Consider the following 63905-nt stretch of genomic DNA (forward strand, 5'->3'; position numbering starts at 1 on the left):
CACGCGGAGGCGGCCTGGATTCGGCGCTGGGCATGGGCTCGTCTTGCGGCGGGGGAACCGTCGGCCTGCCTACTGGTCGCAGGGCGCCTTCGAGCGGCCGTCGCTCCTGGACCACCCTCCGGGGGAACGGCAACACTCGCTCCCCTGCCTCACGGTGGTGGATGGCATCCGCCAGCTCAATCACCTCCACGAGTTCCGCGGTGTTGGCCGGGTTTTTCATACCGACCGCCTGCCGGATGGAATGGGGAAGAGCACGGAGGAGGCGATCGACCACCACCCGTTCCGCTACCTGAGCCGCCGTGGGACTTCCTTCCATCAGCCAATGGTGAGCGATGCGTCTCAGTTCGGCGGCTTGGGCACGGACTGGCACACGGGGCTTGAATTCCCATTCATGAAACTGCTGGGCGGCACAGATGGATGAGAGACCCAACCTCGCCAGGATTTCACGCTTGACTTCGTCATAATCCTCAGCGATCGCACGGGGAAGTGAAAAATAAGCCCGCTGGGCTTCTCCAGTGAGTAGTGGTGCCAGGGGCGCAGCTAAGGGGGGGGAAGTTAGGACTATTCTAAGGGCCCACACACTTTTGGGGCCCCCTGAGATGATCTTGGATAGCTAGGTTGGTGTGGTAGAGGGCCCAACATCAAATTCTTTCATAGGGCCCAAAATTGCTAGCGGCGCCCCTGAGTGGTGCCAGCGCGCGTGCCCAATCGCCCTCTGGCCACTCCTCACTTTGCGCAGTCGTTTCGAAGACCTGCAGGAAAGCCTCCACGTCATCATCCGCCGTCATCTTCGTCAGCAGGCGGGTGGCTTGGGCACGCGGATCAGGTAGCGGAACACGCTGGGCGGCGGCAACACGGATGACGGTTAATTCTTCTTCCGTCCTCGGGGAGCGAGCGCGCCGCTTCCGGGTCCTGTCGTGCAGAAAAAAAAACAAACAGAGAAGATCAGGATTTTGGTGCGGTGAACTTGTCGGTGATTCCTCACGCTTCTGCCCGCATTCTCCACCAATGTCACGGGGTGAGGAATCACACGACAAGGCAGGCTGAGTGCAAAAGGCCCCGGAGGGTGGATTTTATTTACAGTGCACGTGAAAAGGTGAAAACAGTCAGTGAGCCGGTGCGTGATGGCTGGTGATCCTTGTGCTCGGTGGTGCTCAATCCTCGTGAAAGTGGGTGTCCAAACGTGCTCCAGTGAAGTGGGCTGTCGGTCACTCGCTGCTTTCTGGGGGAGAACAACAAAGAGAGGTTAGTCCAGCAGTGCATTCAGCTCGAGACCAGAGTCTGTCTGTCTGCTCATCCGTTGCTGCTTATAAGTCTCTGGGCTGATGAGGTGCAGCTGTGACCGATCAGCCCACGATGAGGGCGTGCAGGTGTGTTGTTGCCAGGGCGACGCTGATTCCTCTGGGTGGACTCGTCACAATATGCATTCCTTTGTTTGAATGTCTCCTCCTCTGCTGTATAACCACTCCCCCTAACATATAGATAAATTGCCTTATTTTGTACTGTTAAATCAGACTGTTTTTCGGGCGACCTGCAGCACAGAAAGTTCTCATTAAAAGAATTACTTCTGTTTGATCCCGACGTCTCCTGGTCTGTTCTTCAAAAAACAACTGAAGTTCACAACAACAGAATCAAGATAAACTTTTGAACTGGGTTATTTTTATAAATTAAGCTTTTTTTTTTCTTCTGGACTATATGTAAACATATTTTATGTAAAATATCTTATTCAGTACAGTGCTAAATAAAAAATAACATGCATTTTGTATGATCCCTCTTATTTTGTTAACATTATTCACATTTTGCAAGGTGTATGTAAACTTTTGAGCACAATTGTATACAGTCATGTGAAAAAGAAAGGACACCCTTTTGAATGAATGTGTTTTTTTGTTTTTTTTGCATCAGGACATCATAAAAAAATTATCTGGCCCTTGGCAGGTCTTAAAAGTAGGTAAATTCAACCATATATGAACAACAACACATGACATTACACAGTGCCATTACTTATTTAAGAAAAACTAGGCCAGAATGGGGATGGACGCCTCATTGTGGGGTCGGCATTCCCAAATTATATACAGTCAGGTCATGGATGAATGTTCTGAATCAATGACATTTTATAAAAATAACGGTTATTCAGTCTATCTCAGTGGTATTCTTGTGCTTCTATAGTTTAATGATTTAATTGTTCACTTCTAATCTTTTTACTTCACTTCTCTTAATGATACCTTCAAAATGGCGCCTCGGTGACGTCACACATAATAAGCATAAGTGACTGACAAAGACCGATATCCAAACAAGCAGTTTTTGGAGATTGATTAAATGCTTTCTTTATAATAAGGATGGCATTTTATAGGGGTCATATGATGCAATTTCTTGTTTTCCTTTCTCTTTAGTGTGTTATGTAGCTGTTTTTGCATGTATAAGATCTGCAGAGTTACAAAGCTCAAAGTCTCAAACCTAAATATATATTATTTGTAAAAGTTAAGGCTCAGCCACACCTTCCTAAAACACTTCGTTCAAACACTACGTCAGTATGTGGGGGCAGAGTTTCATAACACTGCCCAAATGTATACGCAAAGAAAGAAGGCGTAACTTTTATTCTCGCTGTAGTATAGAGACTGAAAACTAGTATAGACATAATCTGAAAACTTCTCGGTTACCTGAGAGAAGGGAACGAGTATTGCGTAAGTTAGCTAACGCTTATGGGAAAACTCCTTTTCTCAAGAATATGAAGCCAAAAATTATTCTTATAATTTGATATATGTAAAACGCAGTGCAGCTGAACAGCAGACCCAAGCAGAGCATACTAGCACGCTGATTGGCTGTGCTGCGGCAACTGCACGAACCTATGGCGAGGCGGCTGAAGCAAGTCAGCTCCCGCCAAAATGGGCGTGGCTTATGGTTATTAAAGCCCATGTTACACCATAGGATTCAGGTTAAATCGACTGAAGCAATCCCCTGATCTAAGCACAATAGCACGACGGGTTATGCAATACTCGTTCCCTTCTCTCAGGGAACCGAGGTTACGTTAGTAACTGAGAAGTTCCCTTTTGAGAGTACTCTCGTATTGCGGGAACCCAATTTAAAACGCTGTCCGTGCTTAAAAAAAACGTTGCCCCGTACTATGGCCTGGGGCGAGAGCCCGATGCCCATAGAAGAGTAAAAGTTATGAGACCCAAAATGAGGCCAATAAGTAGTGAGCCTCATATAAAGCCGCGTTTCCACCGCAGGAACTTTTCCCAGGAACTAGGAACTTTGGGGTGGTACTCGGTGTGTTTCGACCGCAGGAACCAGGGTCTAAATGAAGTTCCGGGTAAATATTTCCCCCTCCAAACGGCCCTGCTTGCGAGGTAGTACTTTTTCAAAGTTCAGGAACTTTCGGGGGTGGGACTGGGGCGCTGAACATGCTGAATGGTTGAGCTCACGCAGCATTTTATTTCAACCAGCATTTTTAAAAGTCTTGCGAGGTTCGTTCTGCATTCAGTAAATATCAGTTTTACTCTTTCTGTCCAATGGCGCGCGTTGTCTCAGCAACCGCACGGTCAATGTCCGTAATAGCTGATTATAACATACGTTGTCTTATTTTAAATCTAGCTTTCAGAATACGCTTTAGTATCAGTGCTCGTCTCTTTTCCGCCGTTTTGTACATATGTTTATGTTAAACATTGTTTATTATGGTATTTAAATAAACACCAGACTGGATAAATCGGGCCATATGCTATTGCAAATGCGTTATGCATTTGTTTATTTGGAAAGAACCATAGCTTGCAAAGCAGGAACCAAGTTATAGAATCTAATAAATGTGGACGGAGAGGCCCAGCCTGCCACCGCACAGATATTTTCAAGTGGTATCCCACTGGACCAAGTCCATGACGAGGCCATGCCTCTAGTGGAATGAGCTCTGATGCATAAGGGGCAGCAGAGACCCTTGACTCATAAGCCAGCGAGATAGCATCTACTATCCATCACGATAATCTCTGCTTCGTGATCGCATACCCTCTGGTGCTGCAGCCAAAGCATACAAAGAGCTTTTCCGACTGCCTAGATGCGACGGAACGGCCAAGATGAACTCTAAGAGCCATGACGGGACAGAGTAGATTCACGTCTCTTTCTTCCTCAGACGAGGGCAGAGCTGATAGCGAAATGACCTATGCTCTGAATGGAGTGTAGAGCACTTTGGGTACATAAACGTGTCTTGGTTTGAGGACGACTCTGGAGTCGTTAGGCCCAAACTCAAGGCAGGAAGCGCTCACCGAGAGCGCATGTAAATCACCAATTTGCTTGACTGAAGCTAGCGCCAGCAAGAGAGCAGTTTTCAGCGAAAGGTGCTTCAGGCTCACAGACTGAAGCGGCTCAAATGGGGAACCTTTCATGGCCTCCAGGACCGTGGAAAGGTCCCATATAGGAACCGATGGGGGTCGAGGTGGGTTCAGCCTCCTAGCTCCTCTGAGGAAGCGCATGATTAGGTTGCTTCTCCCCAGTGACTGTCCGGCCACGTGAGCGTGAAATGCTGCTATGCCCGCCACATATACTTTGAGTGTGGAAGGGGCGCGACCCGCATCCAAAAGCTCTTGAAGAAAAGAGAGCACTTCCATCACTCCACACGAGTGTGGGTCCAGATTCCGTGCTGCACACCAGCTTGAGAACACTGACCCCCATCGGTTCCTCTAGCTTCAGAAATATTATTCAGCACCCCTTCTGGGAGGTTCCTGGGTATCCGTTGATGGGCCACACATTAAGGGCCCATAAGTCAGGACGGGGATGCCAGATCGTCCCCTTCGCCTGCCTGAGGAAGTCTCTCCTCAAAGGAATGGGGCTGTTTCTAGCAGCTGAATCAGCTCGGAGAACCATAGTTGGTTCTTCCAGAGAGAAGCTATTAAAAGCACTGCACACTTGCTCTCCCTGATCCGTTTGATGACCTGAGGTAACATCGCGACCGGAGGGAATGCATACAGTGGGGCCAGGGCATCCCTGTCCATGGAGAAAAATGTTGGCCAATGAGCATTGTCTTCTGCGGTGAAGAGATCGACCTCTGCCTCGCCGAAGACGCTCCAAATAGCTGAACCGTTTGTGGGTGAAGAGACCAGTTCCCTGGGGCAATGTTGTCTCTGGATAGCATATCCGGACCCTGGTTCAGAATGCCTGGCACATGCGCTGCCCTTAGCGAGCGGCGGTTGTGCTGAGCCCATAAAAGGAGGCATTTGGCCATGGTGTGCAGGTTGCTTGACCTGAGTCCACCCTGGTGATTTATATAGGATACACTGACATGTTGTCCGTTCGGATCAGTACGTGGTGATCCTTTATGTATGGGAAGAAAGCTTTTAGCGACAGATCGACTGCTCTCATCTCTAGATAGTTTATGTGCAGCCGTTTCTCTGAGCTTGACCAAAGTCCGGAGACGGGCCTGCCCTCGTGCAGGGCACCCCAACCTAGGTTGGATGCATCTGTCGAGATCACTTTCCATTTCGAGACCGTGCCGATACTCACACCCGACTGGTACCAGTCGGCTGCTTTCGAAGGAGCCAGGGCTTTGATACAGCCGTGGTTCACTTCGATGCACAAGTGGCCTCACCGCCACACGCAAGGTTTTAACCAGCGCTGAAGGGGAGAGCATGTACAGTAGACCAAGTTTGAGTACTGCTGATGCTCAGGCCATGAGGCCTAACATCCTCTGAAAACGTTTGAGAGGAGTGTAAGTGCCAGCTTTGAACGACACCACTAGGTGCTGTACAGTGAGCGTGCGCTGTGACGTAAGCCGTGCTCTCATTCGCACCAAGTCTATGACTGTTCCCAGAAAATAAATATTCTGGCTGGGAGACAGCGCGCTCTTGGCAATGTTGATCCCGAGACCCAGACATTCTAGATGGCTGAGGAGCCAGGACCTGGGAGTTATCAACTGCGCCTCTGATTGGGCTATAATGAGCCAATCGTTGAGGTAATTCAGGACTTGCACTCCCCGTAGTCTTAGGGGGTCGAGGGCCTCATCCATGCACTTCGTAAATGTACGGGGTGCTAGAGATTAGACCGAATGGTGGACTGTATATTGACAAACCTTCCACTTCGAAGGTAAATCTCAAGAATGGCCTGTGGCGGGGTGCTATCTGAATGTGAAAGTAGCATCTTTCAGATCCACTGTGAAAAAACAGTCCCCTGGGCGAATTTGCGCAAGGATTTGTTTTGTTTTCAACGTTCTGAACGAGCGATTCATAAGCGCTTTGTTCAGATGTCTGAGATCTAGGATGGGTCTGAGACCGCCAACCTTCTTTGGAACGAGGAAGTAGCTCCTGTAAAAGCCTGACTCGTTTATTGCTAAAGGGACAGTTTCCACAGCCCCTTTTTCTAACAATTTCGACACTTCGGTGTGAAGCACGTGACTCACGTCGCTCCTCACCGATGACTCGACCACGGTGCGAAAGCGCGGTGGTCTGTGAGCAAACTGTAGGAGTAACCTCGTTTTATGATGTTCAACACCCATTCTGATATACCGGGGATGGTCTCCCAGGCCTCGGATCGCATAGTAAGGGGTTGAATTAAGTTTGGAGACGGGCTGCTTTGTAATCGGGACCCGGTCGCCCGGCTGGTTTGTGCTTGTGACACTGCGGGGACAGCGCTCATGTGTAGTGGTGTGCACTTTGTAGTGGGCGCGCGCTCTACATTCAGAATGCTCTCGGCACGAGCCGGAGAGCGAGTCAACGGGGTAATCTGTGTGATTTTGTGGCGCTGTGTGAACAGTGCTTAAGAGTAGGGGTGCATACTGTGAAGTGGGCACGCTGCCTACAGTCAGAACAGAGGAAAAACTATTTTGTGATTCATTAGGGTCGCCATTAAGACGGCGTTTATGTGCAGGCGTGCATGCTTTATAACAGTCTCGTTGACTGCAATGTTAACATCTCCAGCCGCCTGAATAGAGGGGACTGGGAGAAGTGTAAAGAGAGTGAAAATGGCGCATGGCTTGTGATGCCTTCTGTGCTTCGGTGAAGCACTCAGCGCTGTGTGAAGTGCTTATGTGCAGGGGTGCATACTGTATAGTGGGCACACTGCCTGCAGTCAGAACAGAGGAAAAACTCATTTTGTGATTTATCAGGGTCGCCATTAATACAGCGTTTGTGTGCAGGCTCGTTGGCTCCATGTCCAGCCACCTGAGGGGACTGGGAAAAGTGTAAAGAGAGTGAAAATGCCACATGACTTGTGACGATTTCCATCACGCCATTTTACAACGCCGCTAGGAGGGGATTAAATTTCAATTATTTAATTGAAAATTTTAACTGAATTTACAGTTTATTTTATTGTCCTTATAAAATGTTTAATTATAATGCATAGGTGTTAAAATGCACAGTTACTCAGTTCACAGGTGAATTCAAGAAAACTGCATGCCTCAACATAGCATGAGATATTTGAGATTTGAATTGAAAATATAATTTGAAATACGTTTTCTATAGGGAGCCTCAGTTCTCTTCAAATAACAGCTATCTATAGTCTGATTTTTATTTTATTTTTTTAATTTGAGTGGAAATCAAAGAAAAGGGATCTGTGATAGGCCTATTTTATTTTTAACTATATATGGCATTAGAGGAAAATCCTGCTGACTTCTCTTTCCTTATTCACGTGTATCTATTTTCATGAGTGTGTGTTCATTTCTCTGACAGCAATGTTTGGGATAAAACAGGGTTGTTGTGTTGAAAAGGAAGTGGCCGCCTGTGGTGGTGTGTATACTTGGCTCTGATAAGAGACTCGTTTGGCACCTCTCAGAACAACAGGAATAGACCAGTTACCCAAAACATCCCTCAGCTGATGGATGTCAGCAGAACTGAACCTCAACTCAACTCGAACCCAAACCCACAGAAATGCACACAACTACATGAAAACTGAGTGAAGCAGGTGATTGTGCTTAACCAACCTAGTACTGTAATTCTTTAAATTAGAAGAATTAATGTAACATTTAAAATGTAAATAGTGTAGAGTAAAATGTACACTACCGTTCAAAAGTTTTGGGTCAGTACGTTTTTTGTTTGTATTTTTAAGAAATACTTTTACAAGAATGCATTAAATTGATCAAGTGACAGTAAAGACACTGTTACAAAAAAAGTCTATTTCAAATAAATGCTGTTCTTTTGAACTTTCTATTCAAATTCTATTAAAAAACAACAACAACAACAACAATAATATTAAGCAGCACAACTTTTTTTGACATTGATAAGAAATGTTTCTTGAGCAGCAAATCAGCATATCAGAATGATTTCTGAAGGATCATGTGACACTGAAGACTGGAGTAATGATGCTGAAAATGCAGCTTTGCCATCACAGGAATAAATAAATAATAATAATAAAAAAAAGTATATTAAATTAGAAAGCATTTATTTTAAATTGTAATAATATTTTACAATATTACTGTTTTTACAGATTTTTGGATCAAATAAATGCAGCCTTTGTGATCATATGGGACAAACTATCGAATGGTATTGTATACAAAAAAAAAACAGCAATTTAATTACAATATAATTAATTTCCCAGTCAATGGGGCTTTATTTCTTATTTACCAGAAACAATATAACACATTTAATTCCTGTAAGTTTCCCAGTAGCTCAGATCTGAACAGTGGTTAGACATAAGAAATGAGATGAGCTGAGTCCTAAACATTAGTACAAAATCAGAGGGATTAACATTCACATTCTTTAAATGTCACAGACAACCATGTTTGCACTTCTCTTTACATAATCTGTAGCTGTTTATGCATTGTAGAACTGTACCTGGTGTTTGTTTGATACATCATGTACATGCATTTGTTCTGTGTGTGATTTAGTGATGAGCTAAATCAGTGTTCTGAACACAACCTGCACTAATAAAAATTTCAGCAAGTCCCCACTTTATGGCAATGAGTTTCCTGCCGCTCCTCTCAAATCATGTGGCTGTTCACACGACAGAGGTCCAGCTAGTCAGTACAGCAGTCCACTAACAGCCTGTCTTAAAGCGAGAGAGAATTACAGACTATTTCCCGTCCTTTGAAGTGTCCACTGACTTGTTCCGCTCCAGCTGTGTTCTGAAGGACAATTATTGTTGAGATTTTACTTTGCTGTCATGAACTCATCTTATCGTCCCTTTCGACCGGGTTCTCACCACATTCATCTAGTCTGAAACAACTGACTGAGTGAAAATTGAAAATTTATGCAATCTTTAATCTTTTCAACCTCTGCAATCTTTGCTTAATGTTATAATGATTTGATTATGTAATATTTGTTGTGATGCTGTGTATTTATCGTTTATTGTGTCATTTTCAATATCAGGATGCTATGCGTTGTAGTTATGCTGTATTTCATTAATTCATTTTACGGTTCAGTAAAACGCTTTGCATGGCTTGACAGTGGTCTGTTATTTGCATGTTTCTCATTCCGGCTCCTTCTACGGTGGGGCCGGGCACTGGCGACCCACGATGATACAGTCAGACCAAAGCGGATCAGAACCAGCCCCAGACAGGACATGTCTTTGGCCACTGCGATTTCAGAGAAGAGGGCATGATCTCGGGGCAGATTGATGGAGCTGTCGCTGGTCTCTAAGTCCCGGACAACAGCTAGAATCTCCTGACGGTCTGTCTGATGCACCATCCCACGGACATTCAACACAGCAGAGATATGTCTTCTCCTGTGAGAGGACAGAATGACGGTGAGAGGGCGTAATGGTTCATGTTTTGTGTTTTATAATCAGAAAAGCATACATCACTCTCCCCGCTTTTGCACAGAACAAGAAATACATTATTCATAGTTGAAAACAAACTATATGAACCTAGATAAAGAGTCAGTTAAATTATAGAGCTCACAAGATAAATAATAAAATAAATATATACTACAAGTAAAACAAAAATAAAGCAGCTACAAGTAAAATTGGGCATTACAACAACTAACTGTAATACTGTTATTTCTAACTAATGCAGTATTTATTCAGATTTTAATAAAATTTATTTTTTTAAGTCATTTTAGTTTGAGTTTTAGTCATTTTTTATGTGCTTTTGTCATTTTTATTTTGTTTATTTTTATTTCAGTTTTAGTATTTCAGTACTTTTGTAGTACTTTAGTAGAACAACCTTATTTCAGTTTGTTACTAAAAGCTACTAAAGTTTCAGTTTTTCATCTAATATTTATATATTTTTTTATTTATACATTAAAAAAAATATTGGCTGATAAATATGGAACCGATATGAATTTAAAAATGACCAGTTTGACTTGATCATGTTGTCTTGTCAGTAGTTTTCAACAAATTCACATTTTTTAAAGAATCATTCATACCAATCAGATTCCATTATTTAGAGAAAAAAAGAAACTTTACGATATACAACATACAAAGGTGTTAATATTACTAAAAAAAGGTAATTATTTCAGGGAAAAGTCATTTGAGCAATGAGGTCCAAATGTTTCTTTGTAATGATCCTACAGTGCTCATGGCTCAAAAAGCCAACTCAGAGTCAGCGCTCTATACTAAGATGGCATGTCCTGCTTATAGATGACAATGTGACAGTGTTATCTGTGACAAACTTTAACATAGACAGACAGTAAAAAAACAGGAAACTACACTAAGCGCACAAAGAGAAGTTAAGTAGCCTCCACTTTTTTGGCTTTTGATCTTTAGTTAGTGTGTGTGTGTATTTGATTGGAGTGTGGCACCAGTCAGTCTCCTGTGACCTGGCAGGAACAGGAAGTACTCCACAGCCACTTCCTGTCTGCTGAGGAGGGTCGTGCGTCAGCAAGTAGGAGCACTGCCAGCCAGTGACTGAGCACACACACACACACACACACATTTCTCTTTATCCAAACAAAAACATGACTAAAGTGGGGTCACATCTCACCCATTCCCCTGTTTACTGCCTGCTGTTCCCTCCCATCCACATAAAGGAAAGTTGGCACTGAGATGGAGCACCACGGTAACTATTTTCAGTCAGACATTCTTAGAATGACCTCAGGAAACAGCGAGGTGTTGTGAAAAATAGTTCTCAAGGAAATAAGAGGGGAACATGTCAGATTTTTCATGAATGAAAGCACTTTAAGACGACAGAGTTCAGGTTCTACCCTTCCGCAGGTCTAAAAGTGTTCATCAAAATTGTATTAATGCAACTGTAAACTGACAAAGTTACATATTAAAGTACAGAGTGCTAGTAAAAAATACTTTCCTTCCGGTTTTATGCTATATAAAATCTACATCCGGTTCTACATTCGGCTTCAGTTTTATAGCAGTTTTTAAACAACACTTTTTCCGGTCATCAAATTTCATTGGTCATGTAGCTTTCTAAAGGGTCATTCACACAGTACGCGTTTTTACTAGATAGATGTGTTTGACCATTGTGTTCGCACCTTTTGCAGCATCCTGTGCATGACAGTGTGCTATAAACACAGCGCTCAAATTAAAAGTAGTTCAACTTTTCAACAACGCATCTCTGTTCGTACATTGAATATCTTGCTGTGAGTGGATTTGACTGAAGCAAGGAGCGGGTTTATGAAAGTCTGTATTTTCTTTCACTCCACATTCATTTTGAGTGGATTTATGTCCATAGTGAGGACATGGAAAACCCGGACTGGAGTTGAAGGTGTTTGGAAGGTGAGAATGTTAGAACCCAACCATACACTTGCAAATTCTTGGTATCCCTGCCGTTTCTTAACGGGCCTCTGAATATGGTTTTGATGCTCTTGCCCTGGCGATCTTACCGTATATCTGGAAATTCCTTCACCAGAAGCCCAACTTCCATCTGAATAGAGGGAGTGTCCTCCAATGCTATGATGTCAGCCAGGTGAACAATCACACTGTCCAACCAGGAGGAAGTTGACTCCTGAGAAAAAAAGAAAGAGTGAAGACATCATTTTCATTAACTAATTTTGGTGTTGGCATTTTTGCTGTAAGGGCTTGCCACAAATCACAAATTATTTTATTCTATTCACAGCCATTGTTTTATGCTTAATGTTTATATACCTAACAGTACTCTAATGTTGGGATGAAACTTAATAGAAATTACATATTTTCCACTTAACAATTTACACAATATTTTAATTTTTTACACTATAAATGTGTCGTCTTTATACATTATATTTTGAGAAGAAGGTCCTTTGCATCATATTTGGGGGTCAGAGTGAAAACTTGTAATTTAAGATAATGTAAGGCATAATATGAAAGCTAGTGGCTCTGACCAGATCTTTAAAAAGAGCCTTCAGCTGTTTGGCCTCATCCTGCAGACGGAAAGCCACTCTCTTCCTCATTTTGAGTGACGTACAGATGACCCGGCCCCTCATGATGGCACGAACATATTCAACCTGAACCCGCCTGTGCACCTCATTCACCAATGCCTGTCAGCCAATCAGATAATCAATCAATCAATCAATCAACTGACCAACCAACCACTGAGTCTGTGAGCATGCGTGTGTGCTGGCATGCATGTACGTCATACCTGATATGGTGGGCAGTCCATTCTGCGGAACTTTTTAAAGTGCTGTTTGATGGTCATCTCAATGCTCTCATAGGCCTCACTATTATCCAGCCACTTCCTCTTCACCAGCTTATCGAAGAATGGCTGGAATCATGCCAGAAAATCATCAATGAATGGATTGGGAAACATTTCTAGGACAGATGTGAACCTGTGCATTTATCTCACCCTGATGTGTTCAAACAGTATGTCTGAAAGAACTCGCACTGACTGGTTAACAATTCGCTCCAGAGAGGATTGAGCTCGCTGGGAGAACTCCTCACTGCCAAGGGTGTCGCACAGATGACAGCGCTCCACAAAATTCCTACACAGTTCAACACAGGATTTACATCCTTCACAGTTAAGTCATCTTATTTTTTTATTTCTGCTATTTCATTACATTATTCTTTCTATAGTATTTGTATTCATTGATATCTTTCACAAAAGAGTTTTTTTATGTGCATTTGGTTTACTGATCATTTGAGTTATGACTGTCCTGACTATCAATAGAATCATGTTCTATCATTTTATTTTATATTTGTTACACACATTATTAAAAAATAACTATATAGCATTATTTTTAAACGAACACTGAATATTGAAGATGCCAGATGTTTTACCTGTTTTTTTAATTATGAATTGCATTATGTTTTACAGTTGAAGGAAATGTCCTGACAGCCAATTACCAGTACCTTTTCTGTTTTTCAATGGATTTTTTTCTTACAGTGTATTTTTGGTTTATTCTAGCAAGATACCTGAATTTTTCTGAAGAACCTCCATTTTTCTAAATATAAAATGTAGAAAATGTACAATTCTAAAGTCAAAATTTTTCCTTATAGTCCTCAAAAAACAACAACACACACAAACTCCAGGGTGGGAGAGGTTGGAATAAATATATATGGTGAATAAGATGAAAAACCTGAATGGTGGAACACAGTTGACAAGAGAGATGGTCCTGGACACATAACCATCCCCACGATCCCCAAACTCTGACTGCGTGTCATGGAACATCTCAACCTTTCTCTGGAAACTAAATACCACACAGACACAAAAACACACACAAATTTCTATTATTTTAGATTTCCCCTTTAAAACAAAAATGAAAAGGACACTTATAGAATATAATCAAGAATCTTAAAGGGTTAGTTCACCCAAAAAAATGTAATTCTGTCATCATTTACTCACCCTCATGTTCTTCCAAAACCGCAAGACTTTCGTTCATCTTGGGAACACAAATCAAAATATTTCTGTCCCTCCTTTGACAACCCACACAACTACCACTTTTATGCTTCAAAAAGTTCATAAAGAAATCGTAAAACTAATCCATTTGAATTGAACAGTTTAGTCCAAATTTTCTGAAGAAACATGATCGCTTTATATGATGAGTGAGGTTCATTCAGATTTAATTTAGGCTTCTATTCACATATAAACATTCATCAACACACACATCAGTTGTGGTAAACGGAAGCTTAAGCATGTTCGCTTGACATGCAAGAACCAGTGAGGTTCATTCTTGTGTGTTACGCACATATATCTATTTAAATATTGTATAGATATTATTGTTAAATATTATATAGATCAGCGGTTCAGCATGTGTTCATCAGTGATTGTATCTTTTTTTAGAAAATTTGGACTAAACCGCTCAGTTCATATGGATTAGTTTTACGATCTCTTTATGAACTTTTTAAAGCATCAAAGTGGAAGTTGCATAGCTGTCAATGGAGGCACAGGGATCTCTCAGATTTCATTAAAAAGATCTTAATTTGTGTTCCGAAGATGAATAAAAGTCTTACGGGTTTGGAACAACATGAGGGTGAGTAATTAATGACAGAATTTTCATTTTTATGTGAACTAACCCTTTAAACTGAGACACAATTTTAAAGATTTTACTTTTACATTCATGCATTTGGCAGACTCTTTTATACAAAGTGCTTTGCCTTTTTGAGATGTATACAATTATCTATCTCACTAAATATTATTACTGATCTGCCCGCATTGACACTATATGAGAATTGAACTGAGCTGGATGACATCACCGTTTTCTCCAGAGCGGCTGAACAGCCGAATCATATTCTGTTGCATTTTACTGTGAAGCTGCTTTGAAACAATCGGCATTGTAAAAAGCGCTATATAAATAAAGGTGACGTGACTATCAGTTCTGGCAAGTTCCTGGGAGTCAAACCCATGATGTTGGTGTTGCAAGCACCAAGCTCTACTATTTAAGCTACAAGAATGCTAAAAAAAAGTGCTCAACTTTAGTAAGTTAGTTAATTATTAGTTATGTGTTGACCATGTCAGATTCTCTTCTGAAATAGCTTTAATTGTGTGGTGAATGTTAACTATAATGTATTCTAACATACATAGTTTTAGGAGCTTTATGAAGTAAATATAATTTAAACATTTACATGATAAGATTAATTAAGTAGCCTACTTAATACTCTCATATCCCCATCTCACCTGTGCAGGAAATCTGCAAGTCCATTCAAGGTGCAGCGAGCAACACGAGCTCCTAGTGGCTGACTGACAGCTGTTGATCTGTCTAAATCTACCTTCAGCCTCTGAAACAGATAAAGACACACACAGATATAAAAAGATATTCACAAAGACCTTCTAAACACATACTCAATACACCAATATTGCCAAGCGTACAAAGTGGAAGGCATGCATACAGTCAGACCATATTCAGAAGAATGCAGTAGGCTAATAGATGTTCAGAGGATTGTGGGTATATTACCTGTATAACAGAACGGGCGAGGCCAGACTGATACTCTTCAATGTGCAGCGTCTGAGCCCATCGCTTTTCTTCATCATCCAAAACTTGTGAGAGCTCCATAGTCATCTTGTCCTGCACAAACACGCACACAAAGTGGATATTACTTTAACTCTTTGTTTCCAGAGATTAATAAGTAATGCATCATTTGATTATTGATAATCAAGTGTTACCCAAACAGTTTCGACGCAGTCCTGTTCCAGCCGGTCTATGACATCTTCAGGCAGGAGAGGATCTAGTGCTTCACACGCTATAGTGCCCATTGCTCCAACTGTAGCCAAGACGTCCCTATGGGACACTCACAGTCAGAACCAGTGCATGTTTGTGTGTCCATAAGTGTCTAGCGTGTCTAAGTTATAGTGTATTTGTGTTGTGCAGAGTTGGGGAACTAGACAAGCTACTAGTAGTTCGTCCCTACAAGCAACAAAACAAAAAGCTTAGGACGCTAAAACGAGAGGACATATACATTGATTTTACTTTATAAATAAAAACTAAAACTAAGTAACTAAAAATAAAGGTGCCAGGAAGAACCAAAAGGGGTTTTCACGGTGATGCCATAGAAGAACCATTTTTGGTTCGCTGAAGAACCGTTTTGTGAAAGAACCTTTTTTTTTTCTAAAGAACCTTTCTACGCTATAAAGAACCTTTTGTGCAATGGAAGGGTTCTTTGGATATTAACGGTTTTTCATGAAACCATACACCCCGCCAAAGAACCTATTTTTAAGAGTGTACCCAGTGATATAAGAGCTGTATGTTTGCTGGCACTAAAACATGAATGAATGAGCAATCTCAATTAGGGTGACAGTATCAAACTAGAAAAAGGGAAACTTATACTTGTAAACACAACAACAACTTCCTATAACTGAATCGAAAATATAGTACAGGTATATATATATATATATAGTACATTCGCTTACATGAATGGTTAGAACAAATTTATTTACTGGTATAAATCAGACTCTTCAATGCTACACAAGGTCATTAACTGATTCACTATTCCAACAATCATATGTCATAAGAGGTTTATTTATTGGCACTTTAATCTGTTTTTAATTCTTTCTTCTTCTTTTTTTTACTCTGATGCCACTGCACTTTCTGAACTTTTTTCAAGAAGTGTCTTCTCATCAGAATAAAATACAATTTATTCCATTACGGAAATACATGATCATTTCTTTACTTAATTCCGGCAATATTTACTCAACACAAAGAATCTTTTCATATATTTAGCTCTTCATACATTTAACTCTTATGCTACAAATGAGAGAGATAAAGACATGACCATTTATCCCATTTAATTATTCTCTCATAACTCATGAGACATGATTATAAATAGCAGTGTACTGTTTGGTAACTCATTAGGAAAAGTAGCTCTAAAGGATAAATGACTTAAAGTCACGATGAAATGGAAGTAGCGACTTCCATGGCATAGTGTGACATACATCATGAGTGTAATGGATTTAAAAAAAAATTAAAAATGTAGGGCTTGGTTCTATCCATTGGATGTGGACTTGATTTTGAGATGATTTTTGAGATTCAAAATTAGAGCCAGATGAACATGAGCTTGCAGGGACTAAATGATTTGAGAAGTCCTGCATACATCCTCCGAGAGAACTCTGTAGTTTTCACCACAATGTCCAGTTATGACATTCTCATTAAAAATGCATAAATCGTTCATAATATGATCTATAACAAGCGTTTAGAAATCAGATAGGGTGAGATTTCATTTTAAAACCAACTACTGTCATACTACTGAAACATTTTGTCAAGTTGATAGTGTGGCTACTTTTAATACACCAGACCATTTATTGTGTACAGTAATTATCTCTGGTATTCAGTACCGGTGTTGTTCATTCTAATAAACAATGCATCTGATATTAATAGACCTGAGCTCATTCTTCCACTGGGTCATTAAAACAAGAACAGTGTGGAATGTGATTGCAGGAAAGGTGTGTGAGAAAATAGAAAACACACCTCAGTGTCTATGTATGCATGTGCATATACCTGTTGTAAATGTTGTAGATCCAGTCAAGCAGCGAATATGTATCTGTGATCTGAATTGGGCCACAAGTGATGGTCTTCAGTCGTTTGGCAACAGCCCTGTGATAACTCTGCATGTAGACCTGAAACACAGCAAACTCCTCGGGATAAACCGCCACCACATTCCGACGTGCCGCGTCCATATCCTCCACCACCCTGCCCCTCAAACGCTCCAAGTACATGCCCATCTGCCCTGCGGCGATGCCCCCTGGTTGTGGAAGACACCAGTCAGCTGCCTCTCCCACAGCCTCCACCCACCTTTGACGCAGTCTCCTGGGACGCTTGGAGGGCCGGGAATGGTCTTCAGATTGGTCACTGGCTTGGGCGTTGGACTGGGCCTCTTGTCGTAGGGCCCAAACCTTGTCAGACTGCTCTTCCTGTTGAATGACCAGCACCACCAGGCCAAGCTGAGGTCCGCTGCAGGGCTGACGTAGCGACTCCCTCACCACATCCCACATTTCTCTCTGAAGAGCCTCGTAAAGCAGCTCTACATCTTTCACTTTGCGCAGCCCAGCGTCCCACATGCTTGGGCCAGAATCCTCACTGCCTGAACCAGGCCACATGGGGAGCCAGGGAGGCGAAGTGAGTGTGTGAGGAGTTATATTGCTGGGCGTGGTTGAAGTGGGTGTGGTTTGTGTCCAGAGGGAGGGGTCAAGTTCACACTCCCTCTCCAGCTCTTGGATGTGCGTGTCAGCAAGCAGCAGGTCTCTCTGATTAACTAATTGTAGGATCTCCAACACTGAGTGAGAAAGAGAGAGATTGAGAAGTGTTAATTTTCATTTACGGCCATGTGTTTATTCGCTTGATGTGTTGTTGCCTTTGGAACAGGCTCTGCATTGATACAGTTCCGATTTTTTCTCCTTGAGGCGAGCTTATCAGGTTGGATCTTCCGTACAAAGAAAGTATGTCATTTCCTGTCTCTGTGAAAGTGTTTGTTAATTGGCCACTGACTCACAGGGACTTTTTGACCTTGTTACTTCTGATTAAAAGCAAAGTGTTATGGGTCAATCATGGAGACCTCTGACTGTGAGCATAATAGTTATACTCTGTACGTTCTGTAAAATGTACAAACAAGTAAAGATAAAAACACACAGTTGTACCTGACAGTGGCTCCCTGCGTTTGACAGGCTGTTCTTCTTCTACTAACTCTTGCTCCTCTTCCTGCATGCTGTGGTTTGTTAGCGAGTCTCCTCTGAGTTTGCTCAGACTGACCATGCGTAGGAATGAGGGACGCCTGCGACTGTCTTCATCGTTTTCAGTAGTCAGGTCACCTGAAGGTAGACTATCTCTGCGCTCACTTTCCTTACGACGGCCTGCAAACCTGTGTTAAGAAACACTTTACAACAACAGCTCTTGTCTAGAAAATATCTAGTCTCAGAAATAATGATCTATATAACAGTGATTCTCATATGCTATTTGCCTTTTTTCAGGTCTGAACAAAAAAATGTGTGCAAATAATTTTACAATATTTAAAATCATGCATAAATACAACAAAAAATATTACAATAAATACTTTTAAGTGAGAAGAAATGCTTCCCATTTTGTTGTTGATGTCAAGGGCTATTTTGGCACAAATAAAATAAAAACAATTGTAAAGACTAGTTGAGATCCACTGCTATATAATATGCACATCCTAAAACACGTCACATTCGCATTCTCACCTCAGTAAGGTCATGATCTCCTCAGAGGCTCGTCGATAGTTCTTTTTTTTCTTTCCTGAGGAGGGTGTTGCCGGGAGAGTTGCACTCCGTAGTGAAGGAGTGGCACCCCATACATTTCTTCCGGTCATACGCAGCCCCTTGCCTAATTTGCCAAGGGTCTTCAGTGGTGATGAGCCACAGATTCGTTCCAGAGTTCCTCTCTTTTCTTTTGATCCCTCAGTGACCTTTGACCCTCCATGCTGCTCTGCATTTGCCTCATTCTCTAGTGCTTCACTCACCTGCGATGACCTTTGGTAGTCCTGTCCATTCATCCAGACCCCATCCTCTTCATTATTCCACCCTATGCCTGCCCACGCCCCTTCAAACGGATTCAGATCGGATGATGGCAGAATGAGTTCCCCGTTGCTATGGTTGCTCTTTAGGATGAGTTCTCCATTAGTTAGGTTACTTTTTTGGAGATCACCATTGCTGTGGTTACTCTTGAACCTCATGGGCAGCCTCTTGAGGATGGGCATTCTGGTACTGGTTAACTAGAAGACAAAAAGGTTTTACATTGTAACAGTGGTCAGAATTCACTGTTCACTGTAAACGATTTCATTGAAATACATTTGCAATATATATTCTAAAGATCTCACATTACAGGTTTTCCAAACAGTTCATCACACATCTGAGGCAATAACTAATTTTAAAGTGTATTTATTTCTTAATATATATATATATATATATATATATATATATATATATATATATATATATATATATATATATATATATATATATATATTATATTTATATTTATTTATTTATTTAATTTTTTTGCCAGTTATATTGTATATGTCACTAAGCATGTCTATAGTCCATGTGTCCTGCTTAAAGGTAACCAGAGTTTAAACCTGTTTAAACCGCTTTCATCAGGTCAGTCTTAAATGACTTTGCCTTGTTGCATTCTCATTGTTCAGTATTCCGGTGAGCGGAGTGCATTAACAGCATATGTATGTGTGTATGTGTGTTCTTTGAAGACGTTAGCAGTTTTTAAGCTCCTATAATGGAAGCTCCCATCCAGATGTGTCAGAATAGTTTCCTGTCCTCAGAGTTTCTCAGAACATACACACTCTTTACTCAAACACAAACACTACACACACTCACATTCTGCAAAGTCTCTCATGGGATTAAGCAAGCATCTACCAACAAATTATACACAATCTACATGTTAAAAATGGTCTACTTTAGTAGTAAACCCTATCAACATAACATTATGCGTTTAACCCTTGTGTTATGTTGCAGGTCAATTGGACCCATTTCGGTTTTTGAGTTGACTGAAATGCTGGTTAACCTAGTTTTTTTCTTGACATTTTGTGACTCTCTCTCATTTAGGGTCATGAACATACATGCAAAGTTTCAACACCCTGATGTGTTTTGACATATACACACGCATATTTTAATATTCCGAGGCAACTGTACAGAACCAAAATAATGAGATTTTTTAATATATAATTTATGATGTTGGGTTTTAACTACACTTGTGAAAGCAAAAAATAGCCTTTTCCCACTTATTTCAATAGGCTACTGAAAAATATTTTGTCAGCCACAAAGATGGTAAAAAAATAGCTATTTCTTTTTTTCAAGCTGTCTGAAATATTATCTAACCTATGTTGTTTTTCTTGAAATTTTGTGACTTTATCATTTATGGTCCAGGGGTCAATTTAACCAATATAGGCAGCTATTCAAAAGCAACTTTATGACCCCCCCCAAAAAAGGGGAAAAAACCCTTTCTATGTTGTATGTCAGAGCTCTTCAACATCAGAGATTATTGTAGAAGTAAAAACAAAAGTTGCAAAAGTAAAGTTAAAAAAGTTATAGAAGTTTAAGTTAATGAAAATTTAAAATATAAAAATGTTTTTTTCATATTTTATATAAAATATATATTTTACAAAACATGTTCAACTCAAAAACTTTAACATACAGTATATTTAACTAGTTTTGAGCCAAATAAGAGGCTGATATCTCAAGAAAAAAACGTTCGGTACAATTTTTTGGGCACAGCACCAAACGTTTCCACTAGATAACTCCACCGGTGACCATATAAGGACTCTTTGATTTCCAAATATGGTTTGAGTGATCTGAACCATTGATTTCCATAATATTTCAGAAGTAGATATCTTATTCAGAAGTAGTTTGGGCAGTAATGTTAATATTTGATTTGAATTCAATCTCTAAAACCCACATAAAAAAACATACAGAAAGAACCAGGGTGCACGTTATAGTTTGGCACCGCATCACAAATGGAGAGTCTATCGCTATTTCTCAATTGCTCTGTCATATCTGTCACCACATATGAAAACTAGAGTCTGACAGCTTTCAAATTATATATAGTTTGTCTAGAGATTACTTTAGTTTTAGACGAAGATATTATAGTTCTAAATGTATAATCGTAAACGTCCTACAAGTGTGGGGGAGGGGCAGTCTTAAAAATAGTGGTTAAAAACCTTTTTATAAATCATAAATTCAGAAATGTATTATTTGTAATGTGTGACATTTATTGATATTAAAAGTTAGTTATTTGTACCTGCTTGTGTGGGGATTTTTGGGCAATTGTATTAAATCCAATTAGGGTCAATTTGACCCTGACCATACAGGCTGTAACCAGAAATCGAACAGTGCGCGAGGGTCAAGAATTTCTCATGCAATTTGAACAAAGCATCTTAAAACATGTATTAAGAAAAAGAGGTGAAGACAGAGCAGGAGGGAAAGTGAGAGACAGGGAGGGAGGAAGGGAGAGGGAGGAAGGTGCTGTTGTGTAGCACACAGTGACCCCTGCGATTGTGTTTCAGCATCCCTGCTTTGCATTATTTCTGAGCAGAGTTCCCCTGGTGTGGCAGCTAAAGATCTGGGCTGGGAACCAAAAGGTTCTAGGTTCAAACTCTTTAGTTTCATCAATCCTGAGCCATCACCATTGTACACTTGAACAAGGCACGTGCATCAGTTAAATGACTACTTGCACCCCTCACCTAAATTAAACTGGCCAATTTGGTTATTTACTGTCTGGATTCCAGGTGGACCTTCTGGCAGTATTTTTGTTCTTACATAATTCCCGGTAAAAGAAGGGAAAACATCACTTGTAAACACTGTTGTTTAGAACGGAAAGATATATTTCTCTAATAATATATGTTTAGAGACAGAAAAACATTAAACAAACATTAACAGATTTAAATAAAATGCTTTGTTTTGTTCAATAAATTGTCTGGACCATATCTTGATAACCTAAAGGAAATGAATTTAAATTAATTTTTTAATTTATTTTTAATAGATTTTTATGAAGATAAAAATGTGCTAGGCAAAGGATTTAATTATAATTATATAAACATCTGATGAACAATTAATACAAAATGTATAACAAAAACAACAACAAAAAAACATTTAAAGTGTGATTATCCGTTTTTAGTTCTGGGTGAACTTCAATCGCACCAACACCAGTAACTTCAGAAATAGGCTGGACTGTTGTTCAAAAAATACATCTGTTCAAAAGTTTGGGGTCTGTAAGATTCTTTTAGGGAAAGAAATTAATAAATTAAGGATGCATAAAATAAGGATGCACTAAATTGATCAAAAGTTAGAGTAAAGACATTTATGATGTTACAAAAGCTTTCTAATTCAAATAAATGCAGTTCTTTTGTACTTTCTAATCATCAAATAATACTGAAAACACTACTATTTTCAACATTGATAATAATAAATGTTTCTTGAGCAGCAAATCAGCATATAAGAATGATAAAAGAGATTTGCTATCACATAAATAAATAAAAAATTCAAATAGAAAAGTTATTTTAAATTCTATATATGCGCAAATCTTAAATTGAACCACTCATGTAACTAATCTGTATTTAGAAAGAAAATTGTAAAACCAAATTTATTGACTGGTATAAAAACAATGATTAAAATCCAATTATATGTATTGGGAATAACAAAAACATACAAGGAGGACACGCATCTCTTACCTTCTGCTGCAGTGGGCAGTCAGCTCAGGGCAAATCCATTCCAGTGTCTGTGCGAGTGATAGAGAGCCTATCAGTAAGAGAGGGGCAAAGTGTTTGTGTGTCTGTCTCCAAGAGTTTGGGGCCTTGTATTGGAATGTTGGAGGCAGACGTTCAGGTTGCTACCAGATGATGATGCATTTTCCTGAGGAAAAAGAGACACCCTCCCTAAACAAACAGACACACATAAGCTTACCTACACACATAACTTTTTTTATACAGTACACACACACACACACACACACACACACACACACACACACACACACACACTATAACACAAGTTACAAATCTTCAAGCTTCAAATACAAATGTGTACATGTACACATATAATCGCAAAATAAACTTACACTTGAGCACACATAAACATACAACCGTTGACAGAGATGTTTTAACAACAGTTTGTTTATCTACAGATGGTTTCACTGAGGTCTCAGATACATACACTGTAAAAAATCTAACTCACAAACATTTTGACAAATGATAATGTTTTAGTTAACTGGACAATTAAATGCAAAAAAGTTGGCTTAACTGGTCAAAATAAGTTGGTTCAACAATTGTTGGACCAACCTAGTATTAATTGTAAATTCGATTTGTAAATGCAAGTTAACAAGCATACAAGTTGCAACAAGTTAACAATGCATTCTGGGTGCATCATGCAAAACTCATCCATGGCTCCCAGAATGCATTGCGGTATGAAGCATGTAACCATTGTTGAGATTTATAGGCTGATTCTTGATGTCTGTGTGAGAAAATCTCATAGGTCAAAGTGCTTAATGTACAATCGGTTTTAAACCTTAGTCAACTATTTTGACTAAAACCATATTTGATCTTTTCCAGAATCACAATTTAAAAAAAGCTAATAGTATATTGCTCATATTAAACTCATAAAATCTGTGAATTAAGCCACTACACAATGATTATATTCTTTTCATCGAGCAGCTGACAGCATTTGATTATCTTTTCTTGCCAAACGTTAAAAAGTCGTCAAACTGCCCAACTAAAGAAAACACTCATCACCATGATGGTGACATAAAAAAATAAAATAAAATAAAAAACTTAATCAGCTGAACAAAACATCTTAAATTGGGAGACATGTGACCTTACTCAGTTAATTGAGTTAAGTGAACTACTATGTTTAAAATTTGAGTAAACTCAAAAAAGCTGTGCAGCAAGTTGCCTTACAATTTTAAGTTATGTCAATTTTTCTTTTTTTACAGTGTAGAGATGTTCAGTAGCCTATTGTGTCACTAATTATCTTAATGTTAATAATATTAACTTTAAACAGCTGACATACTGAAACTTTTAAAGCACTCCTATTAGAACGGCTTGAATAGGCTGTAGCTGTAATTATCTTATTTTACATTCTGTTTCAATGTGAATTTATGAATGCTTAGCATTTATCATCAAGGCAGTTGCTTGGTTTTAGTGCATAGAGCTCTTCTGGTTGAGCGTTACAGTTTAAAAAATAAATAAAAATATGTGCGACCTATCTCAAATCTGTCCTTGTGCAAGGCACTTAACCTTCAGGTGCTGTTCAGGGTTCACTGTAAAAAATTTATAATCTTCCCAACTCAAAATTTTCTAGTGACTGGTCACATCTAAAATTTTCAATTGGCCAAATTGAATTTCTGTGAATTTAATTTTATCCATTGTGGCAACAGTCTGTTAACATGGGCTCAATTAGAAATAATAAGTTGAGCCAATGGAAAAATGTAATTTACCAATTTCACTGCACTAGTAGATTCATTTAGCATAGGGGTTTTCTTATTGTTCCAGGAGAATCTCCAGGACAGCACATTTTGGATACTCCAGAAACAGTTTGAAATCCCCTAATTTAGCACAAGCTGAGAAATCCCCAAAGGCTTCTCGGGTGAGTGTTCAAACACATCCAGTTGTCCAGAATTAATCTACTAGAACAGTGGTTATTCACCAGGAGGCTGGGGCCTATGCAAACTTCCAGAGGGGCTATAAAAAGTCTTACATTCATTCAAATTTTTATTTAGATTTATATGTATTATATATATATATATATATAGTATTCATTAAATGGCTAAAATAAAATACTAAATACAAATTAAAAATGCACAATGTTTAACTGCCATCATATATACCAGAGGTACATATCAGTTTAGATAGGAGGGCCTTCGAATATTGTCTTTGAAAAAAAGAGGCCATGGAGTCAAAACGGCTGAAAAATCTTTTACATAATTTTGTACTGAGCTGTAGAATAAAAAAAAAAAACAGACATAAATAAAAGCTATATGAATACCTGCCTTAATGTCATGTAGATCTAGTTATTTAGTCAGATGAGAGGCACTAACGTAAAATGCCGAGAAAAGTGGACATCTCTGCTTCTGTATTACTTCTCCCTCTGGTGGACAATACATTATAGCACACCTAAGATCAATGTGATGCTCACGGTCACCTTCCATTAACACCACACAGAAATTTAAATAATTGTTACTTTATTAAATATTTATTTTATGAAGTCAACAAGTTCATAAACACATTTAAACTTAATATGTCAAACGCTCAAATTTGGTACTTTTATGTGTTAGTATATTATTGTGAATTTGCAATTGTCACCAGATTTAGCTTTAAAATGTGAACTTGCATACTACTAGCTCAAACATAACCCGGTCAACAAGCAACGAAGAACCTTGCCAATAAATTATTGCTGCAGCATATATTTATAGGTTGCGCGTGTGTCCTGAGTGTGTTAGGGAGCTCAGTCCAGCGACCGCAATAATCCGGACCAGATACAATCACAGTGTCTGATGTGTTGGATGTTGATGGTTGCCTCTGTGATGATGGATGTTGCCATGGTGATGTGGGTACGTGTTGAGACAGGGATGCTCAATTCCTTCATTCTGCAACTCTTCCTGTTTGTGGAGACCATGCAGCTTCTGCAACAGCTCAGCAATGAAGGCCTGAAAACACACACACACACACACACACACACACACACACACACACACACACACACACACACACACACACACACACACACACACACACACACACACACACACACACACACACACACACACACACACACAGCTTAATCTAGCTGTACACACAAAAAAATTGTCCTTAAGCATGTAAAAATGTTTGCATATTGTACTGCAATTTAGGACAACCAGTGCTGGGTGTAATGCATTACTAAGTAATTAATTACTGTAATTTAAAAGCTTTACCCTTAAAAAAGAAAAGGGTTTACTCTTCATTTTTCTGTAATTTAATTACAGTTAGCTCTGATGAAATTGCATTAAATACTGTATAGACAATAGAACAATTCTATATAAAACAATAGTGGATTTAACATCAAAATGTTACGTCTAATGTTAAAATGTATGTTTTAATATAACCTCCCTTTAAATACTTTGGTCAGTTCAACAATAATTTATGCCATTTTATAATATTTATTTTAAAGAACTAAAATAGCAGTTTCATGTATATCCTTGAATTGTGTATATCCTTGAATTGTGTAACTAGTCAAGGTTTATATGGGATTTAGAAAGTAATTGGTAATAAATAATGCAGAAATTTATTAGAGAGAGTAATTAGTACAGTAATCTAATTACACTGTTGAAGATGTATTTAGCAGCTAGTAATTAATTACTTACTAGAGCAACTTACCCAACACTGAGGACAACTTACAGTAAAACTTTATAAATACTTAAGATAAAGTGCACCAATTATCTTTAAAAAAAACTGATTAGTGCAAAATACTGGTTATATAACACAGTAGGTTTAATGTTTGATCATAATCTTGTAGGTCTGTTCCAAAATATTAAACGCAAAATGCTGTAAAATATATGAACTGCAGACATTCTGTGATTTATCTACTGGTTGTACAGCGTAAACTATATAAAACTCGTAAATATCTTCTGCAGACTGTATGTGTATATGTACCAGTCAGCAGTTTCTATGTTTACTCTTTTACGCTTCACAAACTCAACTAATCAAATTTAAAATGGTGAGAATTGTGCCATGGTATATGTCTCACACGCGAAAACTGATTACGTTTTTTTTCTTTTCAGGTGTCAGGGTTTTGTGAGTATGTATGTTTCTGTGTGTGTGCCTCGTTTCTCTCTACTGATTCTCCATGATGTGTCAGCACTTCAACTCTAACTTACCCAGACACACACAATCTTCTGTACATACACACATAGTAACAATCATGTACACACACTAATCAGAAGGCTGAGAGTGAACATTGTTAAAGAGCCCCGATGAAAGAATGGCTGTGTACTAACAAAGAGCAATAGGGGCAAGGGGAAAGAGAGGGAACAAATCTTTCATTCATTGGGATCATTGTGAGAAACACGTGGAAGGGAGTGTCAGCCACTGCAGTGTTCCTCAGAGAGAGAGGGAGAGAGATGAAGAGGAAAAGTAACAAAGGATGAGAAGAAGAGTGAGGTCCATAGAGGAGTAATGAGGATGAGTAGACAAAAAGATTGAAAAGAAACAAGAAAAATATTAGGACAGAGAAATGATGACAACGAGAAGGATTTACAGATGAAAGGATTGAGAAAAGTACCTCAGTGTTGCTAGTGCAGGTTTGCAGAAGAACCTGTAAAACAAACGCAAAACACTTAAACCAATGCGATTAAATGAGCCTAAGAAGTCAATATCACTAATATTATTAAAAACTGTGTAACTACCTGTGTACAACCAGTGGAGACGATAAAGCCTTAAATATTTCTATATCGTAGAGCATTCAGACAAATGAGTTTATAAGGGAGTGGGCCTCATTTCTGAGAAAAAAATGTTGAATGTTGAAATGTCCCTGCAAAAACTTAAGTCAAGGAACATCTGAAAAAAAAAAATAAGCTCTGGCATCCACTCACCATCTTCATCTAAAATTAAAATGGCAGGCCGACCTCTAGGTCAATGGTCCTATCTCATATCTTTGTCATGGGAGATACAAACTTTGAAATGTTGGGGGGAAAAGAGCTATATTCAGGAAATTATTATTCGAGCACTAATGTGTTGTGGGGAGGGAACATATTAAGAAATGCTTACTAATGTATTTTCTTCTTCTCTAGAAGGTCATTTCATTTACCTGACATGTGTACACGATTTTCCCAGTGTGCAAAAAACCAAACAAACACTATTTTTTTGCATTTCTCCTTTTCTCTAGCTTGCTTCCTAATCTAGTCGTCTAATAAACCTGGCATTGTATATTATGAATATTATTTGCTCTTTAACAAATTGCTTTTGTTCCTCTTTTGTAAGTCACTTTTAAAAGTGCCAGCTAAATGCATAAATGTAAATATGGCAAGTAAGACAGACATACAAGCAAAGGGTGTGGTGTGAGTGAGAGAGGAGGATTATGGGACCTGTAGTTTGTGTGTTCGCTCTTCATCACTTGGGAAATCCAACAAATCATCAATGTTCACTTCCTCTGGCATGTCCTCCAACATAAACAACAACAACAAAAAACAGCAAAGATAAGTAAGGGTGCCTAAATCATTGCCAGAAACATAAAAAAAATACACAGTATGTATGTATGAGAATTTCAAAATAAAACTGCAAAAAGTAGTGCTATGCTTAAAATGTAAATCTGACATAATTGCATAAAGTCCAACGTAAGACACGTAGCTCCAACAGCTGGACCTCATTTGCTTTTATTCCACTTCACATCTGCACTGCCTATTATAGCTTATTGTTCCTAAACTTTTCAGAATCTCAGAATATCTTCAGTCTCAATATTCCATAGTCTCAGTGGAAAACTTTCACGTACTCAAGAGCTAAAGAGCAAATCGAGAGAACAGATCGCATAACACAATTCCCGAGAGACATCTTTGTCATCTCTTACTGTGGGACAGTGTCTCACAACACATACTGCTTATGTTTAAACTTCCTGCCTGTTACTGCTGCAGACTGTTTCTCAGGGGTGTCCATGTAAGGTAGCAATAAAACCAAGTGATCCCCCTCTGTAATTAAGGGAGGAAAAGCAGAACCTCCCTACCTCCAGAGGCCCGGTCCTCCTCACCTTTTATGGACGACTTACTTATCTAATATTTTCCAACCACTAATATTGTTTTATCAGACATATTCATGTCACAGAATCCATCACACACTTACATTAACAAAGGCTGTTGTTTATAAACTCACAGACTCACAGAACAATGTCTCCTCTCAGTCCATTTAAAGGTGTATAAGGAGATTAATGCATATAACCTGGCTTATACAACCTAATAAACCTGGCTTTGTATATTACACATTTTGTTGGAACTTTGACGAAGTGTCTAAATGCAAAAAAATGTAAATGGAAAATGGAAACATAACATTTTCATTTCTGACTTATAAAAAAATAACTGTGTTATCAACATAATCAAAATGAAAATATTTACATGCAGAAGCAGCCTTTCCTTTACATCGAGTGGTGTAAAATATTGTCATGTTCATGGACAAAGGAGTTAACTATACTACTGCGTTCAACTATGCAAAAATTAATAATAGGAATTCATTTAATTAATTTATAAAAGTGAAAGTAGGTGAATGTGCTTTTTTTTTTTTTACCTGACATCGAAAGTTGTGTGTAAAAGTTTGTGGTCAACTTCTTAGAGAAGGAACTGTTACACATCCAGCTGTCAAACGTTTCAAAATAACGCATGAAATAGCATACGCCTCAACAGCGTTTGGAAATGTATGGTCCGTTCCTTTTTCAATCAAAATCGATGTTTTGTTTTTTTATTCATCAGAACTCATCAACCTGTAGTTTATAGCGTCAACAGCAACACTGCATCTGTGAGGATGAGCGTGGACAGACACTCACCTTGCCCTCGTACAGCCTTTCAAGACCTTCGTCGATCCATTTCTCCACGTCCAGCCTTTTCTGAAGCTGTTTGCGATTGTATTTTACTGTAACGCGCGCTTGCCGCTTATGCACGTTCATCCCGTGCTCTGGAGCCGTGTCTAAATCTGGGGAATGACCGGTATGAATCTCCTCAGCCATGTTTACATGTGCCTGTGCTTGTCTAAGAATGAGCGCTTGGAGGAGCGCGCGGACAGAAGAAGCTGAACGCTGAGTGGCGCGCGCTCAACTTGATTGGAGGTACAACGTCAGGCGCTCTTGGATTTATGGGCTACATTAAATCTCGCAATAGAAAAAATAGTTTTTGTAAAGCCCAGAAGAAGAAGAAGAAGAAAGATGACGTGATATTACATTTTTTATTGCTTACAATTTCTCAAACTAAGGCTCCTTTTATCTAACACTAAAACTATTTTAACTCTTCTAAAAGTGTTTTTGCATAGAAACTTTACACACAAACCATCAAATGATTAGCCACACACGCCAAACACACGAATGTGAAACACTACGAACTTATCTTGTTCAGTGTGCAGTGCAGTGAACAGGAGTTTGTCATGGCACTCACACGTACATGTAAATACGCACAAATACACTGTATTTAGTCTACAGTATGTATGCACAATTGATGAACACTCAACTGACCTGAGCTGAATAATGACACTGTTGGCTTGTTAGAACTGATTTACAGCATAGTTTGAATTTGTTAATGTGAAGCTGCATTGAAAACATCTGTATAAAGGGCAATAGAAATAAAGGTGACTTGACTTGTATGCATATTCAGTATATATTTACAGAATAAACAGAAATTAAGGGTGAACAATTGTTTCTCAGAACATGGAGTTGTGATTTCTAAGTGAACAAATTATCTTTTTTCTATTTCTTTTTTTTATACATATGGTCATTGGATGTAAGAAATTGGCAAATGATTGTGGCATTTGACTGGCATGTGTTTTCAAAATGAAACACAAGAGCCTTTAGTTTTGAATGATGTGTCTAATGTAGAGTGTAGGCCTAAAGCAGATAATGTGCGCTTGCAGTTTTGCAGAGTTGGTCTGAAGATTAGGTGAGAGAATGCTTTCACTGAGTGGGCCTCAAGTACCACGTTTAGTGTGTAAGCAATTTAAAACAAAACTGTAATCAAACATTGTAGAAAGAATAGAGTTGAACAAATGAGGTGTTTTTCCTCATATAATTTATTTCATTATTTCAATAAAGTAACAAACACATATACAAAATAAATTAACATAAAATCTTTACAAAGACAAGACGATGATTGAAAGCAAAAGTACAAAAATGCAAAATAGAAACTTATGCGTAAACTTAGGTTTAAATTAATAGGAAACATCTGGCAAAAGAAATAAACATTCATTAGACAACCCCATTGAAGAAAATTTGATTTTATGTAATGTAACATAAGAATCAATGACACATATTTCCCCATATTATTCGAGGGAGAAAACAAACTGCTTAATACGCAATACAAAACTGGAGGAAAATCTTCCCATTTGGTCTTAAGAACATTGTTTATCATATTCCTGACTGTGTTCTGCTTGCCTCCGTTCTCTTTTTTATATTTTTTTATTTATTTATTCTATTAAAACACCTGTTGCTGGTAACATCCCGACAAATAAACAAAGGTGATACTCATCCTTATGAGATAAAAACAAAGTAATTTTTTTCATCAGTCTTATACAGAGCCCAGAGTTTGACAAAAAAGCACCTAACCTTAATGCTCTTCGGTTTAACTTACTTCTTTCTCTTTCAATAGAGGTATTTCCTTACTTAGTTCTCTTTGTATAGAGTTATTTTTTCACGTTTTTATCTTTGTATAAAGATATCAGTTCTCTTCATATAGAGTTCTATAACCTAAATCTGTTTCAGCTTTTAGCGCTTGTGTCTGTCTTCATATGGAAACAGATTCATAGAGCCCAGCACACAGTAGTGTGAGTGTTTGTTTCTTTTAGTTTTTGGTTTACAGAGTCTTCCACCTTTACAGATGGCAAAGGTCCAATACCTTATTCAGCTAAGACATACTTTCATTCATTCACTCGTTCATTCATTCATTCATTCATAAAAATTAAGACAAAAGCAAGTGCTACATCCAAATTCTCATCCCTGCATGTGAGTTTGTGTGTCTACATCAGTGTATGCATGCGTTTGTGTGTTTAGGCATTTACACATGTGTGAATGTCTCATCTAAGCCCATCTCCAGCACTCCACAGGAAGTCCTGCCCAGCAGGCAGTGTGTGAGAGGCCGCCAATGAGACTCGGCTCTCATTGTTGCTGGGTTTCACCTGACTGAAGTCTCGATCATAGGGATAGTGCTGCCGGTCTAAATTATTCACCGTCTCCAAATCATTAAACACAGAATCGCACAGCTGCTGTCTGCGTAGTCTATGCCTCCTCCTCCTGATCACCACCAGTCCCACACACACTCCCAAAAACACAGCCAGCACACCTAACACACATGACACCGCCACAGCTGAAGGTGAGGTCTGCCCAACCCGGGGGGCCATCATCTCCAGACCTCCCTGCACAGGAAACTCGCAGGTTGGACCCATGAACCCAGGCACACACTGACACACTGGCCCGGAGAAGTGTGTGTAGCACGTTCCACTGTTAAGGCATGGGCTTATGAGACAAGCATCTGTTCGGAGACTGCAGTTTTTACCGGTAAAGCCTAGAATACAGGTGCAGGTGTAGTCGTTAATGGCGTCTTGGCAGGTTCCGGCATTTTGACATGGATAGCGGGCACAGTCGTCGATGTTTGTCTCACAGCGAGGGCCGGTGAAACCAGGGCGACAGCGACACAGAGCACTAGCACCCAGATCCACACACTCACCACCTAAAGCAAAAGAGAGAGAAGGTTACATATGAGTAGGTGTAGAAGAGAGGAATGTGAGAGGAACTGTAAAGCTTCTTTGAACTCATACGTGTACACAGGCGTTCGACGCATGTGCAGTTTTGAGCAATCTCTCGTCACAAGTTACAACCCATGTAAATACTGCAAAAACATTATATGCCATGTGCAACCTGTGCGTACAAAGTACAAAAAAAATATTTAAAAAATCTCTACTCTTCTTATGACGAAATTCGTGTCACACGCACTGTACGCTGACCCTCGCGTAGTGAAGTATACTTTGGCCTTAACAGTAGTATCTGTGCATATGTGTGGTGGCATAAAACTGCTGCTCTTTTCCATACAGTGTTCACGAGTTCACACTTACAAAGAAGTCAGATAGAATAAATGATATGCATATTTGGCGTGCTGTCTGAGAAGAGGGCTCCGAGCTCGGCATTTGGCCCAAACCCAGACTACTCCCCACGTAGTCCTGGCTGTGGTAGGACCAAGCCAAGAGTGAGGAGTCAGAGTGGTGGAGGGTAACCGAAAACTGTCGAGGAATGTCGGTGGGTCGACTGTGTATATATATATATATATATATATATATATATATATATATATATATATAGGCTTCCTCTCATGCTGATAGGATAGATGTGGTAATTGCTGATCACAAATTGTTTTGGATAGATCATTTGAGTGTGCTCCTCCCAAACTTTGTTAATAAAACATCACAAAGTGAATGGTGGCCACAGTTGTCAAGTGAATTAAATAAAAAAAAAATTCCACATATAAATCTTGTATGGGTTCAGAAGACTTGTGCATGTGTCATATGTAAAGTCCTTTAAATATGTTTTACTTTTTTTGACCTTGAGCAGCTGTTGTCACCATACACTTTTATTGTATGAGCAGCATGAGCATTCTTCAAATAAATTTAACATTTTTTAAAGTTGGGTGTTTTGTTCACAATTCTGTTATTGCATTGTTCACATTCAACACAAAAACTCACCGTTGGCACATGGTTTGTGGCTGCAGCGGTCTAGTCTTTTCTCACAGTTGGATCCGGTAAAGGCTGGGGGGCAACGGCAGACGTAGCCGCCGGTGAATTTCTCCTCACATGTCCCTCCGTTAAAGCAAGGGTCATCAGCGCACGTCATCGCAATAATCTCACAGTTCTTCCCATAGAATCCCTGAGGACATGTGCAGGAGTAATCGTTCTCCAAATCCTGCAAGGAAAAAGAGAAAAATAGGTATCAAATCATTTCCATTATGCACATAAAGCACATCTGAGCATATTGATTTTGTTCTGTGATCTTTATTTTATTAAGTGAACGTAGACTTACATTGCAACTGCCACCATTCTTGCAGGGGTTGCAGTCACACTCATTAATCTCCAGCTCACAGTTTGTGCCCCCATATCCTGGCCGGCAGGTGCAAGTGTAGCTGCCCTGTCCGGTGTTGGTGCAGGTGGCGCCATTAGCGCAGGGTTTGTGGTTGGTGCAGTAGTTGAGGTCCTGGTTACAAAAGAGGCCTCCCCAACCCTCCTTACACACACACTGCCACGGCTGCGAGCAGGTCCCATGCAGGCATCCTGGGTAATGCACACACTCGTTGCAAGACGGCCCCTGCCATCCCAGACGACACTTACACTCACCGGGTGACTCGCAGTAACCGTGCCGCTCGCTACAGTCCGAAGAGCAGATGGCTGTGGGAGGAGACAGAGAGGGGGGGTAAGCACACCACACACACACACACACACCACGCCCCCCGGAGAGGGCAGATGAATGGGTGTGTTAAGTGTTGGGGCCAGCAGCTGGTGAGCTGACAGAGGTAATGCACTCTTTTGTATTTTGAGCTGCGGCAAGCGTGCACAGACACACACACACACACACACACACACACACAGAACGACCCTCTATGTATCTGTTGGGTTTCTTTGTTAGGCTGAACAAAAGAAGTGCAGAAGCTCTGAAGGAGCAGCTCAACTTCCATCAGACACACACACACACACACACACACACACACACACTATCAAAGATATGAGATATAAGGGGGAAGTAATGCTGCTGCTCAGGTCCCAACACAAAAAACACAATAGCACATAAATACAGAGTGATCAAGAAGGAGATAGGACTACTTCTTTTCAGAGACTCAGACATACTCTTCCAAAGGACTGAACAGACCTCTGACCATATGACACACACATAGGTGGTAGGCTACTCACGATCAGAGCAGTAGTCTCCCTGCCATCCCTCCAGGCATTCCTTGTTCCCGCTCTCATCGCAGGTGTAGTGTCCCAACGTGTCGTCACGGGGACGGCAGTAATCCGAACAAGCCTCGCCGTAATAAAACTCATCACAGAAAACATGATATGAGTAACGGAGCTCGCTCTGATCGCCGAAATGAACATCCTGAGACCAGTCTTCCCCAATTGCCAAGCGCCTTCGTGTTGCTAAACGACTGATCAGGTTGTTTTGATTCTCTGTTGCGGAAAATTAAAGGAACATTTTTGCTTGAAAAAGTATTTAATAAGTAAATTTACTCATTATTTTAGTAATGTATCATGTAATTGATCTTTGCTTTGCATTACATACAGAGTCTCTGAAACAGGGCAACTCACCTGTGTAATCATGATGCTCTTTGGGAGACTCCGCATTCCATGCCTCAATAATAAGAGAAAATGTCCCCTGAAAAGAACAAGACATTATTCCAGATCTAAGAAAACCTTAAAATAGCCTATAATTTTCCCTCAAACTGAGAAGCTAACATTTTCCTTTGTCTTTCATTGACTTTTCATTGACCTTTTTGTTATGAATGGACATTTTCAGACTGTTGCATGGTTTTGTTAATGGTCTTTCGCTTTGGTTTACATGTCAATTGTTTAGTTAAACTTAAGGGCCCCTCATAAAAATAATCATTTTGTATAAAACGCAAAAATGTATATAGGCAGCATTTGTGTTATTAGTCACTTCATCTTAATAATTACACCATGAAATAATGTAATATTATTTGCTAGTCTTAATCTAGTGTGATGTTACAAATGTCAATGAACTTTACCGGCCACTTGAAGTGGAAAGGCACTCGGATGGCTGCGCTGCTGGCTATAGAGCTCTGGTCCGCTCGCAGGACAGTCGTCTGACCGGTTCCGAAGGTGCACGGAGGTTCGGCGGAGATGACGTCCTCAGAATGCTTGAGACAAATCCTGAAAAAGATGTTGCAGTCTCGCGTCCTCCTGCAGAAGCGCCGTGTCGTGGTGAACGAGTGAACTTTCAATTCAAATACACCCGATGAAACCACCTGTTCAAGAACAGAAAACCCGTATATGTGACTTCTACATATTTTGATTAAAATGATGAAAATGAAAATATGAAACAAATATAAGACTTGAACTGGCTCCTTACCAACTGCAAAAGCGACACAGACAGCAGACAGTACAAAGACAGATGCGCCATCTCGCTCAGTAAATCCTAAACTTTATTAGCTACAATAAAACGCATGTATCTTCATCCGAAGTTTTAAGTATTTGGAGTTTCAGAAGAAAAAAACAGTTAGATGTCCTGGTACGAAATCTTCGGCACGTCCATGAAAGTCCACTGTGTCTTCAGAGGAAAAGCGCACTAGTCTCTGTCTCCGTTCTTTAGCGCGTGCGGGTTAACTTCATTGAATGTCTTGATGAATGGACGCCGTTATATACGTCTTGCCCCCCTCCACGTGACGTCAGAGGGGGCATATGGCATAATATTGGCCTGATTAAATTGATCTGCTGCGTGTGGCAGTGGTGTTGATGGAGTTAGGGTGAAGTTAGCCACACTTAAGAATGAAAATTTGATGAATATTTCTTTATTTTGTGAAATAATAAAGATTTGGTTTCTTAACTTAAAGTTTGTCCTAGCAGGAAGAATGCTTAAGGCAAACAAAAATGCTAGGCTACTTATACTGTTCTATTATTTGTTGTACCAAAAATTATATGCGGTGCAATATTGCCTTAATTACTGTTATTATGCTCTTATAAAGTCTAAATCTCAGCAAATATTTTGACAAATGTTTTGACATTGAAATTAAAGTTTTCTTATTTATTTTGTATTTTCATATTAAACATAAAATAACAACTGTTTATGTTTTATTAAAAAATATTATGCTATTTAGTTAGGGTGACCAAACGTCCTATTTTCCCAGGACATGTCCTTTTTTCAAGTCCTGTCCTGGCCCTAACATAACAATTTTATACAGAGGGGGCATACACTCTAAAAAAAGGTTCTATATGGCACCAAAAATGGTTCTTGGCTTGTAATCATAGGGGAACCTTTTTTAGTGCTATATAGCACCAATTTTGGTGCTTCAGTGGTTCTTCAGCAGTTCTTCAGAGGCGCTATATAGCATATTTTTCAAAGAACCGGTGAAGAACCTCTGAAGAACCGCTAAAGAACCACCGAAGTACCAAAATTAGTGCTAAATAGCACTAAAAAAGGTTCCCTGATTACGAGCCAAGAACCATTTTTGGTGCCATATAGAACCTTTTTTTTTTTGGAGTGTAGCTACTTTAAATGTATTGAAATTAATAAAGGAATCTTTGAGTAAACTTCGAGTATCTTGAGTAGGCTATCTCATTGCCGGGCCGAGTGTCCTGGTTGTCGGTAATCAAAATATGGTCACCCTAATTTAGTAAAATATATATACATTTCTGTGGTTTTCACTTTCTACGGTTGCTGAGTGGTAGGCCTATAGCTAGTGTAGCCTACTTTTACATCTCGCGCACGTTTCAGCTTTTAATTATTTCCTCTGCACACACACACACACACACACACACACACACACACACAGAGAGAGAAAGAGAGAGAGAGAGAGAGAGAGAGAGAGAGAAGAGAGAGAGAGAGAGAGAGAGAGAGAGAGAGAGAGAGAGAGAGAGAGAGAGAGAGAGAGAGAATTTTCGTAGACATATAGCCTAATGATTTTTATACAAACTGTATTCGAACCCTAACCCTATCCCTTAACCAAATTACCAATCACAGAAAAAATGTCCCCATAATATCAAATATTACTTCTATATCCTTGTTGGTCCCAGTAGCCTAACACACACACACACACTTTTGACTGCAGACACAAAGAACATTGCAAAGAAAAACGTATGTCCTCCCACTGCCCGCACGCGCCAGATCGACCTCAGTCGAAGGGTGTGTGTGTGTGTGTGTGTGTGTGTGTGTGTGTGTGTGTGTGTGTGTGTGTGTGTGTGTGTGTGTGTGTGTGTGTGTGTGTGTGTGTGTGTGTGTGTGTGTCTTTTGTTGTGCAGTATGCAGAGGCGCGCAGGCTGCTCTGGAGGATGGGTGGGGAAATATCATGATGACGCTTTTGTGTGGGTCAGCTCCAACAGCTGTATGTTAACATGCGGCACATGGTCACTTATTGTCCGCCACAAACGGCCCGAACTTACCCAACCGACATCTGTTGCGGTCGGTAACACGCTTGCAGCAGTTCCACTCATATAACGTAGGCTATACTATTTTATTAGCCTATACATGCCTTATTATTTTGCACAGTAGGTCTATTAGTTCTAGGTTACATGATTAACAAAAATAAATAACCATCGAAAAGTAGCCTAAAAAATACTGTACAGGCTTATGTCCTTCAGTGTTATGCGAACTGAATGGATTTTTATATAAATGTATTCACGAGAAGAGCAGAAGTTGTGACGTGTGGTTGTGTGCTTTTGTGGTCGGTCACGCTAGAGCTGTTGTTATGGTAATGAGTGACGCGTGCCTCTGAATGCTTTCATTAAGCCATAACCACAATGCACCACTTATAATGTCTTTTAAAAGACCTCATAAATGTCTCAAAGACCGCAGATATAGGCTAAGTCTAGATACATCTAGAAAGTGAAGAAAATGGCTTAGGCCTACTTGACACTGTAAGCTAACAAAATCACTTCGTTATTCCAAGTGACAAGTGCTTGAAAATTTATGACATTTCCTGTCAGTGATGCTGAGAACAAAGACTCATTTTATGCCACATACTATATTGTATCAGCTGTATTGGTAGAGATAAACTCTTGTTGCAAAACAACAATAAGCATGCTTATGCATAGCCAATATTTATGCACACCAAAGCTTGAGAAATAGAATGGTTGTGTCAATGATATTTGCACTTGATCAAGAATGGAGCGTTTAACTTAAAGGGTTAGTTCACCCAAAAATGAAAATTCTGTCATTAATTACTTACCCTCATGTCGTTCGACACCCGTAAGACCTCCGTTCATCTTCGGAACAGAAATGAAGATATTTTAGTTGAAATCTGATGGCTCTGAAAGGCCTCCATTGGCACAATGCACGGTTCACTCTCAAGACCCTTAAAAGGTACTAAAGACGTCGTTACAAAGTCCATCTCACTACAGTGGTTCTAAAATAACTTTATGAATCGGCGAGAATAGTTTTTGTGCGCAAAAAAACCCTAAATAACGACTTATATAGTGATGACGATTTCAAAACATGGCATCATGAAGCTTCGAAGTGTTATGAATCAGTGAGTCGAATCATGATTCGGATCGCGTGTCAAACTGCTGATTCGACTCACTGATTGACCCACAAATTAAGATCTTTTTAATGAAATCCCAGAGCTCTCTGACCCCTCCATAGACTGCAATTTAATTAACACTTTTAAGGTCCAGAAAGGTAGTAAAGACATCATTAAAATAGTCCATTTGACTCCAGTGGTTCAACCCTAATTTTATGAAGCGACAAGAATAGTTTTTGTGCGCAAAAACAAACAAAAATAATGACTTTATTCAACAATTTTGTGAACAGCATCGGCTGCCACAGAACTTGAAAGCGCTGCACATTTACAATGTAAACTGCGTAGGAGACCGGCACAGGCTAGAACGAAATTGTTGAATAAATTAAATTGCTCTCTGAGGGATCAGAGAGCTCTCTGATTTCATCAAAAATATCTTCATTTGTGTTTTGAAGATGAAAGAAGGTCTTACGGGTTTTGGAACAACATAAGGGTGAGTAATTAATGACAGAATTTTCATTTTTGGGTGAACTAACCCTTTAAGCTGTTGTCGATGAGCAAAAGCATGAGCAAAAGTGCAATTGAACAATTAAATATCCTACCAACATAATGTGCTGTCAGTCACAAGGCCTGTAGATAAAAATATTCATATAAAAGCATAAAAATCATCAAAAGCATTCATTCAGTGTTTTTTATTTTTGTTTTTATTACAGTAGAATACCACTAAAATCAGACAGAATAAAAAAAAACAGTTGTGACTATGGCATGCAAGATGGTTTACTCCTTAACCGAAAGCTTTGCGAGTGCTAACAAGCTATGGTTTGGTTAAAAGCAATTGACACATGGCTGGGGCTAAAGGCTGTTAGCAGGATTTAGGTTTTTGAGAACCCTGACATCTGGACAGATGAGAGAAAGAGAAACACTTATCCAAAGAGAGAATCTCAATAAAGCATTCAAACGTACTTCAGAAAACAGTGAAATGAGAATATATTGGAAGTCAATGGTCACCGATAATGTTTGGTTCCCTACATTATTCAAAATATCTTTTTTTGTGGGTGTGTTCTCAGAAAAAAAAAAAGTAATTCTGGTTTGAATCGACACCACTGTGTGTAAATGATGACAAAAAAAAATATTTTTGGGTGAAGTAGCCTACTTGTCCCTTTAATTTAGTCTGTGTGACCTTACTTGACCCAAGGCAGATGAAATATGAAAAAAGGGATCTTCTTGATTATTCCGGATATATTCCCAATATATCGAAATTATCGAAATATATCGCAAATGTACATATCGCAAGGGCACGCAATATCTGAATGATTTGAATAGGCTACTTTAACATTGTGAAAATTGTAGTTATGTTTAAGGTCAACGCATTGCAGAGAATAGACTGGGCACACGACTGTTACTTTTGTGACTTGCTTGACGTTAAAAAGAGTTCGGCCTGTTAAACACAATAACTTGCGAAAAACAACTCCTTGCAGTCTCGTGCTGTCTGCTGTCTGACACACACACCGAAATGTGCGCACAAGCCATTCTTTTTTTCGTGTCTTGTTACACACTCAAACTGTCAATGCTTTCTTTTTCCAGAAAGAATGTGAAACACATAAATGGTACCATTCTCAGTTTTTAAAGAATTTTTAAAATATAATTTAAATAGATTTTACACACTTAAAGCAATATCGCGTATCGCATATCGCATTTTTCTTCAATATCGCACAGCCCTATTCCGGATGTAGCTGTATAGCCTATGATATTGCCTAATTTTGAAGTGTTCTGTTTGTTAATGAACACACGTGAAATTGATATATGGATTTTTTTACTCTTTGTTATGTCATGATATAGTAGTATTTTTTACTTAATATAAGCATAATAGTCTTGCTCAAAAGGTTACACACCCCTTGGCTTGCAGAATCTGTGAAAATGTGAATTATTTTAACCCTCTATGGCATAGTGTTGCAAACCACATTTTTGGACCTCACACCGCCCCTTTAACTTTTTTAAATATTTTTTTTTAAATACATAAGATCACCTGACATGTCTGTTCAATGAAATGAGGGGCTGAAGTGGGTGTGACTTTTTGTTTGGGGGTGGAGCAGTCCTTTCCTGAAGCAAAGCCACATGGGACACAGTGCCATCAACTGGTTGGATAAATATCACTTTTTAACATGTTTAAATTGAAATACATTTATTAAAAAAAAAATATGAATGTGCATCAGCATGTAAAAAAGTATGTTTGATTGTTTAAATATTTATTTTGTTTTTATTTATATACTAAAACTGTGTTTTTTTGTTCGTTGCCTCAGGGCAACACTGTGCAGTTAGACCACTTTTATTCAGGCAATATCATAGTGTTAGTACCAAATGGTGCATTTAAGTCTTCCTGGGAAGTTTGTTTTTACACGTTCAGAAAATTCAAAGAATGTGCATTATGAGTATCATTTATGTTTTTTATTATTATTATTAACACCGATCAGGCATAACTCCCTAATATTGTGTTGGTCCCCCTTTTGCTGCCAAAACAGCCCTGACCCGTCGAGGCATGGACTCCACTAGACCCCTGAAGGTATGCTGTGGTATCTGGCACCAAGATGTTAGCAGCAGATCCTTTAAGTCCTGTAAGTTGTGAAATGGGGCCTCCATGGATTAGACTTGTTTGTTCAGCTCATCCCACAGATGCTCGATTGGATTGAGATCTGGGGAATTTGGAGGCCAAGTCAACACCTCAAACTCGTGCTCCTCAAACCATTCCTGAAGCATTTGTGCTTTGTGGAAGTGTGAAAGAGTTAAAGAGGCCACAGCCCCCAGGGAACACTGTTTCCATGAAAGGGTGTACATGTACTGCAACAATGCTTAGGTAGGTGGTGCATATCAAAGTAACATCCACATGGATGGAGGACCCAAGGTTTCCCAGCAAAAAATTGCCCAAAGCATCACTGCCTCCGCCGCCACACCTTCTTCCCATAGTGCACCTGGTGCCATGTGTTCCCCAGGTTAGCCACACACACGCACCCGGCCATCCACGTGATGTAAAAGAACATGTGATTCATCAGACCAGGCCACCTTCTTCCATTGCTCCGTGGTCCAGTTCTAATGCTCACGTGCCACTGTTGGTGCTTTGGGCGGTGGACAGGGGTCAGCATGGGCACCCTGATGGGTCTCAATTAGCCTTAGCCGCCCATGACCCTGTCGCTGGTTCACCACAGTTCCTTCCTCTGAGCACTTTAGATAGAGACTGACCACTGCAGACCGGGAACACCCCACAAGAGCTGCAATTTTGGAGATGCTCTGACCCAGTCGTCTAGCCATCACATTTTGGCCCTTGTCAAACTCGCTCAAATCCTTACGCTTGCCCATTTTTCCTGCTTCTAACACATCAACTTTGAGGACAAAATGTTCACTTGCTGCCCAATATATCCCACCCACTAACAGGAGCCGTGATGAAGAGATAATCAGTGTTATTCACTTCACCGGTCATAATGTTATGCCTGATTGGTGTATGAATATAATACATGAGTTGTTAGTTGTAATTAGTAGTAGTGTTTTTGTATTGTTTGATGTTTTTCAAAATATAATTTTATCTAATGCACATATTGCTTGTTTTCCCTATTGAAACTCTATGTAGAAAACCTTGGAGTTTTAGTACACTTATGGCACAGTGTTGCCCTGAGGCAACAAACCAAAATCTGGTTCAGGGGTGGGGGGGGGCGACACTTTTTTATCAGGGACCCCCAAGCTCCCAAAAAATGGGGTGAAATATTTTTTTCCCCAAAAAATAAAAAGTCATGCCATAGATAGAGGGTTAACAAAGAAGAATCATACAAAATGAATTTTATTTTTTTATTAAGAACTGTCCTGAATAAGATATTTTACATAAAAGATGTTTACATAGTCCACAAGACAAAGAAAATATCTAAATTTATAAAAAAAAACAAAACAAAAAATTACAGAGAGTTCATGTATCCTTGATTCTTAAAGGGTTAGTTCACCCAAAAATGAAAATTATGTCATTAATGACTCACCCTCATGTCGTTCCACACCCGTAAGATCTCCATTAATCTTCAGAACACAGTTTAAGATATCTGAGATTTAGTCCGAGAGCTTTCTGTCCCTCCATTGAAAATGTATGTACGGTATACTGTCCATGTCCCGAAAGGTAACTATATAACCGACTGATGTCACATGGACTACTTTGATGATGTTTTTATTACCTTTCTGGGCATGGACAGTATTTCATTGGAGGAACAGAAAGCTCTCGGACTAAATCTAAAATATCTTAAACTGTGTTCTGAAGATGAACGGAGATCGACATGAGGGTGAGTCATTAATGACATAATTTTCATTTTTGGGTGAACTAACCCTTTAATACTGTGTGTCGTTACCTGGATGATCCACGGCAGTTTTTTGTTTTGTTTTGTGATGGTTGTTCTTGAGTCCCTTGCTTGTCCTGAGCAGTTAAACTGCCCAATGTTCTTCAGAAAAATCCTTCAGGTCCTGCAGCTTCTTCTGCATTATATTCAGTATGATTATGAGATCCATATTTTCACATTGATGACAACTGAGTGACTCAAACACAACTATTAAAAAAGGTTGAAACATTCACTGAGGCTCCAGAAGGAAACACGATGCATTAAGAGCAGGGGGTGAAAACTTTTTTAATTTAAAGATCAAGGTAAATTGTATTTAATTTGTCTTCCGGGAAATATGTAAGTATCTTCTGTTGCTTCCAAAGGGCAGTACTAAATGAAAAAAATTGATATTCAGACAAAATACAGCTGAAACTGGTGAACATTTTCACATATTTTGCACAATACTGTATATATTACATGAATTATATTTACCATTTAAATGTAATATATTTATTTTTTTGTTTCTCTTAAGTTTAACATGTTTTAATCAATGTGAAGTGTCTCTGATGTGAGGACAGGTGGGGATAGTGAGTGAAAATGTCATCATTTTGATAAAATAATGAGAAAATCCAATGAAATCGTAAATCCGTGTTAAGAATATTTTAGTGATCATTTTCACCATGCAATTGTTGCTGTTGGCATGTTTTGTCATATGTCTCAAGTGACGAATCAAAAATGGATGAATTTTAATATTATTATGCAAACTTTTCTTAAACCTAATTTAATAGTAAGTTATCTGTTAATTTTGTTATCTGAGTAAGAGAAAGGCTGTGTGTTTGTCTCTTGTGTTTGCAGTGAATTATTGCATGTGTGTGTGTTGACATTGTCTGTGTGATGCAGATGGGCAATGACTGATTTGTCTTCTAACGTGGGTGTTGGGGGATGGAGGTCCCTTGAGGTGGGACACAAGCGTGGCAGGAGCATGGGAACCCCAGAACACCCTTCACTCCACATGCATATATCCATATGTATGACCCCACACCCAGACACCTCAAATCTCACATATGTGCAAGCAATCAGGCCTGCAAAAAGGGACATACACAAAGATAATTTCCTTTCAGTCCTTTTTAGTCAAACCTCAAGCACCATTGTTTCCATCTCAATTAAGATCTTTAATTAGGCTATTTAAAAATGACAGCAAACCTTTTACTAAGTGAAAATGAGCGTACACATTCATACACATAAACAGACTGATGTCCATTTCTCACAATCCTCAGACTAGAGATATTCGACTGTACACACATACAACTTCACACATTCATTTACTCACATCGCCATATCCTCATTCGAGCCTATAGATGACATGACACCCGACCCAGGATTTCCACACACGTCATGACATCTGCTCACCCTGGAGACCTGCTCCCATAGGACACACACACACAGTTCATCTGCCTACATTAGTGACCCACACCGGACCAGCATCCTGAGGACACACACTCTAACTGCATCTGTTGGGCCTTGAGCCCTTTGGGACGACAGTCTTTTTTACACACACACACACACACACACACACACACACGCGTACAAAATCTGCTGGCCTTGAGGGAAGTACTGACCTTTGCTCAATGGTCAAACTATGTAAATGTGTCTAGGATCGGAGCTGCTATGGTTGTGTGTGTGTGCAGCTGCTGTGTTCATGTGAAAATGACAGGAATAATCTCACAGAAACAGATCACACTGGAAAACGCGTTACAACGTTTCGTAGTCAGTGCAAGTCCTCATGGGAGATTCACATTTAAGTCTGGCCTGATTCATGATCTCAACCAATTCCCTTATCTCTTTCTACATCTGGGTCTATCAAAAAGAAATCCCAATAATAATTTAAAAAAAACTAAAAAGAAATTGAACAAAAATATATATATATATTTATTATTTACTTTAATTTTATATTAAATACAAACTATAGAATAATAAATAAATATATATTTATTTGAAGCTTTTAGTGTTTTTTTCCAAGGTGTGGACATCTCATTCATATTAAAATATTAAATATAATAGTTTTGTTAACAAAAAAAATACCCCACCTAAACCTAGTAGGTGAAAGTTTTTTTTTTTTTGTGGATTAATATTACAAGTCAGAACAGGTGCACAGAACACACCGCAACGCCACACGCCTGGCTCATGTAGCTGAATGGGGGGGAATGACACGGGCCCCACCGTGAACCTCTAAGAAGGAAAGAGGGCCTCACAGCAGAGGTAGCGTTATGTTATTAGAGAACCCAGAGTGACAGATGTAGGATAAAAGAGAGGGCAGGAGAATCAGCAGGGGTGAAAGAAAGAGAAGAAAAGGTGAAGAGGTCAGCAGACCAACAGAAGAAGGGGAGGAAAGACAGAGTTGTACTTGAAAAAAGAAGGATCGATAAATCTATTCGCTGTTGCTTCACAGTCCGCCTCTTTTGTTCCAGATGGCAGCTGATGTGTGGCAGGTTCTACAGCGATATCGCATCAAAATACATATACATTACATATACTTAAAATAACTGTCATCTTGAAATAATTTCAATTTGCTGCTCAAGAAACATTTATTTATTCATATTATCAATGTTGAAAACAGCTGTGCTGCTTAATATTTTTGTGGAAACAAATCTTTCTGGAAATCTATTTGTCTTAGATAAATAGAAAGTTCAAAAGAACAGCATTTATTTGAAATTGGAACCTTATTTAACATTATAAATGTCTTTACTGTCACCTTTGATCAATTTAATATGTTCTTCGGGAGTAATTTTCTTTTAAAAAAAGAAATCTCTTTCTGACCCTAAACTTGTGAACGGTAGTGTATACGTACACAAAGTCATGGAAAATTGTCTTTTCATTGTATTTTCCCTCAAACAAAAAAGGTTTATAAAAAGACCAGCTTTAACTTGAACCTGAAAGTTTAAGATTACAAGCTTGAACAGATAATAAAGTAATCTATCTTATCTATCTGACAAATAACATAACAAAAAGCAAGACAACTAAACCTGTTTTTAAACAACTAAATGTCCGGGGAAGAAAAACAAAACCTGTTATTGTGTATCTGGCCCGGTGAAGATGGCCTATATGATAAATAACTGATACATTATACAGACATATTCACAATCTGCAGACAGCCACAATAAAGTACTTTTTTTCAGCAGAGGTCCCTAAACCACACAATAGGGCTACCAGCTGCCGTCTTACACATGCACAAAGCATTGCCCAACCACAGCTCTACATCAGCGCGCGCACACACACACACACACACACCGGCAGCTGTTTAAGCAGAGCTCTTCAGCCCTGGAGAGTCGGAGAACAATACTTGAGCTCTAATCACTCCTGCCTGAAACTCAGTGAGAAGCTAAGTGTCCATATCAGTGTCTCAGTACAAGTACAGACACAAACATGTACGCGTCTCCACAAGAGGAACATAAGATCAGCAGAACTTGAAAAAAAAAAACCAAACACTAGTCTAACCGTTCAGTTAAAATTTATTGAAAGATGAGGCTGCACTTATAAAGCTGTTTTCATTCAGAAATCAAACATACACACATGAATCTCACACTGCTGGAAAACCCAATGACATGCAGTAAAATAATCATTTGAGAAACACAATGTGTAAATTAGAATACACACTGCCCTCTAGTGACAAGACAACAGCATTAACTTGAAATGTGAGCTTGAAGTAAGAAACTTGGTTCCTGAAAATGTACATTTGCCCCATTTTTTTAAATCAGTAAACAACATTAAAAAAAATGGAAAAAGTTCCACTGGAAAAGAATGTCCTAATAGACAAAATATGAGACCTATTTTAATGAGATTCAGATGCCTCTGTATACTGGTCTTAGGAAAGATTTAGTTGTCCCTAAATGTGACCGCAAGTTAATAACAGTTAATATTACAGAAGCATCGTCACTCACATAGCTGTAATAATGTTCATGAGTAAATGAAACGCACTCCATAGCAGCATTCAGATGATAAGCTTGCTACAAATAAAATAGAAGTCAATGGTCACCAAAACTCTTACCAACATTCTTGAAAATATCTTTATGTTCCGCAAAACAACTAAAGTCATGCAGGTTTAGAACGACATGAAGTTGAGCAAATGATGACAGAATTTTCATTTCAGGGTGAACTATTTCTTTAACTCATCATTTTAAAAGTAGGTAAAAATGTCCTGTGATGATGATGTGAATTTAAAAAAGTAATATTTTGTAGTGGAAGATCATATTACTATAGGCACAAACAAAATCCCTTTTGTGTATGGTTTCAGATAACATTTGTGGAGTGGCCGCACTATTTTTTGCACTTCACTAAAAACAAAAACCCTAAGTATTCCCTATTGATATACAGAGACGAATGTTAACATCTTCGTATTTTTGAAAACTACAAAAGCATCTTCTCAAATAGTTGTCCTTGCACTTAATAACAGTATATTGACATCTTGACATTGCGCCCTCTGATGGTCACCAATGATTCAGTGAAAAGTTGTTTCTGTCTATCTCGTAAATGTTGTCTGACTGTAGTTTCTTAATATCAACAATGGGTCACACTCTGTGATGCTTGTTGGTCATCATTCGATTGCTAAACACAAATTTCACAACGCAGGTTTGCCGTTGACCTTTTCATGTAGTATCGTTAGCGCGCCAGAGGCAAATTCTCGCATCACCTGCATGGTATCTCTCTGTACTTGCAATGATTCGCGTGCAAACTCCTGTTGCGTCTCTGCTAGCTGCTGCACTGACTCTGCAAGAAGCTCAAGCGAGCGGGAGACCGTGGCCAGAAGAGCGTTAGTGGTATGCTGCTCCTGCACGCTAAGGCTTGCGTTGTGTGCCAATTGCTCACGTGAACTGTCTGGCTCGGCCCCTGAGAAAGACACGGGTCTTTTAGCAGAGGCGGTGGCTGTGGAGGAGACGTGTCCAGTATTGCCTCTAGCCGCAATACCGTCCTCCTCAGAGTAAGAGTTACTGACAGACGCCATAGAGGATGATGGGAAGAGGTCACGGTTGTCTTCATCCGAGTCTACGTGGGATTCGGGATCTGTGATCAAACAAGTAAACAGTTTTTTTAAATAAGTTAAACATCATATCATCACTGTTTTTTTAAGGTTTTGACACAGATTTTTTTCTTAAACACGTGGGATGTAAACATTACTTGACACACAAATTGTTTTGGGGTATTCAGAAATTTAACACAGACATTAAACTCACAACTTGGATGGAACAAAACACTAGTTTAAATGCTTGGGGTCAGTAAAATTTTTGGTTCTAAAGAATTTTTCATTCTCCAAGAATGCATTCAATCCATCAAAAGTTATTAAAGGGATAGTCACCCAAAAATGAAAATTACCACATGATTTACTCACCCTCATGCCATCCTAGGTGTATATGGCATTCTTCGTTCAGATGAATACAATCAGAGTTATATTAAAAATGTCCTTGGAGTGAACGGCAGCACAAAATTTGAAGTCCAAAAAAGTGCATCCATCCATTATAAAAGTAACCCACACGGCTCGGTGTTAATAAACACGACACGGGGGTTAATAAAGGCCTTCTGAAGCAAATCGATGGGTAAGAAAGATATCCATAATTAACACGTTATAAAGTAAAATATCTAGCTTCTGGTGGCCAGCCTTCCGTATTATTAAACCCCAGGAGCCGTATGGATTACTTTTATAAGACTGGAGTAATGATGCTGAAAAGTCAGCTTTACGAATAAATTACATTTTAAAATATATTCTAATTTTAAAGTTATTATAAATTGTAATAATATTTCACAATATTACTATTTTTTACTGTATTTTTGAGCAAATGCTTCCTTGGAGATCATAAGAGACTTCTTTGAAAAACAGAAGATTTTGAAAACATACCTGATTAATTATTGAGATCAAAACAAAATATGTAAATATTGTGCATTAAAAATTCTTGCATTCTTGATCTCTGTACAAAGCCACAGTGCAGTGCTAAATCTAAAGACAATTGTTAATATGGTCCAACATGTGTATTTTCAGTTACCTCCAGCTTTAGATGCGTCATACTGCATCTCACTTGCACCTCCAGCTCCACTTGTAGTAGCAGGCATTCCTCCCACATCCATTCCTCTGCTCGGGGAACTGTTGACCGACCCCATCCCCACAAACCCCCCATCCTCCTCTTCCTCATCCTCACACACAGGCTCTTGTTCGTCACCATGACTGCGAGATCTGGACCGCTGTGTAGCTTCCCATGGTTTCTTGTCCAGTTCAAGGATGGATTCCACGATGACTTCCATCGGGGACAGTTCAATATTGGACCGTGCCAACCGCTGGGACACTGTAGCACCAGTCCGCAGAGCAGCCACTTTGCGCTTTGTGTCGCATTTGAGGTCGGACCATTTCTTGATCACCTCCATGATCTCTCTGTCACACTCTCCAATCTCATTAACACGCGCCGTGATCTCGGCCCATTTCCTGCGCTTCACGTCAGAGGGAATCCCTGCGTTAAACTTACCTATGCACGGACACAGAAAGGTATGGGAACATTTTATTTATGTACAGTTTATCTGTTTTATAGGGAAATTAAACTTATCTGGTGGAACTGAGCAAGCTCATTTAATTTATAACAGACTGCTAACTTGCTAAGACAGGCTTTTTGCTTGTCAAACAGAGGTAGTACTCACCCACAACAATGTGGCGATTCTTCCGCACTTCGTCCAGCAGGATGTGCACTTCGCTGAAGGAGAAACGTGCTTTTCTCCTCTTGAAGCGCACCATGTTGTCTTGTTTGAGGTAGAGCGAAGACACGGACATCTTCACGGCAGAATAATTATCTCACTCCAATTAGGGGGGAGTCTGTGTAAAGTGTAGAAATTACAATTTAAAAAAAAATTGTAATTCTGTTGATTTGAATCAGATTGCAGTATTTACTAAAATGTATTAATTTTTTCATTCAAACGTATTTGTTTATACAGAACCCTTCCATTTAATTAGCTTCTTTTTCTTACAAAATGTGCATTTCCTTGTCACTTAATATGAGGCAGCACCATCAGAAACAAAATAATTTTTATTATAAATATGGACAAACGTTGCATTCATTTCAATGAACAAAAGAGTACAGATTGGTTTCAAACTGGTTTGAAGAGCAGCTATGCTAATTCTGCTTCTTGTTGTTTTCCAGTTTCTACCTCAGGATGCACAGATTTCGAAAATTTCAGATGGCAGCAACACTTGAGAATAATCTGGATAATGCCAACTTCGGAACAAACATACAAAACTGTTAGATATTATCATTATATTGTAATCATAAGAGCACACGCTGTAATCGCTGCCTAACACATTCCTTGTGTCTGCTTAACTCAATACATGTTGTTAACTAACCACATAACCTGTATTGTCTTATAGCTGTACATTACTGCCATATGGACTTTGACTCATCTCTGGTTGACAACAGAATGCTTCCTAATTGTAACACTGAAACAAGCATTTTCTGTAAAGCTGTGAACACTGAAAACAAGTAATTATGTTAAAATACATAACACTATAAAACTCAGAACTTACAGCAAATATGCTTTTTATTTCCTTCTGTTAGGAAATAATAGCAACGTTTCTTTAAAAGGGACCTTTTTGTTTTTCTTAAGCTTAATACATATTTTAATAAATATCAAGTATGGTGTTTTGTGGACTGGTTTTTGGGATAATTGCATAATTTTGCTCAATTAAATTCACGTTAAAGCATTCTCTTCTCACCTCTGATTAATGTAAAAGTTGAAAGGTTGCCATTTTAAAAACTACTGGCAGGTAAGTTTATGAGACATGAGACAAAAAAGACCTCACAAACGAGCGAGTGAACGGCGGCGTCACCGTGAGTGCGAAATGTTTTACATTAATTGTTCAGATCAATAATTCACTTGATTCCCAACTACAAGATGATCTTAACAACACATGGTGGATGTGCCGGAAGGAAGAGCAACTAAAACACCGGTTCATTCATTCATTCACCCACCCATTAGCTCCACACGAAAGAGCGCATGTTTCCATCGAGGTGTAGTTAGAACTGTAGTTACATAAACACGTTACGATCACGCGTTCTCTTTGTGCCGCGAGGAAGCGCCATCGTGTTAAAGCAACTGAATTAAAAAACACAAACATCCCCGAGCAGCACACAACTGTTGTCGAGCGAACATAATTCACGTTCCTCTACACAGAATATCATTTTTATCATAACGAAACAGAACGCTTGAATGCGGAAGGACATTTCGCCCCCATTTTCTTTTTGCCTACAATCACCACTGTCTAGCTATTTAAGCTAGCTAACGTTAGCTATTTTACACGATATGTGGGATCACGTTCACTTTAACGGTCAGTTTGTAAACTCATGAAACGCCGTAAGCATATAAAAGTACTTTAAGACAGCAAAAGTGTGGAAAATACCTCAGAGTGGTCAAATGTAATCAATATTTTGCGTTGCGTCCAGATATCCAGAAACTTCGTAGAAAGCGGCGTATGCGCTGCGCAAGCGCACTTGCTAGCCTGTTCTCCGAGGCGTAGATGGGTGGCTGCAGTTACCAGGTCTGACCACACCTCTATCAGTGGCGCTGGTGCTCACCTTACACCAACAGGATCAGCACACACGCTTTAGCTAAAGCTGACGGTAATGTCCCATTAGCTAACATTTTCGCGTTTTTATGAATACGTTTATGTTTTATTTATAGTAATTGGAGTTAACACGTTGGACTGATATATACTATATAGAAACATAGAAAATATTACTGCACCAAAACATACATCGATGATGATAGAATTAATCAATAAACAAACTGATGATAAAAACACAAAGTTTATCACTATATATTTTTATTCAATATAAAATTGTATTTGACAGCAGATTTTCATGATAAATTCGTGGCAATATTTTTATCCTTTGCATCCCCCATTGGCTTAATGCAAAATTGGCACCAACTGATAACATCAATATGTAAAAGTTTTGCATATTTGTGGCTGAACCTAAACTCTTCATAAAGGCATATTTATTCATTTTGACACATGTCTTATAAGTTTTTTTCTTTGGTTAGTTGATGTCCGATAAACAATGTTGCTAATGGACTAAATTCACTAAAAATGGTAAAAGTAAAAAACGTATAGAGAAAGAGAATGGCATAGTTGAGTGGCACACACAACCCCAGTGGTTAAAAAGCTCCATGCTGGTGTTTCTCTAGAATTACTGCTATAGTGTGTGAAAAACAAGAAAGGGAGCTGTGTAAAGCATAAAGTCATTGTTGCATATGATATAACTGATAGTTTTTGACATCATCACAGACTTTTACATCACTCAGGAGTACATTGTCAGCTGCAGCCACTGTGAAGAGACAGAATTTCATTTATAATTACATATTACAGAACCTTTTATCCCCAGCAAATGTAATATTTTTAAGAGAATGTAACTGTGTCATGAAGTAGTAAAGATATCAAAATTCTCTTACCTCCTGAACATTGACCTTGATTGTGCCATCATTGTCTTTGTCAAGAGTCTTGAAGGCGCCTGGAGTCAACACATATGACACGAATAAGTACATTTAACACTTCATTAACTAAAGAATCATTTCATGTATTATGTATAAAATTACTGATACATAGCTTAAAGGGGTCCTATAATAAAAGAGTAAAAAACGGCCATTTACTTAAAGTCAGCTGAAAAATATCTTATTTCCAAATTGTTAGCTCTGATAGATGATATATACGCACTGAAGGAATGAACAAAATGGCTGAATTTTCCAATAGCCTACAGGGGGAGCAACAAGTAACCGAACTGAGTAAATTTGATAAAAAAACCTTAATCCCTTAACAGCTGCTTATAAAGATTGCATGAATTGGACTGATGAACAAGGTTTTCTTTCTTTATTTCAGACATCCCACCCTGCAAAAACTAATTTCCAGGAGGTAGCGCGTATGAATAAGCAAAAACAATAAATAAATATTATATTCATTCACATAAGCCACGTAACACAGGTTAATAAGAGAGGAGGGTTTCAATGAAATCAGAACACAAGTAGTCACAGGAGATGCATTTGACAGGCATCTAAGTACAAGGTGTAAACAGTAATGTGTCTTGGCTGACCAATTTGTGATCGGATCACCAAAAATGCATCTAAAAGGGTTAGTTCACCCCAAAATGAAAATTCTGTCACTAATTACTCACCCTCATGTCGTTCCAAATCCGTAAGACCTCCGTTCATCTTCAGAACACAAATGAAGATATTTTAGTTGAAATCCGATGGCTCAGAAAGGCCTCCATTTGCACAATGTACTTTACATTCTCAAGACCCATAAAAGGTACTAAAGATGTTGTTACAAAGTCCATCTCACTACAGTGGTTCTACAATAACTTTATGAAGCGATGAGAATAGTTTTTGTGCGCAAAAAACCCTATATAACAACTTATATAGTGATGACCGATTTCAAAACAATGCATCATGAAGCTTCGAAGAGTTATGAATCAGCGAGTCGAATCATGATCGCGTGTCAAACCGCCAAACTGCTGAAATCACGTGACTTTGGCGATCCAAACCGCTGAATCGACTCACTGATTCATAACGCTTCGAAGCTTCATGATGCATTGTTTTGAAATCGGTCATCACTAAGTCGTTATTTAGGTTTTTTTTGCGCACAAAAACTATTCTCGTCGCTTCATAAAGTTATTGTAGAACCACTGTAGTGAGATGGACTTTGTAACGACGACTTTAGTACCTTTTATGGGTCTTGAGAGTGTAAAGTGCATTGTGCCAATGGAGGCCTTTCTGAGCCCTCGGATTTCAACTAAAATATCTTAATTTGTGTTCCGAAGATGAACGGAGGTCTTACGGGTGTCGAACGACATGAGGGTAAGTAATTAATGACAGAATTTTCATTTTTGGGTGAACTAACCCTTTAATACTGGGTTGAAACAAGGCTTTTCTCTTGCTTGCTCAATTTCCAGGATATTGTGAATAATTTGGGGATGCCAGGGAGCCGCGATCAAAATGCTGGGAGACTTCTGGAGCTTCAGGGAGAGGTGGGATGTCTGTTGTTGTGGGAAATAGTACATGTTCTAGGAGCCTTCAGGTTACACCACATCACATGTTTTGATATTTGCCATTGCTAGTCAGAGACACGTGGTAATTGGGGAGGGGGAATTCTCAATATAGAAAGCATTTTATTGGACAACTATTTGTAGTGCCTGTGTGTGCAAGCTGAGTCATCATCCAACTCTAGCAGTGCACTAAGCACATGGCTTCAAAGGACACAAAACCTATATAAAATACCTGCTTATCTTAAGAGTAAACATTACATTTGACTAGTAGCTATTATTTTATTTAACGTTTTATAAATATATATTTCACCAGATAAAGTTGTTGGAAACACTGCATTTCCAACACTGGAAATGCAGTGTTTACATTTCCAGACCATGTTACTCCCATGTTCCCTCCTCATTTCCTGTATTGTGTACTCCAAGAGCTATTAAACACTAAAAAAGAAACCATTTCACTCAGCTAGAACTTTATAAAGTATTTTTTCCTTTATTATCAACTTACGGCACATGGCATCAAGTCTCACAAGGCAGCCGATGTAATTGTCAAAATCCATGTTTCCACTCTCATCGCTATATCTACGAATAATCATCTGAAAGAGTTGATCATTCAATGGGAAACCTGACGGAGGAACAAAAGATAGAAGATGATACAGAGGATGAACATACAGTTCAAATGTGATCACCACAATGCATATATATTAAAGGACAAGTTTGCCAATTTTGAACCAGCTTTGTATTGTTATAATGTCGACAGTATATGAAGTGTACTCCTTCTCCATGTTATTTGCAACCTAATCTCCTGGTTTACTTGCAAGCAAAAGCAGACTTTTGGCAGTTCCAAGGCTATTGTTAAAACTGTGTACTTACTTCCACATTTTGATTTACCAATCACGGATGGCCAGATCAAACCCAACGCATTATGGGTGTTGAAGTTTCTTTTTGGCAAAAGGGATTGGATTGCATTGGTATCTATAGCGGTCGAACAATAATTTGCTTATTTCAACATGGTGGACAGCTGCTGTGCGCCAGGATGCCAGAACAGGCGGGGGAAAACAAAGAGGAAATCATTTTATCATAGTAAGTTGTTGAAATGCTGTGAATTTCAGTTTATTCTCCATTCTTAACTACTTTTGCCACACGTAACTAATGATAAAAATAAGTTCCCATTAAATACGATATTTTATCATGAATAACAGAAGTGCTTTTATATAAAATAACATTCAGAAACTGTAGGCTATTTGAAACTAGATTAATAATCAATAAATACTTTTGATTATTATTTACATTTATTGATTATGATTGATTTTATTTGACATGCACAACACGGACCGATGGGACTGATGCACACAGTGGCGCGGTGTTTTGGACGGATTCGTGTTAACCGCTAACATAGTAATGTTAATCTATTCACATAATGTTTTCCCTCTTAAAATGTAAGTGAGTGTATATGTCAGCATTATCATATACATGTAAAGAATTGAAATCTGTCATGTAAAACAAGAGCTTATTGATGCAGTGTGCCTGCTATTTTATTCTATCCGTTAACGCTACTCCTTAGGATTCCGTGAATATTTAGTTTATAGGTAGGCTTTTTAGGCTTCAACTAAGTTTAATGGTGCAACGCAAAAATATTTAGTAGTGCATAAGTTAGTGTAACTTAGTGCCCATTTATGTCCAAACTAGGCTAACTGTAACTTGCACACACACAGCTGGTGCAACCGGCCCCTGGATACTGCAGGTCAGGAAAGCTATAGATACATTTGAAAAGCACCCCGGGGGCATTATAGGGATCTGTTATGTTTAATCTATTAAGGTTTGCTATATTCAGGTCAATGTGTTTTGAATTAAAGTGCGCAGTGAACTCTGTTGCCTTAAAGCTCATGCAGGCGTCATTCATTTCATATTCGCTCCCGGCTGTCCCTGCCTGCCAATATGGCGTTGTAAACAGAATGGGTCACGTGACGTCCGTGACTCTATTGTGCCAGCCTTGTTCAGGGTCCAGTTCCCACTGGACTGAAACTAGCACAGGACTAATATTGGCAAGATTATGACCAATTAATTCCATGCAGTCTTATAATCAATACAATTAACACAGCGAACCCCGAAAGAATCCATTAATTGGGTTTTGTTAATGTTATCATTACAAAAGGGGGTGATGTAAATCCACAATGGGTGTTTACCTGCAGCTTTGAAGGCACCTGGTAGCTCATCTGCTCCAATAGTTCCTGAGTGATCCCTGTCATAAGTCTTATAAACTGCCTATAAAACAAACAATAGCTTAGTTATGTTAACTTGGTTCTCTTTTTTTTGTTAACTTTCTCAATGTTTTACTCAATGCAGAATCCATTTTCTGTACATTCTTAAGAAAAAAAAATCTGTAAATCTTCAATCAGAAACACGAATAGATCAAACACAACAACATACAAATACACAACTTAGTTAAATCAAATCTCTAGTTTAAAATCACAAAGACAAATCTTCAGGCTGCTGTTACATTCTCTACTCACCTGCCATTTCTTGATGTTATTCCAGAGGTGTTTAAACTCATGAAAGCCCAATTTACCTGTGCTGTCACTCTGAAGCACAATGTCAAGATCAAACACCATCAAAAATCTCAACATCAGCCTCAAAGATTTGATTTTATTTAAAAAAAAATGTTGCATTGGTTATCGGAGCCAATATCCTTGTGGGAAGCACAAAAATATGAAGCGCAACTGTGTTTCAGGTGAACCGAGTTCAAGTCCCAGCTCGTGGACCTTTTCCGATCCTGTGCCTCCTTTCTGTCTACTCTTTACTACCCTATCGAAATAAAGGAAAAAAATATCTAAGAGAAAAAAGTTGTGTGTATTGGTTGATAATACTTATGCACAATGAATTACTTGTAGCATCTAAAATAATTGATTTATATTTATTTTTAGGTAAGACAAAAAATTTATATCCATTTACAGCCAATAAGATAATTATCGTCGTATCAGTATTGGCCAGAATTATTGTAATAGATTTTCCACTAAAATCAGAGCAAAATTTGGTTTGAATGAAAGCAAGTGTTCAGATCAAATGAGGAAGGATACATCCATGACAGCCACCATACTTCTACATGACTCGATGGTAAAGCCATTTGTCTTCAGATCACCATCTGCAATAACATACAGGGCAGAAAGAATCAGCATTACACAGCAGCAGACATCAGACACACACATAGCCACACATACCACTCACGTTTGGAGATGATTCTGTTGAGGATGCTCATCAGTTCATTGGGGCTTACTTCCATGTCCTGAAACAAAAGGAAATGTTTACAACAGCCAGTGTTTATTGTATGCATCGGTGTATATATGAATATTTGTTTGTGTAATACTAACATCGCCAGCGAGCTGCTGGAACACTTTACGGAACTGCTGCTCTTCCCCAGACTCGTTGGCCTCAGCATAAGCCAGCGGTCTCCGGGGCGGGGGCTGGGGAGGGATCTCAATAGAATCAGCATCACAAATGCACACATTTCCCTTTCTCTCCACAACTGACTTTAAAAGCACATCTTCAATGCAAATATGCCTTAATAATATATTTTCATATATTTTAAAGTTGCCTTCACTAATACTTTACTAATATATTTACTTACATAGAACTCTCAATCATTCATATTTTGACTAAGCTACCAGAGACAGACTGTAGTGTCTTTTATGATGCAGACAATACTTCGATTCATTTTTAGCAGTTGGATTTATTTACTGAAACTTAAAAATAAGCATTTGGCAAAGAATAAATTATACTGGATATAGCTCTTCGAAAGTCTAAATGGTATTTTTCTAGCCCAGTTATTCAGCAAGCAAAATAAATGACACCATAATCTTTTGAGAAATCGATACATTAATAAATCAAGAAAATCAATAGAGAATGAAGCTGTTAACATGGATAAACAGATAATTTGATTCACAGATTTTTTTCAATTTGATACTCAAACAATAAAAAACTTAGATAAATTAGATCAAATTATGAATACAAAATTAAAAGTAGCAATTACTAATATAGAAATAATTAAAACAAACAATAGGTATTTTTTATGTGATTACAAAGTGATTGACAAATACATTTTCTCAATTTGTCTATTGTCCTATAATCGGTTTTAATCATTATTATCCATAATTGCTGAACTGAACATGTAATATTAATATAATATGCATTTTAATATAATATACACTTTAAATTATGTATCTACATTCTTTTTTAACTTTTTTAGATTGATTGATTTTTCAATTAATTAATCAATTTCTTAGTTAATTAATTAATTAATTAATTAATTACCCAAATTATTATTGAGTGCCACAACTGACTTACTTCAAAGATTTCTGTAGAAATACAATTTTTTTATTATTATTATTGAGTGTACACATCAACATATTGGCACTACACAACACTGCTGGATTCTTTGTATTGTTTTGGGGGGGGCAACCATCAGATACACTTCAGTATAACTTCACACTTAGAGCTTGTGCTACTCACAGGTTCTGAGGGCACAAACTGGCCGGGGTCGATGTTGCTGTGGAAACAGGATGAGAAAGCATAATTATGCTTTCAAATCAACTACGCATTCACAAGTCGTCACAGCTGTACAAACTTGTTACACTCTGGTACAGTATTTCCATCTTATTAATGAACAAATATACTACCACAACAGTAGTACTACTGATCCAAATTTGGGAAAAAATAAGATAGCGGAAGCAGAACAGTCTGTTTATTGAACGTATATATTTTTCTCCCAGCAAGGACCTTTGATTTGATAACTGGGAAGAAAGACAAAGTTACAAGACTGTGTCCTTAATATATTTTATGAAGGAATGAACTACAATCCCACAAAGCACTTAATTAAAATGTCAGTGAGTATAAAACCTTACATTTAGAATAATTAGATATATGTTAAACTATATATTTTAAGAAAAGTTAGAAACAGTCATTTAGTTCTCTTCCATTCTTAAGCATTAAGTGTTATAAACAGAAGAGGATGAAAAAACGGAAATTGGCATAGCATGATTGTCAAATTGTCCAGGCTGCGATTTAAATAAAGAAATATGTGTGCTTTTCATAATTTTCCTTATTTTGTTTAATATATTTAAAAATCACTTCATCATTATTTTAGTCATATTGAAATGGTCAAAAACAGTGGGAATGTGGCCTATCAAGTGGATTTTTCAAGTGGTTTATTTTTTATTATTAACTCTGTAAACCCAAGTATGACCACCCAAATTTGTCAAGTTTCCCTAAATCATTCAGCCCTAAAATGATTTCACATGCAAAAAAAAGTCTTCAGAGAAAAAAATAATCAGCTCCTTTTTTAAATTATTTTTATTTTCTATGCAGATGCATCTAAGCTGCTTTTGTAAATTGCAATTGGTATCTGTGCCCCATCTTTTCTGGCATTGTAGCTGTGTGAAAAGGATGTAGAAGAATGAGTCTATGTTTATAGTTGATCAATCTCTTCCGGATCTTGTTTTGTTTTTTGAAAATGTAATGTTTGGTTATATAAAGCAGTGATTCTCATCTCCAGCCACCTACCAGAATGTTATCGGCGTCTCACTAATTAAATAGTGTTGTTCATTGTGTTGTGTGATTGTGCTCATTACATCTACATACATAAATGTAAACTTTCCAACAAAACACCAATTTTCTCTGTAGCACAGTTATGTTTATTTGTGGAATTTATTATTTTTTTCCTTTGTTTGAAGCATAATAATAGTAATAATGTGAGATTGCAGCCTCAGAGGCTGGCTTACGTACAGAAGAAAGAGAGCAGGGCTGCGTTTCCCAAAAGCATTGTAAGCCTAAATTGATATTAGAGACCATTGGTGGCAATAGTTCTACAACCAACTTGATCTTACGATGCTTTTGGGAAATGCAGCTCTTTTGTAGTGAAATATTGCCTCACCTGACCACATCAATAATGCCTCCAAGTAATTTCTTGGCTAGGTACATCTTATGGCACAAATGGTTCACTCACTTCCTGTGAGTAAGAAGAAAGCTAGAATAACATCTCTGAATTGTTATACAATTTATAGGCACCATATAGTCTGCACCAAACCAAACTTAAATCCATTAGTATAAGTTACACATATTATGAATAGCAAGCAACACAAAATATATTAAAAGTTTGTTGAAAGGTTAAACACAGAAATATGAGCATACATGAGACTTGTGATTGTGAATGTCAATCACACATTGTTGAAACAACTGCGGACACACCCACTACAAATATGTCCTCCATCCATCCACCACCCACACTAATTAAACCGCAAGAAGAAGAAAAATTACCGGACAATTACCAAGCGAAGTATGTATAAATGGCGTTTAAATATAGATTGCAATAGATTGAGAGTTTAGGCGTTTTCAACTTGGCACCTCGCATTAAATACGAACCATAAGTTTGACTTTTTTTTTCTTTCAGCATAAACCTTCTCCTGGTGACAGTATTTGCTACTTAATCTTTTAAAAAACAATGCTTGGTAATTAAATAATAATCTGGGCAATAAAGCATGAGCGTGTTTTTAGATGCTCAACTAAATATGGAAGCTAGTAAAACATGCTAGCACGCTAAACAAGCTAACGTTACCCGACATGAATCCGCATTAACCAAGCAAAACCCACAAGTAACTTCAATTTATTGGACAGTATTTCTTGCTAGTATACGTGAACGAATATTTTAATTAGCTGTTAAGCGCGTAGAAAGAATATACTCACCAGTAAAGAGAGAAGGAGGTGAATGTAAACGGTCGTCTGTCACACGGCAGTACAGTGCGCTTCTGACAGGATATGTGGATTCCAGAATAAGTTACGCAAACGGCGTAATGTCAGAGTGAAAAAAACAACCCACATTCAAGAAAGAGCGACACGCAAACATCGTAAAGGAAGACCATCCTATATTTCCAAGAATTTAAGGAGGGGAAGGCGCAACACCAGACTTGTTCGACTATTTCTAGTTTGCATGTCAGACCGGTACAGGATTATACAAAGAGTAAACAAAAAGTTTATAGATTTCAACGCAGCTACAACAGTCAGCAAATACAGCAATCCACTTCATTTATTTGGTTGTAAAATAGCCATTTGCTAATATTTTCACTGAAAATGGTCAATGTAGATGCGTTTGTACAAAATAAGACAAGCCTGAAGACCTTTGCATAATCGCCACCCAGTAAAGGATCTACTGTAAGACATCCTAACAGACACTACTAATGCTTTGCATACAATAATATATTGTAGGTTGTAGCCACTTTTGTGCCATTCACACACTTTGCTTTAAGGGTGTAAACATGTATAACCTGTTTGTCTAGTTCAAAGTTCAGTCAAGTCTTTGAATGTGTCACTTCTTGCCAAGCAACAGATTGGCCCGAACGATTTTGGGAACGTGGCGGATGGTAAGGGAGACTCTGGTGCTGCGGGGCAGGGTGTCGCCCACCTGAGCACCCGTTGATGAGAGATTTACCACGTGCTCTGACAAAACATCCTCAGAAACTCCTTGAATACCGTGCAGATAGCACTTGTACATATCATCCTGGAGAATCAGCAGACTTTTTCGTTGTACCAACAGCGATATCATGAAACGGCTTTCTTCTGTTTGAGGATCTTCAGACTGCAGGAAGAGGAGGAGAACATTAAGAGACTGCTGTTTGATAGTTAGATTAGATTGTTTGTGTGAGTCTGTCTGCTGCTACCGGAGTCTGACAAACAGGCTTGTAGAAGTCCAGAACCGTATGAGAACCCAGACTGATAGTTGTTACTGTGGGGTGATACAGTGGTCCATCCTCATGAGGCTGAGGGCGAGAACGTTGAAATAAAAAAAAAAAGGTGGGTTCAAAATTATAACTACACAGACAATTAAAAGGAAATGGACTCTCATTACCATAATTCCCTCCCCAGGCCTATATTCATTTACAAGCACATGATTAGCTGTCTTTCCAGCAAAAGCTCCAAGTTCAGATATTTTCTCTGTGTAATTTAGCAGCCAATCAGGGAGCTTCTCAGTAAGCATTCCTTTGACATTTGGCAATCCACCTGTAAAAGAAAGGGAGGAAATAATAATCCATAAAATATATAATATTTTTTGATGCCATCAAATAGAAATATCTGATTATAGTTTTAATTTAGAAAAGAAATGTGATTGCTCTTCTCACAAATCAACCGTTTCTTATCTTTCACTGACATGTGACACTGAGGGCTAGTGCATCTTTAAGCCTACATTCAGTACGAGTAAAATACTTATGAACTGTTAAAACCAGAAACTCCATCCCCCGGTTTCACAGACAAGGCTTAAGCTAGTCCCAGAATACAATGCATGTTTGAGCTGTTTTAATTGAAAGCAATTTACACTGGGATATCTAAAAAGTAGTAATGTTTTTTTCCTCGAAAGGCACATTTATAGAAGCTGCTTAAATGTCCTAATTAAACTAAGGCCTAATCCTGGCTTATTCTGAGCCCTGTCTGTGAAACCAGGCCTAATATTTTATTATTATAAAACCAGGCTTTTTACTCAAGTCATATTGGAATTGGTGATTTGTAACTTGTCATTTTTGCTGTAAGGTACATGCCTGTACATTTAAGTATGGTTTTCAGGTACTCTTTACACATCTGCTATTGTATCATATTTGATACACACATTTCTATGGTCTCTAAATTATTTATGATCAAAGCTATGCTTAAAATCCTTTTGCCCTCTGATTGATAGTTCATACTTTTTAGAAAGTAAAAGGCCTTTTAGTATAATTCCTAAAGGTCCCATGACATGAAACTTTTCACTTTATGAGGTTTTTTAACATTAATATGAGTTCCCCTGACCTAGCCTGTCTATGGTCCCCATGCAGGGGCTAGAAATTTCGATAGGTGTAAACCAAGCCCTGGGTATCCTGCTCTATATCTTAAATTGTTTAATACTGTTTATGCATCAGTGAATCAAGCCAGTGACTAAACAATCAACTTCACATTGTTTCTGTTAGAAGCATGAAACAAATCTGTTATTTAAATTGTGATTAGACTACAGAGAGCGATCAAAGAACACTCTCTTTATAATGTTCAATGCTGTCAATCACAAATCAAGAGTACACTTGCCCAAACTCCCGCTATAATGAATGACGGTGTTATGCTGCACAACGAAGCTCTTACTGTACTTTTCATATCGATGTTGTGTTTGCTGTTAGTTGTGGTTAAAGCATTGTGAGAAAAATAGCGTTGCAATGACGAGATCACTGCATTCACATGATAAACAGACTGTCTGTCTACTCGATGCTCATCACTGCAGCTGTTCATGTGATGGGAAAAGATCTAAAAATAATGCTATAATCAACACTTTCACGATTCGTTAATCTCAACAGCTGTAATAGTAAAAAAACTTAGTAAAAGTATTTGAGAGGGGTTCCACA

General features: G+C 38.7%; 6 protein-coding genes across 7 annotated transcripts in view; all 6 read right to left on the minus strand.

Annotated features, from left to right (window-relative positions):
• Positions 1 to 8332: 8332 nt before the first annotated feature.
• On the minus strand, positions 8333 to 23026 carry exoc3l2a (exocyst complex component 3-like 2a). The gene is made up of 13 exons (XM_079814997.1): positions 22897 to 23026; positions 18902 to 19431; positions 18341 to 18561; positions 17205 to 17979; positions 15377 to 15491; positions 15168 to 15278; positions 14891 to 14991; positions 13353 to 13463; positions 12623 to 12758; positions 12419 to 12541; positions 12162 to 12317; positions 11685 to 11806; positions 8333 to 9633 (listed from the first exon to the last, which is right to left on the minus strand). Exons 2-13 carry the CDS (start codon positions 19414 to 19416, stop codon positions 9321 to 9323), a joined length of 2799 nt encoding a protein of 932 aa, XP_079671123.1. The 5' UTR covers positions 19417 to 19431; positions 22897 to 23026; the 3' UTR covers positions 8333 to 9320.
• A 2674-nt stretch (positions 23027 to 25700) lies between these two features.
• Positions 25701 to 29902, minus strand: ppp1r14aa (protein phosphatase 1, regulatory (inhibitor) subunit 14Aa; the record flags this gene model as incomplete). Its single annotated transcript, XM_079814148.1, has 4 exons — positions 25701 to 25865; positions 27479 to 27511; positions 28281 to 28355; positions 29717 to 29902. The coding sequence occupies 4 exons, from the start codon at positions 29900 to 29902 to the stop codon at positions 25701 to 25703; spliced, it is 459 nt and encodes a 152-aa protein (XP_079670274.1).
• Positions 29903 to 31950: 2048 nt separating this feature from the next.
• Positions 31951 to 36052, minus strand: dlb (deltaB; the record flags this gene model as incomplete). The annotated part of the gene is made up of 7 exons (XM_079814221.1): positions 31951 to 32603; positions 33610 to 33826; positions 33944 to 34305; positions 34825 to 35082; positions 35221 to 35287; positions 35658 to 35897; positions 36002 to 36052. The coding sequence occupies 7 exons, from the start codon at positions 36050 to 36052 to the stop codon at positions 31951 to 31953; spliced, it is 1848 nt and encodes a 615-aa protein (XP_079670347.1).
• A 9955-nt stretch (positions 36053 to 46007) lies between these two features.
• LOC307124492 (uncharacterized protein) lies at positions 46008 to 51977 on the minus strand. 2 transcript variants are annotated; one of them, XM_079813712.1, is made up of 4 exons: positions 51870 to 51977; positions 50120 to 50291; positions 49477 to 49950; positions 46008 to 48502 (listed from the first exon to the last, which is right to left on the minus strand). In XM_079813712.1, the coding sequence occupies exons 2-4, from the start codon at positions 50247 to 50249 to the stop codon at positions 48060 to 48062; spliced, it is 1047 nt and encodes a 348-aa protein (XP_079669838.1). In that variant the 5' UTR covers positions 50250 to 50291; positions 51870 to 51977; the 3' UTR covers positions 46008 to 48059. The 2 variants fall into 2 exon arrangements, with proteins under 2 accessions (XP_079669838.1, XP_079669839.1); XM_079813713.1 differs by lacking the exon at positions 51870 to 51977 and adding an exon at positions 51442 to 51733 and having other exon boundaries at positions 46937 to 48502.
• A 298-nt stretch (positions 51978 to 52275) lies between these two features.
• capns1a (calpain, small subunit 1 a) lies at positions 52276 to 61586 on the minus strand. The gene is made up of 11 exons (XM_079814975.1): positions 61234 to 61586; positions 60425 to 60499; positions 59005 to 59041; positions 57867 to 57959; positions 57724 to 57781; positions 57576 to 57640; positions 57012 to 57080; positions 56685 to 56763; positions 55007 to 55123; positions 52919 to 52977; positions 52276 to 52794 (listed from the first exon to the last, which is right to left on the minus strand). The coding sequence occupies exons 2-11, from the start codon at positions 60469 to 60471 to the stop codon at positions 52768 to 52770; spliced, it is 651 nt and encodes a 216-aa protein (XP_079671101.1). The 5' UTR covers positions 60472 to 60499; positions 61234 to 61586; the 3' UTR covers positions 52276 to 52767.
• Positions 61234 to 63905, minus strand: part of alkbh6 (alkB homolog 6) — a 4178-nt gene continuing 1506 nt past the window's right edge. Inside the window, exons 4-6 of the mRNA XM_079814974.1 lie at positions 62393 to 62544; positions 62205 to 62303; positions 61234 to 62122 (exon numbers count right to left, since the gene is read on the minus strand). Of these exons, the coding sequence (XP_079671100.1) occupies positions 61853 to 62122; positions 62205 to 62303; positions 62393 to 62544 (521 nt within the window). The 3' untranslated portion in view covers positions 61234 to 61852. The remainder of the gene's footprint in view (positions 62123 to 62204; positions 62304 to 62392; positions 62545 to 63905) is intronic.

Source organism: Gobio gobio (assembly GCF_949357685.1).
Source record: "Gobio gobio genome assembly, chromosome: 4".
NCBI lineage: Eukaryota > Metazoa > Chordata > Actinopteri > Cypriniformes > Gobionidae > Gobio > Gobio gobio.

Coding starts and splice junctions, on each gene's coding strand:
- exoc3l2a (XM_079814997.1), bottom strand. CDS start 19,416: ATGCCCATCCTCAAGAGGCTGCCCATGAGGTTCAAGAGTAACCACAGC. Junction 13,464..14,890: donor CTTGCAGATTTCCTGCACAG/GTGAGATGGGGA, acceptor TGTGGTATTTAG/TTTCCAGAGAAAGGTTGAGA. Junction 12,542..12,622: donor TACTGTTTGAACACATCAGG/GTGAGATAAATG, acceptor GCATGATTCCAG/CCATTCTTCGATAAGCTGGT.
- LOC307124492 (XM_079813712.1), bottom strand. CDS start 50,249: ATGTCCGTGTCTTCGCTCTACCTCAAACAAGACAACATGGTGCGCTTC. Junction 49,951..50,119: donor GAATCGCCACATTGTTGTGG/GTGAGTACTACC, acceptor GTCCGTGCATAG/GTAAGTTTAACGCAGGGATT. Junction 48,503..49,476: donor TGACGCATCTAAAGCTGGAG/GTAACTGAAAAT, acceptor GTTTGATCACAG/ATCCCGAATCCCACGTAGAC.
- capns1a (XM_079814975.1), bottom strand. CDS start 60,471: ATGTACCTAGCCAAGAAATTACTTGGAGGCATTATTGATGTGGTCAG. Junction 59,042..60,424: donor GGCATTATTGATGTGGTCAG/GTGAGGCAATAT, acceptor CTGTTTCCACAG/CAACATCGACCCCGGCCAGT. Junction 57,641..57,723: donor CAACAGAATCATCTCCAAAC/GTGAGTGGTATG, acceptor ATGTTATTGCAG/ATGGTGATCTGAAGACAAAT.